This window comes from Saccostrea cucullata, unplaced genomic scaffold (genome assembly GCF_032062105.1).
Source record: "Saccostrea cucullata isolate Sc308-1 unplaced genomic scaffold, CSIRO_AGI_Scuc_v1 ctg39, whole genome shotgun sequence".
In the NCBI taxonomy this organism is placed as follows: Eukaryota; Metazoa; Mollusca; class Bivalvia; order Ostreida; family Ostreidae; genus Saccostrea; species Saccostrea cuccullata.
Genome location: NW_026937104.1, coordinates 687,758 through 759,846, shown reverse-complemented (window position 1 = coordinate 759,846; position 72,089 = coordinate 687,758). Strand labels below are relative to the sequence as shown.

Genomic DNA, 72,089 nt, shown 5'->3' with positions numbered 1-72,089 from the left:
ATCTGATTTTTAAATGTGTACAAGAATGTGTTTTTCCTTGTGATAAATATTGAAAGAGAACACATGTAACTATTTCATATGACTTACATATGCTGCCCTTTTCGTATATGTGGACAGACATGAACAAAGTATAAAAATGATAATAAGTACAACAGTAATATTATACACGTATAATTCACATATAAAGTATAACATATATAAAACACATGTTTAACACATGTTTCATATGTATAAATATACAAGGTGTTTATTTTTACACATGTTAAACACACGTGAAACATGTGTTTAACATGTGTAAAAATAAACATCCTATACATGTGTGCTCCTTTTATGTGTTTTACATATGTAAAAAATATATGTTAAACACATGTTTAACATATGTTCAACACATATGGACATTTTTCCTGTGCACAGGAAAAATGTCCATATGTGTTGAACATATGTTAAACATGTGTTTAACATATATTTTTTACACATGTAAAACACATAAAAGGAGCACACATGTATAGGATGTTTATTTTTACACATGTTAAACACATGTTTCACGTGTGTTTAACATGTGTAAAAATAAACACCTTGTATATTTATACATATGAAACATGTGTTAAACATGTGTTTTATATATGTTATACTTTATATGTGAATTATACATGTATAATATTACTGTTGTACTTATTATCATTAGGGTCTTCCGTCTTCAGCGGAAGACCCTTCTATTATTCTTCGGTTTCTTTTTTACCTTTATTATTATTAAGGTCTTCCGTCTTCAGCGGAAGACCTTCTTGTTATTCTTAGGTTTCTTTTCCACTTTTATTATTCTTTTTTTTCTTACCTATTTTGTGCACGCGATTTCTCGAAAACGGCTCGATGGATTTCCATGAAACTTTCAGGACTTATTTTACATTACTTGAACCTTATGCATTTTTTTCCGATTTGATGACGTCACTTCCGGTTTGGAGATATTGCCGATTTTATGATTTTTGAAATGTCAGTTTGTCCGCAGACTTTCTCAATAATGGCTCAAGATAGAAACATGAAACTTTCAGGTATGATAGACCAAAGTCTGTAGATATGTATAACGTATTTCATTTTAATCGGAAGTGCCGCACGTCGGCGCTCGCTATGGCCCGAAAATAGTCGTATCGCGAATTTCAAAATTTTTAACACTTTTTCTACGATATCTTTTTACCTGGAAATATTTTGTGAAAATATATAGAACAAAAGAAGTGTAGAATTCCAAGATCTTTCAAATAATATCTCGGAAAAAGGGCTAGCCCCTAAAATTAGGGGCTCAGAGGGGCCGAACGATTTTTCTTTATATCTCAAAAAGTATTGAGAATTTGTAATACATCAAAGAAGCAAAGTTGTTCAAAATGTCAAGCTTTATCCAATGGTGTCGTCAAAATACGTCCAGCGACGTCACTTCCGGTCAAACCGGAAGTGTTCCAAAATTGAATATTTTTGCCGTTTCTGACAGGTTTGGGGGTTACAAATGTCACTGGAAGTTTAAAACGTAATTTTCCGTCCGTCGACGTCACTTCCGGTCAAACCGGAAGTAGCCAGAAATAGCTTCTTTTGAAGGTTTTGATGCAAAATTGAAATTATAAAGTCACTGGAGACTACTGAGCTCATTGCTTTCTTTGTTGACGTCACTTCCGGTACTTCCGGTCAAAACCGGACGGAAGACCTTCTCGTTGCTTTGCAACGAGCTCGGCTCTAGTTATTATTATTATTTTTCTTACCGATTTTGTGCACGCGATTTCTCGTAAACTACTGGGCCGATTCTTATGAAACTTTCACATATGATAGGTACTGATCTGAACCTTATTGGAAATTTTTTTCGTTGACGTCGTCACTTCCGGTCGTGAGATATGGACAATTTCCTGATTTTAAAATGCAATTTTGTCTTGATTTAGTAGCGAAAACTGCTTAAGATATGAACTGAAGGTTAATTGGAGATGATAGTTCATGACTTATAGCGTTGCAGAATCGCCTTGCCGTGCGTCGTCAGTACTTCCGGTCGAAACTGGAAGCGAATTTAAAAATCGCAATTTTTCAACTTTTCTTTTTTAATATTTTTGTTTTAGAATTAAATAGAGACCCTTTTGCAGAAGCCAAATATGTAATTTGTTTGAAAATCGAAAAAGCCAATCTCGAGATATTTGCATTTGAAAACGCGAAGCGGCGATCTCAATGGCTAAATGGTTAGCGCGTTGGATTGTCACGCGGGCGACCCGGGTTCGATCCCCCGTGTGACCAAAAAATTTTATCATTTTTTCTGCTCGATTTTTCGATATTTTAAAATTTTAAACCAATTGGAACAATATATTATAAACTTTTAAGCATATCTTGCGTAATAAGGGGTCAAAAGGGGCCAGAATGTCACATCTTTGACGCTTTATATCTCAAAAAGGGGGAATATTTTGATAAACAATATTGAACAAAAGATGGTCAGAATAATGTTCTAAACAATATGCATACTTTGAATTTTTGTAAAACGGCCCCATTAAGGACTTGTAGGAGTGGCCCCTAAATATTTTCATTGAGCATATCTCCACAACGAAAAGAAATCTCTGAATAAGTGTTGAACAAAAAATCTTCAAAATCACAAGACCTTTCATTTGATATCAAGAAAATGGGGCTGACCCCTCAAATTAGGGGCTTATAGGGGCCAAAAGCCTTTTATCTATAACTCTCTAACGATCAATATTTTGTTATACATTACTGAAGCAAAAGTATTTATCTTACCGATTTGCAACAATATATGATGATGTTTTAATAATATATCACGTAATAAGGGGTCACAAGGGGCCAGAATGACACATCTTTGACGCTTTATATCTCAAAAAGGGGGAATATTTTGATAAGCAATATTGAACAAAAGATGGTCAGAATAATGTTCTAAACAATATGCATACTTTGAATTTTTGTAAAACGGCCCCATTAAGGACTTGCAGGAGTGGCCCCTAAATATTTTCATTGAGCATAACTCCACAACGAAAAGAAATCTCTGAATAAGTGTTGAACAAAAAATCTTCAAAATCACAAGACCTTTCATTTGATATCAAGAAAATGGGGCTGACCCCTCAAGTTAGGGGCTTATAGGGGCCAAAAGCCTTTTATCTATAACTCTCTAACGATCAATATTTTGTTATACATTACTGAAGCAAAAGTATTTATCTTACCGATTTGCAACAATATATGATGATGTTTAAATAATATATTACGTAATAAGGGGTCACAAGGGGCCAGAATGTCACATCTTTGACGCTTTATATCTCAAAAAGGGGGAATATTTTGATAAGCAATATTGAACAAAAGATGGTCAGAATAATGTTCTAAACAATATGCATACTTTGAATTTTTGTAAAACGGCCCCATTAAGGACTTGTAGGAGTGGCCCCTAAATATTTCCATTTAACATATCTCCACAACAAAAAGAAATCTCTGAATAATTGTTGAACAAAAAATCTTCAAAATCACAAGACCTTTCATTTAATGTCAAGAAAAAAGGGCTGACCCCTCAAATTAGGGGCTCAGAGGGGTCAATATTCTTTTATCTATAACTCTCTAATGATCAATATTTTGTTATACATTACTGAGGCAAAAGTATTCATCTTAACGATTTACAACAATATATGATAATATTTTTATCATATGTTACGTAATTAGGGGTCACCAGACCAAAATGCTGTATTTTTTATGCTTTATATCTCGAAAAGGGGGAGTATTTTCATAAGCCTTATCAAACAAAAGATGTTCAGAATATCGTGATAAAAATGAGAAACTTTAACTAGGGAAAACTCAATGTCATTCTCTTTAAACAATAATCTCAGTCAAAATCACATCTCATCTTATCTAGTTATTATTATTTTTTTTCCAACCGATTTTTGTGCACGCGATTTCTCAGAGATGGCTCGGCTGATATACACCAAATTTGCATATGTAATAGCTATTCAATCGATCTTGATAGGTTTTCTAGTTTTTTGATCTCATCACTTCCGGTCGTGAGATATGGGCAGTTTTATGATTTTTAGAGGGTCTCCTTGTCCGGGAAACTCCTCCGGAACGATCTAAGATATTGACTCAAGATTTTCAGTGAAAGTAAATGAAGGTTTGCTGAGTTGCAGGCAAGCATTCAAATCTTGGTAGCGCAAAAGGCGCCGAAGCTCGGTAGAGCCTGAAAAATATCTCAGAAAAATCTCACAAAATTTGACATCTTTTGTTTCATATCTTCTTATCTGTTCATAATTTGTTAAAACATATAGAAGAAAAGTTGTGCAAATTCACAAGACCTTTTATTTGATATCAAGAAAAAGGGGCCGACTTCTCAAATTAGGGGCTCAGAGGGGCCAAAAGTCTGTCATCTATAACTCTTTAATGATCAATATTTTGTTATACATTACAGAAGCAAAGATATTTATCTTAACAATTTGCAACAATACATGATAAAATCTGGGTCATATGGTACGTAATTAGGGGTCACAAGGGGCCAGAATGTCAAATCTTTGACACTTTATATCTCAAAAACGGGGAATATTTTGATAAGCAATATTGAACAAAAGATGGTCAGAATAATGTTCTAAACAAAATGCATACTTTGAATTTTTGTAAAACGGCCCCATTAAGGACTTGGAGGGATGGCCCCTAAATATTTCCATTCAGCATATCTCCACAACGAAAAGAAATCTCTGAATAAATATTGAACAAAAAATCTTCCAAATCACAAGACCTTTCATTTGATATCAAGAAAAAGGGGCCGACTTCTCAAATTAGGGGCTCAGAGGGGCCAAAAGTTTTTCCTCTATAACTCTTTAATGATCAATATTTTGTTATACATTACAGAAGCAAAGATGTTCATTTAAACGATTTGCAACAATAAATGATAAAATTTGGATCATATGTTACGGAATTAGGGGTCACAAGGGGCCGGAATGTCAAATCTTTGACACTTTATATCTCAAAAACGGGGAATTTTTTGATAAGCAATACTGAACAAAAGATGGTCAGAATAATGTTCTAAACAAAATACATACTTTGAATTTTTGTAAAACGGCCCCATTAAGGACTTGTAGGAGTGGCCCCTAAATATTTCCATTTAGCATATCTCCACAACGCATAGAAATCTTTTAATAAGTGTTGAACAAAAAAACTTCAAAATCACAAGACCTTTCATTTGATATCAAGAAAAAGGGGCTGACCCCTCAAATTAGGGGCTCTGAGGGGCCAAAAGTCTTTTATCTATAGCTCTCTAATGATCAATATTTTGTTATACATTACTGAAGCAAATGTATTTATCTTAACGATTTGCAACATTATATGATACAATTTTGATCATATGTTACATAATTAGGGGTCACAAGGGGCCAGAATGTCAAATCTTAGACGCTTTATATCTCGATAAGGGGGGATATTTTGATCAGCAATATTGAACAAAAGATGGTCAGAATAATGTTCTAAACAATATGCATACTTCGAATTTTTGTAAAACGGCCCCATTAAGGACTTGTAGGAGTGACCCCTAAACATTTCCATTTAGCATGTCTCCACAACGCATAGAAATCTCTGAATAAGTGTTGGACAAAAAATCTTCAAAATCACAAGACCTTTCATTTGATATCAATAAAATGGGGCTGACCCCTCAAAATAGGGGCTCAGAAGGGCCAAAAATCTTTTATCTATAAACCTCTTATGATCAATATTTTGTTATACATTACTGAAGCAAAAGTATTTATCTTAACGATTTGCATCAATATATGATACAATTTTGATCATATGTTACGTAATTAGGGGTCATAAGGGGTCAGAATGTCAAATCTTTGACACTGTATATCTCGAAAAGGGGAGATATTTTGATAAGCAATATTGAACAAAAGATTGTCAGAAAAATGTTTGAACAATATGCATACTTTGAATTTTTGTAAAACGGTCCAATTAAGGACTTGTAAGGGTGACCCCTAAATATGTATATGAAGCATATCTCCACAAGGAAAAGAAATCTCTGGATAGGTGTTGAACAAAAAGGTCTTTGAAATCACAAGACCTTTCATTTGATATCGAGAAAATATGGGGCTGACTCCTTAAATTAGGGGCTTAGAGGGGTCAAAAGTCTTTCATCTTCAACTCTTTCATGATAAATATTTTTTGATAAGTATCCATTATGAGAAGCAAAGATATTTATCTTAACGATTTGCAACAATATATTATAAAATTTTGATCATATCTTACGTAATAAGTGGTTGTAAAGGGCCAAAATGATATATTTTTTATTCTTTACGTTTTGAAAAGAGGGAGTATTTTTAAAAGCCATATTGAACAATAGATGTTCAAAATATCGTGATAAAAACAGAAACTTTAAAATTAATGAAGGAAAACTTAATGACATTCTCTTTTAACGAATATCTCAGTCAAAATCATATCTCATCTTATCGAGAAATTCAACGGAAGACCTACTCGTTGCTCGCAACGAGATCTCATCTAGTTTTTATTCTTTTTTCTTCTTACAAAATTTGTGCAGACGATTTCTCGGAGATGACTCGTTCGATTTGCTTCAAATTTTCACAGTCGATGCGTTGTCATCTGAAGTTAATTCCGGCAAATTATTTTTTGGAAATTCACTTCCGGTCGGGAGTTATCGCCCTTTGATCAAAATTTGGAGGACCTCCTTGTCTGTGATGGAACTCAAAAACGGCTCAAGCTAGAAAGCTGAAATTTTTAGTGATGATAGAGGACATGTTGCCATGTTGCACCTGGGTCAGGATATTTTCCGGAAGTGCCTAGTATGGAAGCTCGGTAGGGGTCAAAATTTAGGACACGTTTTATGAGTGATTTTTTGAGACATTTTGTATCATATCTTTTAAAATATAAATATTTTGTTAAAACATACTGAACAACATTTGTGCAAAATATCAAGATCTTTCATATGATATCAAGAATTATGTGCTGACTCATCAAATTAAGGGCTGAAAGGGGCCAACAGTTTTTATTCAATAACTTTTTAAAAGTCAATATTTTGTAATACATTACTGAAGCAAAGATGTTCATCTCAACCATCTACAACTATATATTATGATTTCCATGTCGTATGGGACATAATTAGGGGCCACAAGGGGCCAGAATGCTAAATCTTTGATGCTTTATATCTCGAAAGGGAGAAATATTTTGATAAGCAATATTGAACAAAAGTTGTTCAAAATAATGTTCTAAACAATATGCAACCTTTCATTTTTTGCTAAACGTTCCCATTAAGGAGTTGAAGGGTTGGCCCCTAAAAATTTCTTTTTCTAATATCTCAAAAACGAAAAAGAATTTCTGAACAATTGTTGAACACAAAATGTTCAAAATCTTAAGATCTTTAAGATGAGATCCTGAAAAAGGGGCTGGGACTCGAATTAGGGGCCAAGAGGGGCCAAAAGTCTTCAATCGATAACTCTTTATCGGTTAATATTTTGTAATACATTACTGAAGCAAAGATGTTCATCTTAACCATCTACAACTATATATTATGATTCCCATGTCGTATGGGACATAATTAGGGGCCAAAAGGGGCCAGAATGCTAAATCTTTGATGCTTTATATCTCGAAAGGGAGAAATATTTTGATAAGCAATATTGAACAAAAGTTGTTCAAAATAATGTTCTAAACAATATGCAACCTGTCATTTTTTGCTAAACGTCCCCATTAAGGAGTTGAAGGGTTGGCCCCTAAAAATTTCTTTTTCTAATATCTCAAAAACGAAAAAGAATTTCTGAACAATTGTTGAACACAAAATGTTCAAAATCTTAAGATCTTTAAAATGAGATCCCGAAAAAGGGGCTGGGCACTCGAATTAGGGGCCAAGAGGGGCCAAAAGTCTTCAATCGATAACTCTTTATCGGTTAATATTTTGTAATACATTACTGAAGCAAAGATGTTCATCTCAACCATCTACAACTATATATTATGATTTCCATGTCGAATGGTACATAATTAGGGGCCACAAGGGCCCAGAATGCTAAATCTTTGATGCTTTATATCTCGAAAGGGAGAAATATTTTGATAAGCAATATTGAACAAAAGTTGTTCAAAATAATGTTCTAAACAATATGCAACCTTTCATTTTTTGCTAAACGTCCCCATTAAGGAGTTGAAGGGTTGGCCCCTAAAAATCTCTTTTTCTTATATCTCAAAAATGAAAAAGAATTTCTGAACAATTGTTGAACACAAAATGTTCAAAATCTTAAGATCTTTAAGAAGAGATCCCGAAAAAGGGGCTGGGCACTCGAATTAGGGGCCAAGAGGGGCCAAAAGTCTTCAATCGATAACTCTTTATCGGTTAATATTTTGTAATACATTGCTGAAGCAAAGATGTTCATCTCAACCATCTACAACTATATATTATGATTTCCATGTTTTATGGTACATAATTAGGGGCCACAAGGGGCCAGAATGCAAAATCTTTGATGCTTTATATCTCGAAAGGGAGAAATATTTTGATAAGCAATATTGAACAAAAGTTGTTCAAAATAATGTTCTAAACAATATGCAACCTTTCATTTTTTGCTAAACGTCCCCATTAAGGAGTTGAAGGGTTGGCCCCTAAAAATTTCTTTTTCTAATATCTCAAAAACGAAAAAGAATTTCTGAACAATTGTTGAACACAAAATGTTCAAAATCTTAAGATCTTTAAAATGAGATCCCGAAAAAGGGGCTGGGCACTCGAATTAGGGGCCAAGAGGGGCCAAAAGTCTTCAATCGATAACTCTTTATCGGTTAATATTTTGTAATACATTACTGAAGCAAAGATGTTCATCTCAACCATCTACAACTATATATTATGATTTCCATGTCGAATGGTACATAATTAGGGGCCACAAGGGCCCAGAATGCTAAATCTTTGATGCTTTATATCTCGAATGGGAGAAATATTTTGATAAGCAATATTGAACAAAAGTTGTTCAAAATAATGTTCTAAACAATATGCAACCTTTCATTTTTTGCTAAACGTCCCCATTAAGGAGTTTAAGGGTTGGCCCCTAAAAATTTCTTTTTCTAATATCTCAAAAACGAAAAAGAATTTCTGAACAATTGTTGAACACAAAATGTTCAAAATCTTAAGATCTTTAAGATGGGATCCAGAAAAAGGGGCTGGGCACTCGAATTAGGGGCCAAGAGGGGCCAACAGTCTTCAATCGATAACTCTTTATCGGTTAATATTTTGTAATACATTGCTGAAGCAAAGATGTTCATCTCAACCATCTACAACTATATATTATGATTTCCATGTTTTATGGTACATAATTAGGGGCCACAAGGGGCCAGAATGCTAAATCTTTGATGCTTTATATCTCGAAAGGGAGAAATATTTTGATAAGCAATATTGAACAAAAGTTGTTCAAAATAATGTTCTAAACAATATGCAACCTTTCATTTTTTGCTAAACGTCCCCATTAAGGAGTTGAAGGGTTGGCCCCTAAAAAATTCTTTTTCTAATATCTCAAAAACGAAAAAGAATTTCTGAACAATTGTTGAACACAAAATGTTCAAAATCTTAAGATCTTTAAAATGAGATCCAGAAAAAGGGGCTGGGCACTCGAATTAGGGGCCAAGAGGGGCCAAAAGTCTTCAATCGATAACTCTTTATCGGTAAATATTTTGTAATACATTACTGAAGCAAAGATGTTCATCTCAACCATCTACAACTATATATTATGAATTTCATGTCGAATGGTACATAATTAGGGGCCACAAGGGGCCAGAATGCTAAATCTTTGATGCTTTATATCTCGAAAGGGAGAAATATTTTGATAAGCAATATTGAACAAAAGTTGTTCAAAATAATGTTCTAAACAATATGCAACCTTTCATTTTTTTGCTAAACGTCCCCATTAAGGAGTTGAAGGGTTGGCCCCTAAAAATTTCTTTTTCTAATATCTCAAAAACGAAAAAGAATTTCTGAACAATTGTTGAACACAAAATGTTCAAAATCTTAGGATCTTTAAGATGATATGAAAAAAGAGGGCCGAGTCCTAAAATTGGGGGCTGATAGGGGCAAAAGGCCGATTTTTTAATGTTCAATGTCTTTTTACAGATTGTTGTAAATCATTATTTTAGATTGAAAATCGCAATCAAAATCTTATCTCATCTCATCAAGAATTGGACGGAAGACCCACTCGTTGCTCGCAACGAGATCTCATCTAGTTCTTATACTTTTTTCATGTCTGTCCACATATGTGAATCATACGAAAAGGGCAGCATATGTAAGTCATATGAAATAGTTACATGTGTTCTCTTTCAATATTTATCACAAGGAAAAACACATTCTTGTACACATTTAAAAATCAGATATTTCTGCTTTAGATGAAAATCCATTAAATTCCAATGATCTATCTTCATGAGTTAAATATTTGAAAATTAATATCTTAAAATGCTTACACAGCTTTTTTGATAAATTATTTTCATCAAGAGAAATAATTATTTTTCAGTGTACTTTCTAAACAGGAAAGTATACAAACAAGTCAGTAGCATTTGTCGATACATATATTTTACATATTCTAAGTTGAGTACAATTATAAGATTTCCACAAAATGATTAAATAGTTAAACATGCATACATGTACAAATGAATAACATAATTAGTCCATGTACTTCTTTATAATTTTTATGATTTGACATGAAAGTGTCCAAAGCAAAATTGAAATATCACATATAACATTTGTCATGTATTCTCTATTGTAAATTTATGAAAAATCAAGTTATTTGATATTACAGCATACAGCATGGGAATTAAATCTTTACAGGTCAAATGCAGACAAGATTGTGTACATCCTCTCAATTTCACAATTATTTCATATATTTTCATGTTCTTTTTCCTTCTGTATCTTTCAGTTTTCTTCAGTTGTCCTCCCTCTGATCTTCCATGAGCTTGACCATTTTGAACTCTCTTTGAACTGTACCCAAAATGCAAATCCACCATTTCTCCCTTTCCTGAACAATTTCTTTGTGGCACAGAATGGTCTCTACAAAAATTTCAAAAGTAAAAATAAAACAATTCTTAAATTACAAAATCAATTCTACAAGTAATATTAAAGTTCAGCAAACAAATGTATGCCCAATTCACCAACAGAGATATGATAAGAGATAAAACTAATGTTATATATATGCTATACTAGGTGTTTTGTGGAATCCTATGATGTAATTTGCAAGACAATTACACTGTTGGAAGATATGCTTCATAATAAAGTCATAAAAAGCATTTTTTTTTTGATTTTGACAATTAAATTTGGAATGTTCAAACAGTATTACTAATTCATATTGCCAAAAATTAAGAAAATTCTGACACAAATATTTTATTTTTGGACAAAAAATACTACAGAGAAGTAGACAGGCACAAAAATAGACAGTGTGATTCCAGGATAGCCCAAACATTGTTGGGAAGAATATAACAAAATTGATTTAACAGTGTGTAGTTACCTTAATTAAGCTTTTAAGCAAGTCTTGGATCTTGGGATTTATTCTTATGAGACGCTGACTGTATATTGGTCTGTAAAACAAATATTCATGCAGTAGATATCTTCTAAGCATAACAAAAACTTAATCAAACTACAAAACTACAACTACAAAAAAAGAGAGAGTACATGTTTGTAGGTTCTTAATAGTCTTAATTAATATCTTACATTTTACCAGAAACTATGTTCTCTAGTGTTGGAAAAAAATAATAAATGTCAGGTAATGAATACCGGTACATATTTATACATGTAGATGTAAATATCCAATGGATTAGCTAGCTGATGTACTTTCAACAATCAACACATATGCACATGTACTTGTACCTTGAAAGCTGGATGTAACTGTTATTATTAATTTTTAACTGAAATTCAAAAATTCAATACCCCCCCCCCCTCCCCCTGAAGTCATTTACACTACATGTACCAGTTTCATAGCTTTTAAAGCCGTCAAATTCTATTCATACTTTCCATATTTTAAAAGTGCACTGGATTAAAACTGTTTTATAATATAGAATAAAATTATTGTAGCATTGAGTTGGACTTATTATTTATGAAGTCGTGCAAACAACAAATGTAGAATTTTAAAGGAACAAAAAGAAATTACAATGTATCAAGAAATATTTTGTCATGAAGGAGTCATTACAGATGTTTACTTTGATTTTTTATTGCAAGTAGTATTTATTTTTACCTTTAATATCGTGAAGATGCAATCCTCTGTCAAATCAGCTTTAGGATCAATCGCCAGTCTTATCAGCTTTGCAGTTTGGGCTTTTTAGACGCAGCAATGTGACACTGAACTCAAGTTACTGCATGCATCTATAGGCCATAAAAACAAACACTTGTTATTAAGTTGATGAAAGAATCGACTTGACAGTCATCTTAACATACATAAACACTAAAGAACTGACAGTCACAATGGTTTCAAGGTTTCTACTTTCACTTTCATATCAGTTCGTAAGGAAAACCAATAATGCCTTTAAAAAATAGCCTAACATGTAATGTTTACGTTCATTCAGAAACAAATTCATCCAAAATTACTTACCTGTATACAAATTATAAAAAATAGTAATGCCTTTAGCCTAACATGTAACTGTGTTAACCGCTTACATTCACGGGCACTGGAAGTTAATATAAATAATATAGTATGTGTATATATGTATAAAAAAGAAGGGTCTTTTTTATACATACACATACTATATGTTTACATTAACTTCCAGTGCCCATGCTTACATTCAGTCAGAAACATTTTTCACCAAAATTACTTACAGATCACTATCGTTAGGTTTACGAAATGCATGACAAGTCACAATGATAAGAGTATTACATGTTTATAGAAAGTTCATACGCACCTGTAACTATAATGAAATGATATTTAAACAATATGAATTAAAAGTCTTTTAAAAATTGTTTGGAGATCACTAAGTCTTACCTTTCCAATACACCCAGCACGTCTGCTGCAGCAGTGACGTCAAAAATGACGTACATTTTCATCCGATAAAAGACAAAACCGGCCCGGAGACAAATACGGAATTATTTTAATTTTACTCAAGAAGTAAGCCAAGCCCAAAAGATTTAAAATGAAAAGAAAATGAATTCATCCTTTATCAATGCTGTCTGATAAATGCATTATTACAGAAAAAAAAAATTGTGAAAGTTTTTTTTAGAAGGGAAGGGGGGGGGGGGATAAACAAAGTAAAACTTTACATGAGTAAAATTTTACTAACATTTACAAATTCTTTTGAATTAATGTACACACACATATGAGATAAAACTTAACATGTGTATAACATGTGTTTATGAATACACATATATTTTATATAAATTAAACATGTATAATTCATCTGTATTTTCGCACACATATATTACATATATATAATACGTGTTATACATGTGTGGTGAAAAACATGTGTTTGACATATATATTATCTCACAGGTGTATAACATGTGTATATTATATATGTTTTACATATAAATGAAACACATATTTTACATGTGTTTATTTACACACATGTATTACATGTATAAAACATGTGTTGAACACATGTGAAACCAAACATATGTTTAACACATGTGGACATTTTTCCTGTGTATATTACAGATTGTTACATGTATATATCAAAAACGATGTATTTAATTCAAGGACTGAAAAGTCTAAATATGCTGTTCTGGCTCAAACCTTTATTCTGTCTCGTTTTTTTACGATCAAAAACTTTTTTTATGTTATCAGGACTTGATATTGTAATTCCACTGACATTCAGCAGCAGCATTGTTTGTTGCCTTCTTGGAATTTGCGTATTTCGTTTTGTCAATCACAAAAGGAATTCCATAAAGGAGTATGTAGTTTATTTTTTTTATTAATATAAAATGTTTGAATTCTATGAATAATAATGTACGATTCCAGAAAAATGCACGTGCAAGTTTAAAATATTATTTTATCTTCTTTAGAACTACATAATTATTTATTTTTCCTTTGTTTTAAAACCCTATCACAAATGTCCTCACACAATCGTTTCAGAAATTTTTGAGCAAACAGCAACCATTATAATGAAAAATCATAAATACGAGGAATGTTCAATAAATAATGTCGTTTTAATGATTTAGCCTTAATGACTTCCTTTGCATATTTTCCTTTGATTAAAACACATGTCCGTAACAATTTTCTCTAATTCGTGATTGTTTTAGAACACATTTTTGAGTATGGTCTTTTGTGTACTAGAATATGGCAGATCCTATGATTTCTTTCACTTGTTTCTTTAAGTTTAGAAAATGAAGTCAAAGAGTAAAAGATCTAGCGAATATTGTTGGTGTGATCATATATTAACTTCCCGTGTATCACAAAAACTACCTAACTCTTCATCGTGTGTGGGTTTGGACGTTGTCGTGAAAAAATTTAATGCAGTGAATTCCTGATTCTGGTTCCATCCTCTTATAAACCTTTCGATTTTTTTGCAAAAAATGCTTTCTAGATTTCTCCTGAAATAAATTCCGAATAATAATAATTTAAACAACAAAACCACTAATATTTAGGAATTTGCATAGAAAACTGTTTCTGTGCTTTTGCAATTCTTTGCTATTCCAGTGGCGTAGCATCGTATTTGAAAGTGGGGGGGGGGGTGCCAGCCAGAGAAAGATTTTTTTTTACTTACCTGAAAAAGTTGACAAGCAAAAAAAAAAGAAATAAAAGGGGGGAAATTGCCCTAAGTCGAAAATCCTATTTCGTGGGGGGGGGGGGGGGGGGGGTAGGGAAACTTTTTCTCAGTGTCAACTACTTTTAGTACCAATTCTAATACATGTACTACATTTTCGGTACATCACTAAAAGTCTAACAGTTGGGGGGCCAGCCAGGCTTTCAATTAACATTTTCAATAGTATAAGTAAGGTTGGGGAAAAAAGTGGGGGGGGGGGGGGGGGGGGGGGCCCCCCCCCCCCCCCCCGGTTGTTACGCCCCTGTATTCACAGACCTTGGCTGTTTTTGTCAAGTGCATGTTATTGTAAATTCGTTTTAAGGGTTTTAAGCAATGGATTCAAGTTTCACTAATAGTGTATATTTGAATTTCAAGCACACTGCATAACTACGTACACTTCTTGATTTTTTTTTCAAAGAAACTGTTTTATATTCTTACACGCTATTATTTCCAGTATTGGGTGACCATTATGTACTAAACATTTTTTAACTGTCAAATGTTTCTTCAAAACAGTGTAAACTACTCCCAAAATGATGCATATCAATGTGGCTATGTGTCTGAAGGTCAATCAAATATAATCAGTGATAATTTGTAATACGTTCTTGTAAGTCTTTGGTATCCATTTTTTATCCCAATATATTATTTTGGTTCATTGAAATCCACCTGCTAATTTGTCTATAAAATAGATATTGATTGTTATAAACTTCACGTACGAGGCTTTTTTTCAAGGTTTTAGGGTATTGCAGTGGGTATTTCTTTAGGATTCTCAACGAGTCTAAGAGCAGCTTTCATGAAGCGATTAATTTCACTCTATTTAACTCATCCCTTACCATTCATTTTAATGCAGAGTCTCGAATAGCCCCTGTTCTTCAGCTTCTTACAATGAAACTATGTGACGAAAAGTGGTTACATAAACTACATAGTTAATTCATTAAATATTCAATCATGAGAGAACGTCAAGCTTAATGTCATATTGTTTTCAAGTTGTATGTCATAGAGATCAGGACATTATTTATTGAACAGTCCTTGTATAATGTTGATGCATATGATGATCGGTCTCGTCTTTTACGGTTGTGTCTTGATTAATGATTAATAAGACGTAATAAGCAGGTTTTGCTTGAAATGAATTCAATTATATTAATTACGTATTTAATCTTCATAGATTTGATACCCTGCTTTCACCATCAGCAGTGACTTATGTGCCAAGATCTGCAGAAGAACAGTATGTAAATGTAACTGAGGCAAGGAATAATGTAAACGTCATTGACCAAGCGTGCACTAAATCAAATCAGTTAACAAATAGCCATATTCGGATAAATTCCGAGAGATTTCAATTTTAAACATTTCTATACATAATCATTGTGTTATTTTCCCCAGCAGTGTCAATTAAAATTAGGGGATACCGTCTGACACTGCTGTGGCGAAATGAGCTTTCAATTAGATAAATTAATATTTAGCTGCATATAAACAAAGAAAACAAAAGATAGGAAAGCGAATAAAATACATATAATTTAAAAAAAAAAAACAATGTAATTTGAGTACGGTTTTCTCCTCACATTGAGTTTCATGGTTAACTACATGCAATCGTTGTTTAAAACTGGAATTAAACTCGGCCTCGTTAAGTATGACATCAATTGAAAAGCAAAGTAAGTTTGTAAGATTGATTTTCAAAAACAAATTACCGATACTAACAATTGATTCATTGCATGAAATAAATTTCCGTATTATTCTTATTACATTAGATGCTGGATAAAGCTGTTCAAAGTCCTTCTTACCAAGAAGACGGTATATCACGCTCCAGAGAAAACATTGCCCCGCATCATCAATTGAGTGGACTGGAAGGAAAGGAGGAAAGTGTTCTTTTCTCTAGCGATTTCCTACCTGATGATTAAAACACTTTAAGATCAGTCAATAGTCATTCAAAAAAGATGTCCAGCCTGAAAGTATTAAACTGGTGATCATAAGATAACACTTAGTGATGAAACATATTGAGATAACGAACAGTATGCAAGATCAAAATTCCATAAAACAATACAATAGAAGTGGAGCAAACAAGGACCTCAAAAACATCACTGAGAGGTGGGATCAGGTGCCATGGAGGATTTAGCATCCCCTGCCGACGGTCCCCCCCGCTGTGTGCTCTTTGTTGTGATCCGGAAATAATGGAAAAATCCGTTGTCAATTCAGTGTATAAATAATGGACTATCACTTGTGATAAATCCAATCATTTGGGATAAGAAGGATAAATTTATAACTTTAATAACGGAATAGAATCTCTTCTGCTGTTTGTATAAATATTTCAAACCGCAATTAATTTCAGTCTAGAAATATGTTATAAATAATACATGTAATTTTTACGCAGGATTGTCATGGTATAAAAATATAGAGAGAGAATGGACGAATTTCCTTTTTTATTTTGAAATAGCTCCAAAAAATAGGAGCATTTCTGAATTTGTGTGGCTTCTTTTATCCAAATATATTTTCATTTTTATTTGTTTTCTCTGTGATAACTAGTTCTTGATAATTTAACCAGAGTGTAAATTTTGCCAATCGACAGGTATATACCAAAAGATGCACAAATACAAATCTAATAAACATTGGATTTTTCATTTAATAATGTTTATTTGAATTTATTTTATAGATGTTTAAAATATAGAGCATAGGGGGTGTCGCCGCGTCACAACGGAATGTCACGTTTTAAAGTGTATTTTTTCTTAGCATGAAAAAAGACGAACACTTAAAATGATTCTTAAAAAAAGCACCTAATCTCCCTATTTTCTAAAAAACACAATTCTCGTCATTTTCTAGTCTTTAGTTGAAAATTAAATTAGGGCATTGGTATTTATGATCATATACATTGTTGTTTTACTCTGTTGAATTGAACAAAGGCATTGCCGAATTTGTAAAAAACGGCTCGACAAGTTGTAATGTACTTTACTTCAAAATATGGGAATCATCACAAGCGACAGTTTCGGTAATTTATCAGACTTACAGAATAAAGAATGTAAATAAGAAATATCTTAATAGATGGTTTCAGCCATTTGGGGCGGGTGATTGGTCACTGAATGATCAGCAGAAGACAAGAAGACCGAAAGATAGGAGATCGGACGGAAACGTTCAATGGTGTCTGAAGTTAGCAAAAACGACAGACGAATTGATTGACATGTGAATTTTTATGTTTGTCTTATGCTACTGTGCAAAAACTTTGACAGAGGGCTTAAATATGAAAAGAGTAAGTGTATAAATGGTACCTTGAATTCTCTTTAAAAAGTGGAACTGGTGAAAGTGTTTGCGAATCATAAATATTTTTTAATGAAACGAAGGTGAAACGCTTAAAAGTTATAATGACGGTGAGTATCCATCAAATGACGTTATATTTAGGTGCGGCGACTACCATAAACGCACATTGTTTAAAATCGGATATTTTGGAAAGTATACATCATATTCCTTTGAATGTTTCAGGTCTGATTTGAAATAAATAAAGATTCCATCATGTATAATTTTGTTGCTTTACGTCGATTTATAGCAGTTTTATCAAAGTTGTGACATTACTTTTAAATCAACCCTCGTATAAATAATTGATGAATCATAGCAAAATACCCAGTATTGAATACTAGTATTTTGATCAAAGAACACAGAGAAAAGGGGTAGGATTAACCTATTTAATTATCTTGAAAGTTGTGTTAGAATGGAAAATAATCCACAACAAGACATTGATAACAGTAAAAAAATTATTTAGATTTTTAATATTTTATAGAGATATCTATTCTTGTGATATTTTTTTTTTATAATTTACAAATTATAAATATATTAATTTTATGATTTGTGTACGTGGTTGCTCTGCTCCTTATATGTATTTTTAATGGACTTACTGAGATTTAACAACATTGTTCGTTATCTCCATAGTTCATCTTACTGATAAAGTTAAGGTAGGATTCTCTTCATTTAAAAACATGTATTTCTTGCATTAAAAAATTCACGAAATTTTCACAGAATCAAGAAGATAATATCACTACGTGATGGCATCAGTTAGATTAGTTTTGGCCGTGTTATATTAGAGGCAAGGTCATTAACTTTTCCCTGGACATTAAGAATCAAAAATAATCATTTTTCCCTGAGAAAGTAGGAAAAATTAAAAAAAAAAATGTTTATATAAATTTCATACAAAATAAAAATAAAGACTAAAATCCACTTAAAGTGCCCTCCATTATTTTCTCTATTTCTATTTGCTTTATTCGTGTTTTACTTTAGCACTAACATTCACTATTACACAGTTCAACTTTTTAAAATCAATCGTGTTGCGATATAACCTATGTCTCTCTGTAATTAAGTTTTTCAGATCGACTATCAAATTCTAATTATCTACTTCCTGTGAGATTAATGTGACAATACTTGTTGACCAAAATATCCAAAACTGAAAAATTAATGTTAATATGCCGAAATTTTTCAATTTTGTTATGTAAGTTTTGATGTAACAACTTTAAACTCCCTATTGAAACTGGGGGATGGAATGGTCTCCAAGAAAACAAAGGATGTTGTACTTTATGTGATCATTATAAGACTGGTGGAGAATTTCATTATGTTTTCGAATGCACACAAAAAGAAATAAAAGAGGTTAGGTTAAAATATATTCTCAAACTATCTCACATGCAGACCAAATATAAAGAAATTTAAACAACTGTTTTCAACAACAAACTGTTCAGTATTTAAAAAATACTGTATATATTCTAATATATTGTCGAACAAATCATAGATAGAAATAATTGACTTGAACCTTAACCTTGATATTTTGTACTGTTTATCATACATGCATTTATTCTTTCTCTATGTCTTTGTATCTATTCCTATCCCCTCTCTACAATGTACATGCATATGTTTGTACATTTAGGAGAATAAATCATTGTCATTGTCATTGCTATTTTTTCCTGTAATTGCTCTGCATTACTTTGCAGTAATAGAGAAGGATCGTAAAGTTTGGTTTTATTTTAAATTAGAACATAGAATTAAATATAATAAAAATGGGTAAGGATTTATCAACCATCTAATTACCATGCACTAATTTTCACTCAGTACAGATAAAGAATGTTTCCAATAAAGCAATACAAATGCAATGTAGCTACATCCTATGCATGGTGCTTTCTCGGAAGTGCCAGCAGAGGAGATAAATATAATTACATTTAATTTGTTCAAAGGAGGAATTTAAAATATTTTTTTTTAAATTTATATTGAAGTTAAAATATTGTGTTTGGTTAGAAGGACGTTTAACCTTGAAGGTCGACAACAAATTTAAAAAAAAAAACGGTGAGAAAGGCATGTATATATGGTGTGTAAAAACAACTGCGGTTATTCTGTAGAAAAAAGAATCGTATGAGAAATTAATTATCTATCTATCCTTACGTTTTCAAAGGATTTAAATGTAAAAGGAAGAAGATAACGAACAGTTGTCAACCTCAAAATGAACTATAAACAATGCATATCTGTGAAGAGCTAGGGCATGAAACACGGAGCCCTGAAAATTCCAGAGGCGGGGCCAGAAACAAGCAGCCCCTTTTGACTGGTCAACCCACCCTCAGCCCTATGTATAAAGATCAGTATAAATACTGTAATACTTGGGTAGGCCCTAGATATTTGTGAGAGAATTTAAGAACACATGTGTATGGCACGCCAAATTCACAAAAATGAGATAAACCTAGTTTCACAATTAATAAACTAGGTTTATCGAGAGTAAACTATAGTTTACAAATCGTTAAGTATAGTTAACGAATCGTTAAGTATAGTTAACGATTCGTTAAGTATAGTTTTCATCTGTAAAACTATATTTAACGGTTGTTAACTATAGTTTACGAATGATAATCTAAGTTTATTTGTCTGTAATAAGCGTTAACAATAGATTTTGTCGTTTGTTTACAATCGTAAACTATGGTTAAGAGTTGTTAATCATAGTTTCACAAATCGTGAAACTATATTATCAGATCGTTAACTATAGTTAATTTAATCAATATTTTATTATGTCAGATAACATAATTGGATTGGACATCAGGCATGGCCTATATAAGTCCTCTGTTAACGGTTTGTAAACTATAGTTTACAAATCGTAAAACTGTATTTATCAGATAATCTATGTTTTGCAATCGTAAATGATTGTTTTCAGTGTTAAGTATAGTTTACGGTTGTGAAACATAGATTATCGCGTTAACTATGGTTTACGGATGTAAAATATAGATTAACGTTGTTAACTATAGTTTACAGTCCGTAAACTATAGTTTACAACCGATAAACCTAGTTTATCGAATGTGAAACTATGATTATCTCATTTTTTGTGAATTTGGCGTGCCATACATGTGTACACTGGATGCTGACATTTTATTCCCCGAGCTGATATTAATTAATACGCATACCCGAAGCATGTGGAATAACGGCGGGAAATTAGAGAGTAATAAGCTGAACATTACACAATAAGAAATAGTTCCATTAAAATAGTAACAATAGTGTAAATGAATAATATGCAGTTATTACAAATACAAAGACCTAACACAGCTGTAACAGTTGGAGCAAAAAAGAAAACAACTTTGACTGAGTACACCTTTCGGTAGACAACGAAAAGAATATTGGATTAAGAAAATTAAGTGTAAGATAATGTTTTAATAAATAAAATAAACTTTATCAATAAAAAGTGTTGCCATTTTGGGGACCTTTGGATTGTTGGGCGAGTGCTGATCTACTTCCTCACAATGTCAAGTTTTGTGTTTTCGGAACTGTGGAGTTTCGAAATCATGCACAAAATCTTGTGAGGATGCCTTTCATAAATTCAATTCAAACTTGTTCAAGTCTGTTTTGAATATTTTTAATATTGCCAACAACCAAAATGAATCTGAACTACCATATCTATATTGCATTCCGAAACTTCATAAAAAAAATCCTTACTAACAAATTCGTAGCGGGTTCCAGTAAATGATCTACCAAGCCTCTTTCTTTACTCCTCACTAAAATATTAACAGTAAAGGAGAAGCATCAGGAGTGTTATGTAACAATATGTTCAAAAAGTGGTGTAAATCAGATGCGTATGGCAAGCCCTTTTACTATTTATTCGGAAAATAAAATTTATCTTCAACTTACAGAGATATCTCTCATTTTAGAGAGATATCTCTTAAAAAATAAAGATATCTCCCAACTTAAAGAGATATCTCTTATTTTTCAGAGATATCTCTATAAGAAAGAGATATCTCTTTACGTTAGAGAGATATCTCTTATACTTGAAGAGATATCTCTTTTACTTTAAGAGATATCTCTTTCTCCTTGAGAGATATCTCTTTCGTGAAAAGAGATATCTTTGAACGTTAAAGAGATATCTCTTTCATCAAAAGAGATATCTTTTGATGAGAGAGAGATATCTCTTTCACTTTGAGAGATATCTCTTTGAGTAAAAGAGATATCTCTCTAAGTTTATCATAAGAGATATCTCTCAAAGTGAAAGAGATATCTCTCAAAAGTGTCTTCAAGAGATATCTCTCAAGCAAAAAGAGATATCTCTTTATTGCAAAGAGATATCTCTCTTCATTATTTTTATTTAAATTCCATTTTAAATTACTTCTCCCTTTACCGGAAGTATTTCAAAAGCTGAGAAAACTCGGTCCAGAGTCTGAAAGTGCTTGTCACGTAACTCGCGGGGTTCCTCACTTCCAGGGGTACCTAACACATGCCTGACATGGATTTGTGTATTGAGTTTAGCATGTTTCTGGTTTACGCAAAGCTTTCGGGGAATGTTAAATAGTTTTACTTTAAAAGCGGAATGTGTAATGTCTCCGAATCAACTATGTACGAGTTAACTTTTTGTTTTGTTTATTTCAAGAGTTATTTCCCGTAGTTTGGCAAGCGCCATATTTTACACGTGCAATTGGATTGTGACTTTGTAGCCCTATAGTGTAAGTACACTTTCATTTGATATAATATTAAGATCTAAGAGATCATGTGTTAAAACGCAAACCTTGTAATGTCAAATGTTTCAGCAATTTTAAGTATTATTTTTGCATTGTCAACATGACCTGGTTTTTGTGTAAGGCTAAGCACGTGGTTTGTGTTCAGATCATTTTCGGAGATTTATACAATCTACTAATCTAGTCACTGTATGTTATACTCGAGTATGTATATTTATAAGGATAATTTGGTGATTTCTTGTTGATTTATTACTACTTTCTTGTGTTTATTATTTAGTAGTAGATCGCTGTTAAAAGTAAAAGTATGGAAACTCGGTTCGGTCAGAAATGATACATAATATAGTCAACATTTTATGTCAGTCATTTTTGTATGTAATTTCTAATCACTTTTTATGTAATTTGCAGTCTTTTACGGCACCAATACTGAATAAAGGAGATGAAGCCTTCTCAATAACTGTTCCAGTATAGAATGGTTTATCGACTTACGATGTCATAAAAATTTGGGTGCGAGTGTCCATCAGGAAAATTTTGATTGAAGTACGGGTAAACAAATCAGAGTGTCATCCGTTTCTTGTTTATTTTGAGGGAAAATTAGGTGTTTTATTTTCAGCCGAATGAAATAGTTTTGTAATCATCTTTTGCCTTAATTTGTTTACAGAATTTTCATGAATCCGAGTACGATAATGTTTTTATCAGCTGATTGTAGAGGAGGAGTTTTGTCAGTGTTAGATGGGTACTAACGTCATCTTGTGGCTGCATCCCTATTGTTTGGGTAAATATTTTTTTGATACTTATTTTTCAGTAAAGTTTTACCTTTCGTATGTCTGTGGATTATCTTTTTGTGCATTAAGATCTATTTAGATCTATTTGAGTATTTCATGAGAGTTTCTGTTCATATTTTTTGCCCAAAGGGACTTGTTTCAGTACTAAATTTTTAACCTACAATATACATGTTATAACACAAGGTAGCTCGCTGAGTTGAAAACTTACTCATGGAACGGTTTGTGCTGATCCCGCACAGAGATTTTGATTGGATAAAAATCTGTTTCTAAAATTACATCAGATAAACATTTTAATGTTTTCAGGTAAAGTTAGACATAATCAAGTTCTATTTACTCACTTCAATATTTAAACAATGGAAATTTTTTTAAACCACTGATTTTTTTAATTTTGCTCTTTGCCCGAGACTAGTACATACCATTCTATGGTTGAGTTTGACTTTCCACCTAACAAGCAGAGTTTGGACACTGATTATGGAGATACAAGAAAATAGAGACAAGCATGCCATATTATATGGGTGTGTAGATAAACTATCGTAGAAGAAATAGGTGTAAAAAGTTTACCCGTGCATTTCCTCTTAAAGTGTAAATGAGCATGATTTTAAGGGAGGGGGTACTCCCTGTAATTTTGGAGTTAGATACCTTGTGTTATTATTATACTTTAGGTCAAAAATTTATTACAGAAGCTGCATTTAACAAACTTCAGATCTCTTAACATGACCATATTTCTCACTTTAAAGACTGAGAGTATGTTCCCTATTTATAGAGCATGGTTTAGGGATTTTGAAATTTTCTGTCTTTTCCAATTCATCCGCATAGCACAGTGGTTAGAGCGTCTGCTCTAGAGTCGCAAAGTAAGGAGTTGATCCTTACGCCTTGGGTTTGAATCTCACCATGGGATGTGGAGACTTGTCCTTGGAATGATACAGTATAAACCGTGGCCCAATATCACAGTAGATATTGGCTCAAAACAGATACCTTCCTGCTTAATGGCCCTGAGTGCGGAACATAGGACAAAATTTGCAGCTCTCCACCGGTGTTTCCATATGAGTGAAAAATTCTTGAGAGGGATGTTAAACAAATCTGTCTGTTGAATTAAGTCATTGATATTAAACAATTGTATACATTAAAACTTATTTTATAGCAGAGGTACAAGAGAACCATGCAGTAACACAGATAAAAGATGCAGTTCCTAAGAGATCCAAAGTCGCAGCTTCTAAGGCTATACTGACTGAATTATCAACATCCAAAACAAATTGATACAAATCAAATACAGGTATGAAATTGATGCAACAAAATAAGTTCTAGGACAAATATTAAATTTATTTTTTGTAAGACATGGCATATCAAAAAATGACAAAAAATTCTGTGATGTCCAGGGATGCTTTACTCCCACCCCACCTCAAGGTTTTAGACATAGACCCTTTTATTCAACTTTACTGTCATCTTACCTCACTTTAAAAATAGGGTAAAATACCCTTTTTTACAGATTAAATGTATAATAATTATATATACATGTATGGATTTTTTTTACAAGATGACTATTATACTAGTCAACATTGGCCATCTTTAAAAATGTTTGTTTGATGTAGTTCTACCCACTTTTATCAAGATTGGTAGGTAGGTATCAATAGGTTTTTTTTTTCTTTTGCCTTACAGAATTGAAAAAATTGATAACTGTCATATTTGAAACCATGCTTATACTCAGAAATCTGTTGATATTTTCATTACTATCTAGAAAGACATAAATAGAAAAGCATCCTAAAAAAAATTGATACTTTATCTTTAAAACATTTATGGAATTTAACGGGGGAAAATTGAAAATTTTGAAGTGCCCAAAAAATGATTGCTAATGGGTAGGGGCCATTTTAACAGGTCGGTCAGAGTAAAAACAAACATATCTGTTTTTTATACCCCCTTGTCCATCTGTCTAGCTGTCCATCTGTCTGTGCAAATGTGTCCGGTCCATATCTTTCTTACTTAGGGACTTTAGAATCTACTACTCCATACAAAGATTGCCCATGACCCAAGGGTGTGTCATGACCTTGACCCAAGGTTTCATTTCGGGAAGTTCAAAGTCATTTGAAGAAAAAGTTCATAATTTGTGTCCGGTCCATTTCTATCTTATTGATAAACTTGGTAGGTTCTCATTTCACACAAAGATTGCCCATGACCCAAGGGTGTGTCATGACCTTGATCCAAGGTCATTTGGGGAACTTTAACTAAGGTCACTGGAAGAAAAAGTTCATAAATCATGTGTGATACATATCTTTATTATCGAAAAACTTAATTCTGAAAAACCCAGCAGGGGGTATTTTGTCTTTGACCTTGACCTCACTTTTCTTAAATTAGTGTTAAACTCAGTTTTTAAGGATACCATTTAAGATATTTTGATCAAACTTCATGTGTTGATACAGTGTATACGTGTACTGATGAGAGCCATTCAATTGCATCAATATTTTTTACCTTGACTTTTCCTTTGACCTCACTCTTTCTAAATGATGAGAGCTATTCATTTGCATCAACATTTTGACCTTTCATTTGACCTTGGACTCACTTTTAACAAATTGTGATTAAGTTAAATATAAAGAAACCATTCTTTATATTATTTTTCAATTTTCATATGCTGATACATAATGATGAGAGCTTTTCAACTGCATTAACTTCTTCGACATAGGTCCTTCCTTTGACCTAGAACTCGCTTTTCTCCAAAAAGACAATAAGCGTTAAAACTTCATATGCTGAATTGCTGATGCATACTGATGTAACCAATTCAACTGCATCACTTTTCAAGATATTCTGAAATTTCACACAGTTGCACAAATTCAAATTTTCAGGTTGCATTACTGATATACCCTTGGCGGGGCATTCATGTTCTATGGACATATTTCTACTGGTCTTTTTTGTGAATAATGATGCATTTATGAAGAAGAATTTCCATTCTTTTTCTGAGGTTGACTCATCTAGTAAAGTTTCCCACTTTTTAGCTCACCTGAGCCGAAAGCTCAAGTGAGCTTTTCTGATCACATTTTGTCCGTCGTCCGTCTGTCCGTCTGTCCGTCTGTCTGTCTGTCTGTCTGTCCGTCCGTCTGTAAACTTTTCACATTTTCGACTTCTTCTCAAGAACCGATGGGCCAATTTTAACCAAACTTGGTACAAAGCATCCTTGGGTGAAGGGGAGTTTAAATTATTAAAATGAAGGGCCAAGTCCCCTTACAAGGGGAGATAATCAAGAAAAGACAAAAATAGGGTGGGGTCACTAAAAAATCTTCTTCTCAAGAACCACTGGGCCAGGAAAGCTGAAATTTATGTGGAAGCATCCTTGGGTAGTGTAGATATTAAATTGTAAAAATCATGACCCCCGGGGGTTGGGCGGGGCCACAATAGGGTATCCCAAGTTTTACATAGAAATATATAGGAACAAATCTTTAAAAAACTTCTTCTCAAGAACCACTGGGCCAGGAAAGCTGAAACTTATGTGGAAGCATCCTTGGGTAGTGTAGATAGTAAATTGTAGAAATCATGACCCCCGGGCATAGGGCGGGGCCACAATAGGGAATCCAAGTTTTACGTAGAAATATATAGAACAAATCTTTAAAAATCTTCTTCTCAAGAACTACTGGGCCAGGAAAGCTGAAACTTTTATGGAAGCATCCTTGGGTAATGTAGATATTAAATTGTTAAAATCATAACCCCCAGGGTAGGGCGGGGCTACATTAGGGAATCCAAGTTTTACATAGAAATATATAGAACAAATCTTAAAAAACTTCTTCTCAAGAACCATTGGGCCAGGAAAGCTGAAACTTATGTGGAAGCATCCTTGGGTAGTGTAGATATTAAATTGTTAAAATCATGACCCCCGGGCATAGGGCGGGGCCACAATAGGGAATCCAAGTTTTACATAGAAATATATAGAACAAATCTTTAAAAATCTTCTTCTCAAGAATCACTGGGCCAGGAAAGCTGAAACTTATGTGGAAGCATCCTTGGGTAGTGTAGATATTAAATTGTTAAAATCATGACCCCCGGGGGTGGGGCGGGGCCACAATAGGGAATCCAAGTTTTACATAGAAATATATAGAACAAATCTTTAAAAATCTTCTTCTCAAGAACCACTGGGCCAGGAAAGCTGAAACTTATGTGGAAGCATCCTTGGGTAGTGTAGATATTAAATTGTAAAAATCATGACCCCCGGGGGTAGGGCGGGGCCACAATAGGGAATCCAAGTTTTACATAGAAATATATAGAACAAATCTTTAAAAATCTTCTTCTCAAGAACCACTGGGCCAGGAAAGCTGAAACCTATTTGGAAGCATCCTTGGGTAGTGTTGATATTAAATTGTTAAAATCATGACCCCCGGGAGTAGGGCGGGGCCACAATAGGGAATCCAAGTTTTACATAGAAATATATAGAACAAATCTTTAAAAATCTTCTTCTCAAGAACCACTGGGCCAGGAAAGATGAAACTTATGTGGAAGCATCCTTGGGTAGTGTAGAAGTTTTAAAATAAAAAAGGGAAGGGTGAAAAAGGGAAGGGGGCATGATAGGTATAGCAAGAGGGGGATCCTGGTAAAGATCTGCATCACCCAAGTTACTCAGGTGAGTGATATGGCCCATGGGCCTCTTGTCTTTTTATATACCCGGATCTGAGGTGTGTATTGCTTTTGTCCTGTCTGTTGGCAACTTTAACCTCTGCCTTAACTTTTGAACCATGAGAGAGACTTCATATTTAATATGCATACTCCACTTATTAACATCTTTCAAAAGACACCAAGGCCAATGATTTGTGACCTTGACTGTGACCTATGTGCTAAAATAGCTTATTTGAACATTATCTATAACTTTTGATTCATTAAAGATAGGGACATCATATTTTGAATGCTTTCTCCACTAATTAAGCTCTATCAAATGAAACCAAGGTCAATGATCTTGTGACCTTTACTGTGACTTTATCGATTTAAAAACCATTTTGAACTTTTGCCATACATTTTGAACCATTAAAGATAAAGACTTCATATATGATATGCATACTCCACTAATTAAGCTCTTTCAAATGACACCAATTTCAATGACCTTGTGACCTTGACCTATATGCTAAAAATAAATTTTTCGAATTTGTAAAAATGTCGTCGCCAGGTGCAAAGTGTTTCACAAACAAATCTTGTTTTGAAGGAGTTTTAATATTTTAATTTCTGTAGAATTTTATGTTACATATAAAAAACCGAAAAATATATTTAAAATCAAATCATTTTTATTTCAGTACTTTGTGACAGTGGGAAGATAGAATTTAAAAAATGGACATGGCACAATTTTCCTGCATCAGAGATCAATCCAGGTTTACTTATAATTTGAAGAAAAACAGTCAAGCATCATTTGGAGCTACATATGTCACTGCCTTAACAATATGCCAGCTTATATAACCAAGCAAGCACAGTGACCAGTTGTACCTATGATGTTGGAAGAGATCCTAAAAACCTTCCATTACACTCATCACTACCTGCAAAGAAATAAAAATTCAAATGACTTGTATCAACATTTGTGTACATTTGTACTTCATCTGGCTTGTAATTTCAGTAATCATTAGCCTTTACACTGTTGCTTCCTTCAAACAAAATTGCATAAGTACTAACTTGCAGGTGTAAAATGTTTGAAACAGTTTGCTTCTCCCAAAGGAAATTCTCTGCCAATTAGCAGTGCATGAGCAGTTGATTGATGTCACAGTTCCAATGACAAAATATTTGTAGCTGAATGGTGCCATATAAAACACTTTTAACAAGAACTTGGAAACATCCTAGAAGTGAGCATCTTCTACAAGAAATTAAGTGAATGCTTTCTTGAATGTTAATAATGATATTAAATGCTTGTGTACATCCTATATATATATATATATATATATATATATATATACAACTAATTACTCATGTAACTACCAAATATACAAAAATTAAACTTCCTTAAATTTGTTCTTGATGTTTATTTATAGTGTATTTAAATACGTATCCAATATTTGTCTTGTTATACTGAAGGATTGTTAAGAAAATGTAGTTCGTTGAAACAAATGTGCAAACAAGTTACATTCTGCTTAGATAGCAATTTTTGTGGAGAACCTATCAACATATATTTTCAATCGTTGGGATGTAATGTTAGGCAAACAGTAGGAGAATTATACTTGTTAACAAATGTATTTTATCGATCAAATTTCAAATAGATGATTTAATAAGAAAGCAATGACAAATTTAACTAGAATTATGGTCCATTGATTTATCATCATGGTATGTGAGCTTTTGTGAACTTGATACTGAACTAGTAAGTTTGAAATATTGAAGTAAAGAAAAGTGCAGCCCAAAAATTTATCCTTTAACTGATTTAAAATGAGCCCCAGCATCAATACTTGGAAGTTCCCACACTTTTCATGAGTATAAGAATTATTGAATATGCCTCAGTAACAGATCTATACTGGTACATGTAAATGAATGGCACATTCAGTCGAAGCATTGTCCCTTTTTCGGTACCCCCTGGATCCCTGTAAAATATACTAGTATATGATGATAAAAGTAGATAAATGTTCCATCATAGAATGATGAATGTCCTATGGACCCAGTGAGGGCCTGTTGGAAGACACTGTTTGATTGTTCTAGCTGTGTCTGTCTCTTAATTGTAAGAGTACTAGTATTTTGGAAGGGGGTCATAAGGCTTTACAGTTAATATAAATTGATTGTACATGTGTGTTGTTTAACGTCCTACAGTTAATATTGAAAATGAGTATATACATCCCTGTGTAAATTAAAAAAGGAATGTTGGACATTTTTATTTCTGAACTATTAACAAATTAAAGAAAAACATTCTATCAGGATTATGTTTAATCGACCCTGTATTCCCGTGATTGACGAATTTGGTCACATGCATTTCCTATTTGTTTTAATTAAATTTGCATTCTATATCCCGACTTCAGCTGCCCCTTGATCTAAATCCAGGCACGTAGCAACAAGAGGGGGGGGGGGGCGCAACAATACCTCTTCTATAGAGAACGTGCATTGAATGGTTTGTTGCTCCCCCCCCACTTCTTACCACAGTATAGAATAACAGTATAGTGATATCATGGAAATGTAGTATTTTATGCTATAAAAATTGGAAGTGAAAGGAATTTGGTCTTGAACAAAATTGGCCACTAACACCCCCCCCCCCCTCCTGAAATAGGTTTATCGAGTTTGGCCATCTTTTACTGGTAAGTATAAAAAACAAATCTCTCTAGTTGCGCCCCCCCACCCCGACCCCTTTCAAAAACGATGCTATGTGCCTGAAATCAATATATGGAACCAATCTTTGGAGAACAATTTAGTTTGAAAACAATTTCAACTTACTTTTATGCTATAAAATGCTCGTTACCCATTTGGAATAGCTTGTATGTAATGTATGTACGTAATTTACTAAAACAATAAAGCGATTAAACGTTGTTTACCTGTATCAATCAATCCATTTTCTCCTTTTTCTTTTTCAATAATCAAAAAAACGAACGACTTAACAAACATTACTTCCTGTTTCGCTTTCGTTTTCAACGGGAGAATTAATTATGTTATTTTAAGGGTGATTTGAAAAGAGATATCTCTTTCATTAAAAGAGATATCTCTTTAGCGTAGAAAGATATCTCTTTTTGAAAATCTATAGAGATATCTATCTAACTAAGAGAGATATCTCTTTTAAACTTGTTAAAGAGATATCTCTCTAACTTTAAGAGATATCTCTCTCACTGAAAGAGATATCTCTCTAGCTGAAAGAGATATCTCTCTAGCTTATAAAGATATCTCTCTTACAAAAAGAGATATCTCTCCATCAAAAAGAGATATCTCTTTTGTTTAAAGAGATATCTTTATTAGTCAAAGAGATATCTCTATAGGCTAAAGAGATATCTCTCAAATTGAAAGAAAAAATTATTTTACGAATAAATAGTAAAAGGGCTTGCCATAGATGCGGGTACTAAAATATTCTAAGGAACAAGTGATCTTTCCTCGTAAAATATCACTCTGATTATTCACAAAATTATGTAAAGATGCTGTCCAGTTTCCCATTGATAAAATTTCTGTAGTTTTCGAAGAGGACGTTTTCTGGCAATTGAAATTCGATAGGTTTTTATTGTGCTTCTTTATTAGATGACCCGTTTTTAATATTCCTGAGATGAAGGATATGGAGATAACGAACAGTATTCAATATCAACGTCCATAAAACAATATAAAATAGGAGCAGACGTTTTATTGACTATATATTATACCGGCCAACTAACATCTAAGCTGTATGACAATGAAACATATGGAGATAACGAACAGTATTCCAGATCAAAGTCCACAAAACAATACAAAATAGGAGGAGAGCAAACAAGTACCTCCAAAACATCAGAGGTGGGATCAGGTGCCATGGAGGAGTGAGCATCCCCTGCCGACCGGTCACACCCGCCGTGTGCTCTTTGTCATGATTGTGAAATAAAGGAAAAATCCGTCGTCAATTCAGTGTATAAATAATGGACCAACAATGAGTATGAAAAATGTCAGTCAGCATTTGACTCAATGATAAATTGTATTTGCTGACAAGGTCATTGTATCGACCATAGAACCTATGAAATGATGACTTTAAACGAGACTGCTGATATTCTTGTTTATTCATCTTGTTTGTCAATAATTTACCTCATTGTTGAAAATATTCATACGTAGAGCATGCTCTTGGGTATCGAATCAGCTGAGATATGTAAACTCTGTATGCAGATGATGAAGGTATATTGCTGCATAATTTAGGGGAAGTTGAAAATAGAAAAGTTAAAGTCATCGCGTTTATCATACAGCTTGGTTTTTAGATTACCATTAACATCTTTTTCAAGTAAAATATCCAAGTATGAAACAGATGTGTCAGACTCTGTCGTATCTTTAACTCAAGCTCACCAGGATAAATCGTATCGACAAAAATTCTGCTTCATGTGAATACAAAAATAGGTCTGCTAATAATGGGGCGCAATTGGTACCCATTGGAATTCCAATAGCTGACAAACGAGATGTCTTCATTTTTTGAATTGTCATTTTTCCTTATTTTCGTAGAAATATCTTGCTATCACTTGAAAATGGTTTTTATTCTCCAGTCTTCTTAGATATAATCTAGACTGAGCATACTCCGAATAAATTTTACTTTAAAAACCGAAGTAGTTAAAAGACGAGTTGATATTGCAGGGATTTATAAAACCTCGTTTAAGGTCAGCATTTTGTAAATTTTTGGGTCATTAAAATAACTGTTAGCAAATATAACTTATCACTGGGTAGTATTTTAGCTGACTTGTTTCATTCCAAGTGTTATGCCTTTGTTTTTGTACTGAATTTGACTACGAAATAATTCGTCTATCTATATCAATACACGAGGTTCAGGTAAAATATAATAATTTTTGTTCACTGCAACAACTGATAAAGAAAAACAAACACAATGGCATTCTTAATCTGCATCATTTATTGTTACATGTACTATATTTTCATGCTTACCAAAACAATGACATTCAATGAATATAGCCTAGTACTCATTTAGCATTTTGAAAATACATCAAATTAAATAAGTAATAATTTTTTATGTACTAGTATTTAGCACTTTGAAAATACATCAAATTAAATAAGTAATAATTTTTTGTGTACTAGTATTACAATCAACAGTACATGTTTTTTTTCTTTTAAATAATGTACTATTTAGTTCATAATTGTTGGAAATATGACCACATGCACTTAGCACAATAATCAATCAGTTGTTCTTGAACAGCATTGTATGTGTAAGGAAAAATTTAAAATAAAAAACTTTTAAGTTAAACAAATAAGGAAAACATATTTGAATCCAAATAAATAAACAGTCATGTTGATAAAATATTTGTGCTTCTGGTATTGTTTAAATGTCATAGAATTTACATTCATACACCTCACTCCCCTATGATACAGACCAATACACATTGCCTCCACTTAATTAACAGACAGACATCTACAATACATTTCTACAAGTGAATCACAGCACAACTTACAGTGTGGACTGCTCTCTTTGTAAGTAACACACAGACAGACAGACAGACATCTACTATACAGTTCTATATGTGAATCGCAGCACAAGTTACAGTAATTGATAACTACATTTCCATACCTTACTCAAGACATACAATTTTAGTCTAGTCTATATGCAGTGAATCAAAGAATATTTACAGCACTATTATAGGGAGAGAGAAAATAGTGTATATAATAGCACTACTACATTAAGGAATGAAATCTAAAACACTGTAGTCTAATTCTATATGTACAAAGTTGAGGTGTTAGAAAATTAACTAACTGAAAGACAAATCAACAAAATTGGTTATTTGATGTGGTGAAATATGTCATCAATGCACAATACTGAAAAACCATACATATAAATCAAAATTACATGAAAAAATAAACAATTACATGTATATCACATGAAAGTTTACAGAGGATAAAAGCCTTATGTGTTTTTCCCCCACAATTCAAGATCATGAAATCAATGATAGGATTACCCCTATTTTAAATTTAATTGCTTTAAAAATATGTGTGTCAAAATATAACCCTATGTCTTTGACATATTCTTTCATCATAGTTTTGGTTTTGAACCTGTCTCTCAAGCATTAAAATAAAGATAATATTAAAATTATGTTTTTATGACTAGTGTTAATCTTGTGAATGATGGTGGAATAAAAAGCCAAACCCATGTTACAGAACTACATAATACAAGTAGATGTATTCAAAATTAAATTATTATGCATGTTTTTCTCTTGACAAATACCAAATTACTAATAAATGAAAAGGAAAACTTTTATATTAATTGCACACCAAAATATTTCGGTTTTACTTTAAATGTGATAATATGTTGATTTAAAAATTTAAATATACCTTTCTTTTATAAATATTCATGTACTATATTAAATCATTTTTTTTTCTACAAATGTGATAATTAAGATTAACGTACATGTAACAAACATCTCTATTAATTCATTGAGCAAAATTAAATTCTTTACACAAAATCAGCTCAGTTTCATGTACTGAGTACTTTTAATCTAATTATAAATGACCTAAGAAAAAAAAACAGTTGTAGCACTCATTTAACACACATTTTTGATTTACGAATTGAATTAAATTTTATTACACACCTAGATGTAATATACCCATAAAATAACATCAAAGTTTTACGGAGTGTCCTGTAGAAAAAAGAAATGTACATGTATGGGTATGTATATGAGAAGTCTGTTTTGTTTCAATGTAAATTGATTGAAATGTTTATAAATGTCCATGTGTTGTTCCTGTGTAGCGGGGTAACGATTTATATAAACCCTTCCTTTGGTTTGCACTGTCCAATTATCCTCACCACAGATGAATCTCTCGTATCTCGCCAATTATTTGACTCGCTCGTTGAAGTGCCTGAAAATTTAGAAATGAAGGAAATGAATTATTCATCTGTAGAAAACAATCTTTGTTGTATAAGCAAAAATGAAATATATATTAGCTTAAAAATGCACAATACAAGGGTTGATCAAAAAAGAAAATCTACAGATACATGTAGTATCAATCTTTGCAATGCAACAGATATTTTTTGCAGTGGTCCAATTTTTGAATCAAAATCCACTAAAAAAGTCTTAAAGTATTAATTAAAATATTGGGTAAATTCATCATCTCTTATATTCAAACGTGATATGTGGCATGCAATGTGATTACAGATTGACTACTTTAGGTTTTGCAAAGAAAGACAACTCTGTGCTGTCCCACCTGTAACATTTCGCTGGCCTCCTTGCGCCTCTGTGCTATATGTTCTGATTCCTCCAGAAGGAACTCCAGCTCTTCCTTCTTGTACAATGAGCTAACGAGTTCGCTCTGTAGATTGTCCTTTACGTAGTTCACCAGAAAGTGCATAATGGCCTTAGGAATCGTATCCTGGACGTTCTTCTTCACAATCAGAAAATAGGATCGGATCAATCGTTCTGGAGTAAAAAAAAAGAGAAAACATGAAATCAAACTATTAAACAAGATGACAAATTGATCCTTGTAACAGTTTGGTAATATAAGGCTCAATAAGATAAAATCCACTATAAGATGTTTACCTATGACATCACAGTCCCGCTGTTCTCGGGGGGAGAGTTTCCTTGATGTAGGCTGGGGCTGTAAGAGATCTCGATTCATGTATTTAAAAAAGAAACATCTTCAAAACTTAAACACTTGTCATTACTTAGAAATATTGCAACACTTATATAACTAAAAATTTCTGAAAAAACTTGGGCTCTACTTGTGTGTACTTCCATGTATAATAAAGAAAAATCTATCATTATAGTACACTCTACTTGTGTAAACATCTACTCAGACCAAAACTATAGAAGGAGTAGAGTTTTAAATAATGAATTCAAAGACATTTCTATTTCTAGTTAAGTTTGCAAGACTGTTCGAAAACAAAAACCAATATACACAGAATTATGAATCTTGGTACAGTACACTTGTGCTCTAAGTGACAAGCCTAATTAAAATTGTACAGTATAAAGTCTCATTTAATGCAAAAGTACCAGCAAATAAAATTTAGCAGTGCATATGTATTCTCAAACTGTGAGTTTCCTGTGCATATATTTCAGGGTTTAATCATATAAAACTAACTTACCACATCTGACAGAAGGTTAACTCCCTTTACAGCGTGAATGGGTGAATCTGGTCGACTGCTAGCCGGGCTACTGGTCTGTGACAAATCATTATGTAGGTCACCCTGACCCCGCAAGTAATTAGAAATTTTACCCGGATTCCCATTCTGTCAATGAAAGCAATTTTGTAAACAAACCATAGTGTTTATCATAAGCTCAAAATTTCTGGCTAAATTGAAATTTTAAGAATTTTTCAATTAAAGTACGTATAAAACGTATGCCAATTTAATGGCTGGACTTCATACCTTATGGTCTTTTGTAGATTCATTATTAACACGGAATTCATTTAAATTTTTACTAATTTCCAGTTCTTGTGATCTTTGGAATAAGTTGGCTTCATGAAAATCTGGATGCTTATTGTTGATATATGCTAACTCTATTGCAACTAAATTTTGTACCTGAAAAGAAATAAACACATGCACAGATGCATCCAGTCTTCAAAATGTGACTTTCTTGAAGATATATCTATTTAAGAATTTCATTTTTTTTATTAATTGTACTCCTTCTCTCTCTCTCTCTCTCTCTCTCTCTCTCTCTCTCTCTCTCTCTCTCTCTCTCTCTCTCAGAAATCAAGCATTGCAAGAATATCAAAATAAAGAAAACAGTGAATAATTATTCATATAAAAAGCCTAAACAATTACAATGATTTCATCTGATAATATATATGACTCACCATATTGTTTGTGGGTTGTAATCGCCTACGTAACAAGCTGGTTACAACATCTACAATCTTTTCATGAAGCTTGGGAAATCCCAACATCTCTTGCTGCATAAACAACAGTTTTATGAATAAAAGGAAAGGTTATAGATCTATAATTATTCCAGCAGAAAAATGATTAGTCTTATAATGCTGTGAAATGAGAGCTTAGTTTAGTACCAGAAATAGGTACATGTATTTTTAGTCGAAAGATTCAGTATATATATATATATATATATATATATATATATATATATATATATATATATATATATATATTCCTATTTTACCGATTTTACCATTGAATATAGTTCAATTTGCGTTGTAGAATTCAGTTTTATTGTTAGAACTTAAAAATGATGCTTTTTTTTTTAAATAAAGGACCTGACCGAAATACTCTCAAAATATCAGGATATCAGGATCGAACGTCCTTAACAAGAACGGTCACGTCAAGTAATTACAGTTTCAATTGCATTTTTTGGTCGTTGGTCGTAACAGGTTTAAGCATTGCAAATTAAATGCAAATTTAAATATGTAACCAACTAGCAAATTGATATTAAGGTTTGAAATTTTTTGAAATAATAAAAGTTGGGACTTAGAAATTTTGACAAGTATATGTTGTATGTCACAGAACTCAGGACATTATTTTTTGAACAGCCCTAATATAAAACATAAGAACTTTACATACACATGTTCGTATAATTGAAGTATGTACATCTTCTGTTTAAATTGATAAAAATCACATTTAACTCAGATTTAGTATTAGTCAAAAACATCCACTTTTCATTTGCTGTACCTTTCATTCTCTACCTTTTAACTTTCAATGAAAAAGAGTATCATTATAGTAAAAGTTCATCAATATAGATTAAATTTTGAGCTTGGTCATAACAAAATATGGTCTTTTTCCATTAAGTAAATAACTTAACATTAAGTAAAACAACGTTGAACCATCAATGGTTTCCTTTTACCACTCATAATGATAACTGTCTACTGTTTTAGCTCACCTGAGACGAAGGCTTAAGTGAGGTTTTCTTATCAAAATTTGTCCCTTGTCTATCGTTGTTGTAGTCGAGAATACTTCACTATTTCATCTTTTTCTCAAAAACCAATAAGTCAATTCCAACCAAACTTGCCAGAGAGTATCCTTTTGTAACGGGGATTCGAGTTTGTTTTTGAACAAAGGGGCATGCCCTATTACAAGTGAAGATGATTATTAATTAGGGGAAAATCAATTGCATCTTTTAAAGAACTACTGGACCAGGAACCATGAAACTCATGTGGAAGCATCCTCAGATAGTGTAGATTCAAGTTTGTTCAAATTATAATCCCAGGGGTAGTGCGAAGCCTCATTGGGGTATCAAATTTTAAAATAAGAATACATAGGGAAAAAAAATTTTCAAGAAAGGGAAAGCCAAATTGGTCATTGATGCATCCTCTGATAGTGTAGATTCATGTTTGCTCATATCATGACCCCCGGAGTTGGGTGGGGTCATGCAGAATAGGGGTTTCAAAGTTGAACATAGAGATAAATAGGAAAAATCTTTTAAAATCTTTTTTGAGTTTTCTTAAGAACAGCAACGCCATGATTGGTCATAACTATTGATGCATTCTCTGGTAGTATAGATGCAAGTTTTCAAATCATGACACCTGGGGTAAGGGTAAGACCATAATGCTTGATCAAAGTTTTAAGAATGATTACATATAAAAACTCTTTAAGATTCATCTTCTCCAGAACAGCAAGGCTGTAATTGTTCATTGTTCAAGGGTAGTGTAGATTCAGGTTTGTTCAAATCATGACCCCAGGGGTAGAGTGGGGCCTCAATGGGTGATTGAGGTCTTACGTAGGAATACAAAGAAAAAATCATTAAAATTCTTCACAGGAACGACAGAACATGATTGATCATCAATATAAAAGCATCAAAAAAGGTAATGTAGATTTGAATTTGTTCAAATTATGACCAACCAGGTGAAAAGAGAATTCGAAGTTCATTAAAGTGAATCATAGTTACTCAATGGAATATCATGGCTATATCAATAAAAATTTCATCTTATAAAGTGCAATTAATGCCATAATGAATTATTGATTTGAAAGCATCTACAGGAAGTATAGATTTAGGTTTGTCATATACCCCTCTCCCCTGAATCCACCTTCGTATTTAATTTTTTTAATATTGATTTTACCTAGCCAGTTGCTCAGGTGAGCTATGTGGCCTCTGTACCTCTTGTTAAAGTTATTTAAAAGCTTCAAGTAATTTTTTAAGTAATATGTTACAGAGAAGTTTCCATTTAAACTTTTTTTAAATCAATTATAAATGAAAATCTCATTGTGCGTTTTCATTTTTAATATCATAAATTTCAATAATTAATGAATTAATATAATTAATATCATAATCATGTGTTGTTGTGAGTTCTTTAAGAATTGAAAATTTATTTTTTTTTCCTAAGTGTATCTAAAAATGTATTTGAATTCAAAGATTCTAGCTATCTTTATAAATATTTCAATTCTTCATAAACTATCACAGTTTCATACTTAATTATTTTCCTTTGAAATTTAATGAATCTTTCCTGTGTTTAAATACAGAAAATATGTGATATTTCAGGAAAAAGTATTGGGTTCAACATTTATTTTCAAAATTCATTTTTCCTTCCATAATTCTTTTACAAATTATAACAAAAACACATCTATACTTCCTGCTTTGTAGGATAAATTATATCCAGTTTAGATTCACCATTGTAAAAATACCAGTATGAATTTTAAATTTTATTTCTCTGAGACTGGTTTTTATTTTAAAGTTCAGACAAATCCGACTTGAATATATTAATGATATCATTGACAGCTACTTTTTCAATGAAAATAGAACTTGTTAATTTACTTCCTTGTCATTGGTCATTTGCAAAATTATTTTGTTTAAAAAAACATTCTGATAGTACACAAAAGTACTCTAAAGTTGATATCAAAGAGATGCTTGAGTTTCTGATAGACAATAGCTATGTTGTTTTTGGAGACCATGTCTTCCAATAATCTTTCAGAATTCCCATGGGTACTTATTACGCCCGTTATAAGCTGACCTTTTTTGTATTCATATGAAGTGAAATTTTTGCAAAATCGTATGAGTGAAAAGAAAAAAACACTTTCTATGACCTTTAACTCGACATTAATATATATATCGACGACGCACTGTCTATCAACAATGGTAATTCCCATTCTTAAGTCGATACGATATATCCCGGTGAGTTTGAGCTAAAATATACCATAGAGCCAGATAAATATGTTTCGTATTTAAATATTTTAGTCGAAAAAGACATTAATAGTAATCTTACAACCAAGCTCTATGAAAAACGTGATAACTTTATTTTACTATCGTCAACTTCCCCTTCTTATGCAGCAATTTCAGTTTTTCACCTGCAAAATCAGCTCTCAGTTGATTCAATATGTAAGAAAATGTTCTATGTATGGACAGTGTCGTTAACAAGGTAAGTTATTAACAAACAAGTTGATGAAACAAACATATCAGCAGTCTTGTTTAAAGTTTTCATTTCTTGAGTTCTATCGTCGATGCAATGACCTTGTCAGCAAATAGAATTTATCATTAAGTCAAATGCTGACTGACTTTTTTCATACTTATTGTAGGTGGCCGAAAGTTCGAAATAAATACACAGCAGGCGCGGATCCAGGAATTTTTCAAAGGGAGGGGTGAAGGGTTTTTCAAAGAGGGGTTGAAAGGAAAAAAGACCTATTATTACGTACGTTTTACACATGCAAACTGTTAAATAACTTCATAGGATACCAGGTGGAGTATCTTTAAAAAAGTGGGAGCAAAATATATCTCCTAACCCGGAAATCCTACATAGTATAGGGGTTTGGGGGGTTTTTTTTGTACGCACAACTGAATTTCTTTATATATATTACGACATTAGCCTTTCACTGAACATTTTCTATAGTAAAAACACAACAAAAATTTGGGACTTTCTTCTTTCTCTCTTTTTTTTTAAAATCCAAAGGGGGGGGGTGCAATCCCCGTAACCCCTCTCTGGATCCGCCACTGCACCATTGTGAGAAACTAATGAATTTTGATATGGTAATAGTACCTTTGAATCGCTAATTTATCTAGGAGATGGATGCTTTTATAATAATGCAATTTCATAAGCAGCATTATTCATTTAGGCTTTTTTTTTAAATCTTAAACTCCAAACTTAACCTTTAAAATGTAACTCCAAAACTCCACTCTAAGCCTCCAGTCCAGTTACACGGTGCCCAACAATGTTCATTGACCCATTTAACAACAGACCTTATCGGACTTTTGCGAAGACACTGACTTTTACAGTTGACGGCTTACTTTTAAACTTGGAAAATATACGGTAGCTCTTTTGTGAAAAAAAATCTTGATCTTAACATTCAACAAAACGATAATAACGGGCTATTTCAAAGATCATATTACGTTGTCTAGGAAGGAAAAAGCAACATTCATACCCTCAACACCCTCCATTCCAGTCTTGACTAACTCCTGCCGAGTTTTCCTACCGAAATATGTCTTCTTTATTTCATTTCTTAAGTTATTGAAAATAAAAGGATATATTAAAGCCGCTTAACCCGAAACAGGCACATATTATCTTACTCAATAAAAGTACGTCATTACATAGATAATATATAAAAATGAATTATAAGATTGATTTAATAGTTTATTACAACAATCCTTACATGGAAAACGCAGCTCAAAAACCTTATTGACAAACAGTAGTTCCTGACGGAAGTTAAGATTTGTTGTGAAGTCAATTTTGAAAAAAATAAGTTTATCGGATATATCTAATAATGAAGATAATTCAAACCCGAGTTTTTTTTTCTCTATTATTAGAAGCCTTAGTCATAATACATCTTTTCAAAATTAAGAAATTAATTGAATATAATCCATAGTAATTTTTATATTAATATGCATATTTAAAGAATAAAGGAAAATCAGATATTTTGAATAATTTTTTTAAAGGAGCTAAAATATTGTCCGTGTACAGGTAATATATTTACTTTGTTGCATGTGAAAAAAATGCTCGGGTGTGTTCTTCATGAGATAAACATGTAAGCGATAAATTTAATTTTTCGAAGGTGATTTCACGCGATATCAACAATGATCAACATAGGATTATTTTTTGTGTGACCTAAATTTTTTTTTAACTTTTGAATTCTGATATCTTTTAAAAGAAAAGGACTTTGGGGATATAATTTGATAAAAGTTGAAACAATTTATGGACAATTATTTTTCAAGAAGAAAATCGAATATATATGTTTAGCGATTAGAATCGGACCAAGCGGCTTTAATTCTTGTGAATAATGTATCGAAATAAATTTTATTCTACCATCAAATATATTTTTGGTTTGATAAATTATTTCAAAGCCTCGAATACAATAAGTTTCACCTCAATTGATGTTTTCTTATTTATTTTCAATTCCGTACCTCTGTACATGACGCAGGTTTAAATGTCCAAGTATGTCTTCAACTGTAAAAGTCAGTGTTTTCGCAAAAGTCCATTAGGAAGTGATTGGACTTTAAATTCAAAGAATTAAATCGTTTACTATGTCCTATAAATACATACGATGAAATATAAGTTTCGTTTTAAGTCAGAAAGATTTGAAACCTTAGAAGCAATTAATTTGTCTAAAGTAAAAGAAACCATATTTTATGCCCAAACTTTGAAAATGTAATTATCCAAGAAAACGTACTTTCATTTTAATTGTGCCAAAGCTATATACAGCAGATTAAAAGCGACATAATATTATATTTAAAAATGTATCTGATTTTTATTATTATTACTATTATCATCATTATTTAGAAAATATAGAGAAAGGACAAATTTTCTTATTTCAAAAAAGAACATAAAAGATAAAAAAAAAAAAAACTATCCAACATTTTCTGATAAAAAAAATTAGTAGAAATTATTTTTTTTAAATTCTTTATTAAATTGTTTAGATTCCCAACAAGTCCACCATCTATTTCAATTAAGACTTAAGAAAATGGCTACCTCGCTAAATCCTCAAGATTTTCTCGTTGTTTCTGCAATAGACTTTGGAACGACATATAGTGGGTATGCTTTTTCTTTGCGCGATTCTCCAAATGACCTCTATTCCCCACAGACATGGTATGCAGGTGGTTCTACTCTTGCGTCATTGAAAACTCCTACGTGTATTCTTTTGAAAGAGAACCAATCCTTTGACAGTTTTGGTTACGAAGCTCAGAACAGATATGCTACTCTCGCTGAAGATGGAAATCATCAGGACTATTATTTTTTTCAACAGTTCAAAATGACTCTACATAAAAACAGGGTATTTTTCATTTAACATTCTCTCAAAGACTATTATATAAATGTTGTTTTATGCTATTGATTATATATTCATCTACTCAGAGTAAAATTATATAATTTATATTTAAAGAATCATATATAAAGAATATATACATGCTATAATTAAAAACCGATTTTTGATAAACTGCCTACGACATTTGAGTAGAGCTAGTTACTAATTACTAGTAAATGGCCTCTTGAAACTGACTTTTTAAAAAATATGAGTAAAGCTAGCTTCTAGTAGTTGGTTACGTCCGACATGCGAGTCAAGCTACTTACCAGTAATTGGTACCTGGCTACTAGAAACTGTTTCAAAATTTAAGTAAAGGGCATTAACATCTACCGAGAGGTACCCTACCAAGAAACTATAGTTTTCTATAGTTTACTATAGTAAATCAAAGTTCCAAAGTTTTCACCATAGTTAATCAAAGTTCCAAAGTTTTCACTATATTAAATCAAAGTTCCAAAGTTTTCACCATATATAATAAATCGAAGTTCTAAAGTTTTGAATTTGGTATTATTATAAAATTATGGAATGGGTACGAGGGAAATAGCAAATTTATGGTTCCCCAAGGGAAGAAAAAAATTTCCCGAGGCGGCGAATTTTTTTTAAAAACCAGATACTCCGACATTTAACCTTGATAAATGACCTTGACCTTTGACCCATTGACCCAAAGGTCACAATCAAACTTAAGTATGTGGAGGTATTTACAACTCTCACTTTAACAAATGCTTATATTATACCCCCCCCCCCCGCCTTGATTCCGCCAAACCACGCTACAAGCCCCGCCTCTGTCTCTACTTGTCCTACCCCGCACGTAATTTTTTAACCGCGTCTATCGATGAACCAATAGATTTAATAGAATTAGAATTAATACTATGTGTAACTTTATCTCGGACACAGATTTTGGGAATGTAAATATTACATTTTAAATGGATTTCAACGTTGCTTATGCCTTTCAAAAATTCACAACTTGAAAAGGACCGATAGTGTCCAATTTCTTTTAAAGGGACAATTTTACAATTTTGATCAAAATTCAATTTTTACAATACTGTAGCCTGAGAGTAAGTCTTAAAGAGATACATAACTCATAATTTTTTATCATGTTGATGTAAAAAAGCTCCTGTTTATATTGTATCTAAATATCCATGCATTTATGCTATATTATAACTGTTTTGTTCGAAGTAATGTGTAAAAAAAATTAATACTTTCATATATCTTCATGATGTATAAGACAGAACAATGTGAATTTTAAAAAAGTTGTAAGGCTCCAAATTAAAGTCCGATAGTTGTTTTTATCAAAGAAATATGTCAAACATAACAATTTTCTTCGAAAGCGTATTTTAGACCACTTTGACACTTTTTTATTTTCATTTTTACAATTTAAAGAGGCATGGACACAGTTTCAGCTAAAATTTCAAAATTTTTCTTTTCTTTCAAATATTTAACTAAGGTCTTTCTGATGGTCATCAAAAATTTGAATGCCAGTTTCCAGATACAAGACAGATTTAGAGCTCCAAACCTTTGTTATGTAAACAAGACTAGTGTCATGTTTTTGTTCAAACAGGTTAATGTACTGATCAATACATGTATATGTTCGTTCAAAGAAGATAATTTCAAATAAAAGTTGATTTAAATACGATTCGACAGATACTACTGATTTGCTGAACTTCATTTTGTTATAAAATGATATTTTCTATATGTAAATAAAAACAAGGCACGAGCCTTGTTTACATTCATTTGTGATGAACTTTAAGTTCTGTATTTTGTTTGTTTATAAACAAATGGTGTTTAAATTTTTGCTAATCAATAGATGAAGCTTTAGGTAGGAATTGTAAACATTAAAATTGGTTTTATAAAATCAGTTGAAATTGTGCCCAGGCCCCTTTAATCTGAAAATTTTACACTTTAATCTATGAATTGAACACATTAATTTGAATTACATGTATATACACTTTTACTCCGTAAAATTTACACAATTTTACGAAAGGAATAGAAGTATAAAAATTTTTTTTAAAGATATTATTCTCAAGAACAGCCATAAAGCATCATTAGTCATATTAGTATAAAAATATGCCCAGGTATTGTAGATTCGAGTTTGTTCAAATCATGATCCCCTGTTACCAAGTTATTTTCGTAGAAATATAAAGGAACTACTAGTATCTAAGAATTATTCTTCTTATGAACAGCTAAGCGATTATAAGTCATATCAATACAGAAGTATCTTCCGGTAGTGTAAATCTAAGTGTGTTCAAATTCTGACAAATGGTAGGCCGGGACACCAGCAATATGTCAAATTCATGGGAAATTACAGCTCCGAGCACTTTTTAAGCTGAAATGATTTTTCACATAAATTAACGTCGCATTGTTACAATTCAATATGATGTATCGAAGCAACAAAATATATTTTTAAAAAACTAGTATTGTGATTTATGAGATATCCATCTCACTACAAAACTTCAAAGTTTCAAACTGTAAATGTAGAAGATTTTTTTCTTTCAACAGCATCCACTTGGAAACTTACAATAATAATTTCAAAGTACAATAACCCTTGACAGGGTATAAGTAATACAACTTAGGGCTGTGTCTTCGTACTGAATTTCGATAACGTTAATTTTTTTTTATTACAAAAAGAATGTGACATAAATTTGTGCGAAAAAAACACACGTGGGCTTAAAAGTGCTAGGAGCTATATATAGGTGGTATGGTTAATGGGCATTTACCTAAAACGCACTGAAGACTTCATATAACAAAATGACCAGACAATCATATTAGGCAGGGATGTGGGAAAATCAGAAGCTAGCTGAATTTGATTCAACAATCAAGAAGTAAAGGATAAGAGCAAAGTATAAAAGTAATAAGCACAAATAGCAAGTACTAGTATCCTAGGGAATTGGTGTTAAATTCTCTATGTTGTAGTTTAGTAGAAGATTGGAATACCTGTTTCTTATCTATCAGTGTGAACCGAGGAGAAAACACGGTACAAGAAGTATTTTAAGTCGGTTCTAAATTAAGCCAGTTGATAGAAGTAGACTTTACTCACATGCCGTAGCTAAGTACTAATAGCTAACCTTACATATCTTACGAATTTTTCATTTGAAAGATTGAAATTGAACTAATAATAGATATTTTAGTTCCTTATGTTCCTTTATTTTTCATGTGTATTACGGAAATAAATTTTTACTTACAGCGTCTCCAAAAACAACACTATCACTTCTTATATTCTTTTTCCTTAGTCTCTATCAAGAGGAACTATATTAGAAGATATAACAGGCAAGGCCCTTCCGGCAATGTTGATATTTTCCCTTTCTATAAATTACTTCAAAGACCATATTTTGCAATCACTAAGGGATAGGATACCAACGATCTGCCTTGAAGATATTCGGTTTGTTCTCACTGTTCCGGCTATTTGGGATGACAATGCGAAACAGTTTATGAGAGAAGCAGCTATTAATGTAAGAAATTTTTACCAAGATTTTTAAAAATACTGTTTTCCATCGAAATTCCAGTTTTGATTTTTGTATACAAATGATACTTGTTACATAAAATAGTAAAATACAACTTGTTTTTATCAATGTAACACACTTTGAAATCATAATAAAACAAATGGAGATAAAGAAAAGTTTTCAGAGTAAAAAGTCCATAAAACAATACAACAAAATAGGAGCAGAGCAAACACGGACCTCCAAAACATCTGAGGTGGGATTAGGTGCCATGGAGGAGTGAGCGTCCCCTGCCGAATTGTCACACCCGGCGTTTTCTCCTTGTCATGATCAGAAAAAAAGGGAAAAAATCCGTCGTCAATTCAGTGTATAAATAATGGACTAACAATCAATATGAAAAACGTCACTCAGCATTTGACTCAATGATAAATCATATTTGCTAGTAAGGTCATTGTACCTACTATAGAACTTCTTGTTTCATAAACTTGTTTGTCAATAATTTACCTCGTTGTAGAAATTGTTTATTTGTTCATATGCTCTTGCGTATCAAATTAACTCGAATATATATCAAAGTATGCAGGTATATTGCTGCAAAAGTAAGGGAACTTGACGATAGAAATAAAAGGAGTTAAAGTCAAAATGTTTATTATAGAGCTTGGTTGTTAGATTCCATCAACGTCTTTTTGAAGTAAAATATATAAATATGAAAGAGATTTGTCCGACTCTGTGGGTTTTTTTTATCTCAAGCTAACCAGGATATATCGAATCAACATAAGAATGGAAAATACCATCGTTGATTGACAATACGTCGTCGATAAATTAAATGTCGAGTTGAAATCCCAGCAAGTGGTTTTTTTTCACGCGTAAGCTTTTGCAGAAATTCCGCTTCATCTAAACGCAAAAATAGGTCTGCTAAAAACGGGGCGCAATTGGTATCCATGGGAATCTCAATATGTTGTTGGAAGACGTGGTCTCCAAAAACCAAATACGATATAGATATCTAGAATCGTAAATATTGTCAATCAGAAACTCAAGCATCTTTCTTATGTCAACCTCAGAGTACTTGTGCATACAATCAGAACGTTTTTAACAAAATAGTTTTGCAAATGACCAAACTAATGATTATGTTTTCAATGTGTTTGAAAAACTCAAACTTCAATCTTTAGCGGTTTTGCCCCAAGCGGACTCATCAGTATTTTTATATACAGTAATATTAATCAAAGCGCATCATGTCATTATCATTTAAGGCTGGAATAGATGGTCGACGATTGATTCTTGCCTTGGAACCCGAAGCAGCTTCTTTCTATTGTAAACAGCTGCCAGTGGAAAAGCTACCCGGAGGAGAAGGCTTTACAGAAGCACCGGATGGAACAAAATATCTTATTGCAGATATAGGAGGTGAGAGGGAGATTTGTTGGTTCAAACCAAGAGTTAAAGCTAAGAGTACTAAAAGTTCACTTTTTTGAAGATGGTAATTTTTGTGGTTTGAAAGATAAATTATGGCTTAAGGATATCTTATTTCGTGCTAAGAGTAGAGTATGAATTAAGCGTTTGTGAAGGACACGTTTTTTTTTAACTTCTCTTCTTACCATGATAATATACTGACACGCAAAAAAAAACGCAACACCCTATTTTAGGGGGAAATAATTATGTAAAGTAAAGAATTTTATATCTTAAAATTATGAATATCTTCAATTTGGTAGACATTAGTAAATTAACGGTTGAACGATTTCCGTACCATAACCGGAAGTCAAGTTTTAGTCTGCTTAACAGAAATAAAAAATTGCATGTTTAACAAAACATTTGGCAATATTATGGAGTTTTAAGGGTTTTTACTGTTCAGCATAAGTAATGCAGCAATATTTCAAAAAATAAACTCTACTTTCGTTTCCCGAAACAATGCTAAGGTTACTTGAAAATGGCTTATGTACGTATTTCCATTGCTCTAGCTGGAAAATTTCAATGCAAAGGTGATGGAGAGTTGCTGATGCGAAATTTCACTCAACAGGGCCTTACGTATCATATGCATTAAGGACAGTCCTTGTACGGGAAGTCCAAGGGTGACTGCACTGCTCTAAGTTAGAGAATATTCGACCTAATTATCTGAAAAACGGGCATTTAAAAATATCAAATAATAATTCCTTCGATGAGATCTCGATATTAATGAACCTACTGTATCGTAGAAATTAAGCTGCAATTGTTGTTTAGGGCAGCCTTGCACGTTTTACTTGAATGCCCGGGAGGGGTGTGTTTTTGTCCCCCGCTTTCGTGAAAGCGAGGGGACATTAAATCTCATTCGTCTGTCTGTCTGTCCGTCTGTCCGTCAGTCTGTCCGTCACAAAAACTTTAACCTTGCCCATAACTTTTGATTTAGTGGAGCTATGACTTTCATATTTCACATGTGTATTCTTTGTGACAAGACCTTTCTTTGGGTACCACCAAATTTGACCTTTTGACCTTGACCTTGGAGTTTGACCCACTTTTACACAAAAATTCCAAACTTTTACTTTGGCCATAACTTTTCAATAGTAGCTACTAGGACTTTCATATTTCACATATGTATTGTTTGTGGCAAAACCTTTCATTGGATAACAACAACCTTGACCTTTTGACCTTGATTTTGGAGATTAAACTTTAACTTTAACCTTGACCATAACTTTTGAACGGTGAGGACGAAGGCTTTCGTACTTCACATATGTAATCCTTGTGAGAAGACATTTCATTGGATACCAATAACTTTTGCCCTTTGACCTTGACCTTGGAGTTTTAATTTCATTTTAAAAACTTTATCCTTGGTTACAACTTTTAAACAGTAGATACTAGGACTTTTATATTTCACATATGTATTACTTGTGGCAAGACATTTCATTGGATACCAACAACCTTGACCTTTGACCTTGACCTTGGAGATTTCTTTACTTATGAAAAAACTTTAACCTTGACCATAACTTTTGAACGGTGAGGACTAGGGCTTTTGTACTTCACATATGTGATCCTTTTGAGAAGACCTTTCATTGGATACCAATAACTTTTACCCTTTGACCTTGACATTGGAGTTTTAACTACTTTTTAAAAATAATTTAACTTTGGTCACAACTTTTGAACGGTAGATACTAGGACTTTTATATTTTACATATGTGTTCTTTGTGGCAAGTCCTTTCCTTGGATATCAACAACTTTGACCTTTTCACCTTGACCTTAAAGATTTATGTACTTATGAAAAAAACTTTAACCTTGACCATAAATTTTGAACAGTAAGGGCTAGGGCTTTCATACTTCACATATGTAATCCTTGTGAGAAAACTTTTCATTGGATATCAACAACTTTGACCCTTTGATCTTGACCTACATTTCAAAAACTTTTTACTTTGGCCATAACTTTTTAACGGTCAGGATTAGGGTTTTCATCCTTCAAAAAAAAATCAACTTCAGTGTTACTTTCTAAATAAATGACATATGATAGGATGTTCGTATTACACACAATATGTCATAAAAATAACATCTCACCCACAAAGACACCGAAAGCGGGGGACCACAATTCTTTGAATTTGCTTGTAACAATCATATTTAACTTAGTAAAGTAAACAGATAAACATTTAACATTATTATCAAATCTCTGATGTTCTGAAAAGTGAATTTTGCCTTATCTTATTCGCTTTTGAAAATCATAAGATAAAAAATCAAGCATTTGTAAATTACTGCTTGTTGCGTTTCTTTTGCGTGTCAGTATATTAAAAAGTTTAACCTCTTATGATTTTACATTATGTAATTCAGGGGGTTGACTGTGGTTTTCATTGCGCAATATTTCGCGCATCATAGTAAAAATGAAGCGTATTTACTGCTTTAAAGCAATTTTTTCACTTAATAAATAAAACTAAACAAAAATTAAGAAATTACGGGTCAAAAATGTAAAATAAATGAGTTTTAAAATGATTTTTTAACTGCAACTAGAATGGCGTCGTAATAGTGTGTTTTTGACGTTAGATAACGCGACGCTCTTAAAGATGGGATAATAAAAAATGTTATAAAAGAAAAAATAATAAACAAATTATCTTGAAATTTGAAACATATAAATTTGATAATCTCTCCGTCATATTTTTTCAATTTTTTTATAAATCATTTGTATGCGTCATATTTTGTAGTACTCTATGAAAACAAGGAAATTCGTTATTTTTTTTATTTTTTATTTTTTATTTTTTTTTGGCATTTTGAGATGCCGCTCCGGAAACAAGGCGGTAGAATTTTGAGGTTCTTACATATAATGTACAAATATGATATAACTCATCATATTATAGTTTGAGCAAAACGTCTATTGTAGTATTTGTATAATTTGCTTTAAAGAGCGAAAAATTGGCACTTTCCCATATATTCCTATAGTAAATGTACCTGTATTTTGAGACGGTCCCTTAAAAATACCTGGAAGGTAGATTGTCCCCAAACTTTGCATGTTTACTGCAGATAATGTGAGTTATAAATGGTATAAAATGAATAGTTTCGCTTGTAGTTTTCACACAACAAAACACCAGTCGACCCCCTTAAAATATATTTTTCTCTAATTTATTTTTAAATTACTTTAGGTGGAACTGCTGATTTTTGTGTGCACCAAAAAGTCTACAAGGAAAAAATTAAGGAGATACACAGAGCTAGCGGGGGAGCGTTTGGAGGGATATATGTTGATACAGAATATGAAAAGTTCATTTTGAAGGCATTTGGTTCACAAAGTCTACAGCAATTAAAAATCAAAGACATGTTCGATTTTCTTGAAATTATGCGTTCTTTTGAGGTTAAAAAGCGTGATGCTAATCTTCAACAGGTGGGGAACATCGTTATTAGAATACCAGTTAATCTTGTTGAAGTATCCAAATCCCAGATCACTGATCTTGGAAAACACATCGAAAAACAGTTTGGACACGATGAAGTTTCTGTTAGTGGAGATAAACTAAAAATGAAAAGGGATTTATTTAATGCGTTTTTCAGCAAGTCGATAAATGGCATAATTAATCATATTAGTGACATCCTTCGGAAATTCCCTGACATAAGAATGATTCTTCTTGTTGGTGGTTATGCTGAGAGCCCTATCCTTCAAACAAGAATGAAAAATAGTTTTAAGGAGCAAATATTGATAATTCCCCAGCAATGTGGCATGGCAGTTGTAAAGGGTGCAGTTCTGTATGGCCATAAACCAGAATTGATTTCTTCTAGAATTTTGAAATACACATATGGCGTTAATCACAATCTAACTTTTGATCCAAAACAGCACCCTGAGGAAAGGAAGTACATAAACGAAGATGGGAAAGAGAAATGTCATGGAACTGTTAAAAAGCTTATTTCTAGAGGAACCTCAGTTAAAACAACTGGTGAAGTCAAAACAGTTACAGCAGCACCTTATGAAAGATCTTCAAAATCATTGACTACGAAGGTTTACTTCTCTAAAGAGGAAGATCCTACATTTACCGACCAGTGTACTTTACTCGGAAAAGTTGAACTGAAGTTGCCACCGTATGCAGGCAAAAGAAGGGTCGTACAGGAATCATTCACATTTGGCCAGACAGAGATTTCTGTAACAACTACGTTTTTAGAGACCGGTGACAAAGTGGAGGCTTCTTTCGACCTTTTAGAGTAAAAGATTAAAACTTGCAGGCTAAACATGTTGATGATACAGGGATTTTAAAAGTGTCTGATTTCAGATTTTTACACAACGTTAATGAATTTCATACTGATTTTACTACAAATTTCTCATGAACCCACAAAGAGAACACGATAAAAGTGACCGTCAACTTGTGATTCTACATTTCTTCATACACCCGATTTTACTTATGATATCATCATAGTCCGTTACTTTTTTCTTGTAACAAAGTTGTAACATTGTTACGTTAGACAATTGAGCATGATATTTCATATCTCATAGCATAGCCCTGCAAACATATATATTGAATATGTTAATACTATTTATATCTCCTATAATGTCCTGAAGAATTATATTTTTCCTTGAGCCTAGACATCACTGAATACCAAAATATACTACAAACTTTGAAAACATACTCGCTGAAAACGTTTTTCTCCTGCTCCTGGTCATTAAACCGATGTACATATAGTACTTAGTTATGACAAAGATGGGTGCCTATTCCAGAGTTGTGAATTTCATGAACCCTGGGTCAAGGGTTCTGGTGTAAGGACCAGGCTCTTATGATCAAATGGCGAAAATGGATTAAGTCTTTAAGAATCTTCTTCTCTTTCCCTGTATATGACGAATCTGAAGATAAACTAGGTGAATAATTATTATGATCGATGGTGCCTCTTCCACACTTTGAGGGTGATGGATTCTGCGAGAAGGGGGCTCAGTCTATTGATTATTCCTTGCAAGTGCATGATTTCTTTAAAAAATCTTTTCTGGAATTTAAAAGACTGAGAAAATCCAGATTTGTGTCCAATTTAGTTTCCCTTAAGGGGGAACAGAGTATGTCCGAAAAGTTTTTGTGTGAAATTTTCAAACCTTTGACATTTTTTTCCCTTGCCACTTGCTTTAAATTTTTAGACATTAGAAATGATACTTTTATATGCTAATTTTCACACAGGAGCACTTGTTAAAAGATGCAGAGTAAAATGCTTAAAATAGATTACTTGTATTTTTAGACATTTTTTCTGCATAAAAATGCGCTAATAGGAACCAAAAATATCGATTCTTATTCAAAATCAACATGTATTTAAACAATTTGACTTGTACCTTTGCACTGAAGACAAATTCATTGCAATTCATCTTGCCATTTTTACAATTCCGTCATGCATAATAGGTAATATTTTCAACTCGTTAAACTTTCCTTGTCATTGGTCATTTGCAAATTTATTTTGTTAAAAAACATTTTGATTTTACTCACAAGTACCCTGAAGCTATCATCAAGAAGAAGCTTGGATTTCTGATTGACGAATATAGTTTTCTTCACTATAATTGCATAACAGATGTAAATTTGAGGATGCGATTCCATGAAATTTGAAAACTTCTACCTTTTCTAATATAGTAACTGGTGCTGTTGTCTAATAGTAGTCGTAACATAAGTTTATCCAAATAAAAACACTCAGAAACCCATCAAAGCGGGCGATGATAAAAAATAACCAATAATATTTACAAATACACAACGAACCGTCGATTCATTTTCATCAAATATCTAAAAATTTTGACGCAATTTTAATATATTTCTTGCATGCAGGTAAACGTGTCCAAAGCTTTCGACAGTTTGCGTCTGATTTATCAGCAAGCCTTTAATTCAATAAAAATTTAAATACTAATATACATGTTAGTTTTAAAAGGAATGCTGCATTCCGTAAGGGTGAAATACCAAGTAGCTAAACTTTAATAATTGAATTATTGACCATTTTGTTGAGCCAACGAAGAAAAATACTTACAATTTCGTCCATTTTTTCCCAATAGGAACTGTACAATTTTCGGATAGCAGTACTGAACGCGCAATTTTTTTTCTGATAACAATCGTTCAGGTACTACATGTATATCGTGAACAGGGGATGCTTATACTTGATTCCACATCTGGAATTTCCAGGGGTCTGTGTTTTATATCTTCTTCACTGATTTGCAAAACACAAATACAATTCTTTAAACATGAATTGCAATTACAGATTGAACAAATTAAATATTATACATTTACTGCATAAAAATGAGTTTTATTCAGATTTATTCAGTCAAGAAAAATCATATTCTCCGAGGGCTTCGCCTTGTCAAATAAATCTTCATGTTTCCGGAAAATTAATGCAATGAATTGTTCATTATACCGAACAATCAAAAACTTTTAAATAAACATAGACTTCCTGTATTTTAAATATAACTAGAGGAACTGTGGGCAATGCGTTCACTAAATGATACTCCACGCCTCGCATATAAATATAGGGGCAGTGTCCATGTTTCGCTATGGGCAACCCAAAATATGTTTCGGATGAAAAAAAGTAACACAGGAGGTGCATAATGACAATATGTAAATAAATAAAGATTCTGTGAAAGTCTCATCAAATTTCATTCAGTGGTATGTGATGAGTTGCAGATAAGAGATGGATACCTCAATAGAGCGTAACAGACGGACGAACAGACGTACATTATTATATACCCTCCCGCTTTTCACGCGGGGGTATAACTAGAGGTACTGTAAGCAACGAGCTCACTAAATGATACCCCCACGTGCCATAGGATTATAATGACAAAGTCCCTGTATTGCACTTGGAGAAATTAGTGTCGGATCAAAAAGTAAAATAGGAGGCCACAATGGCATTATGTAATAAAGAATTATATAAAGAATCTGTGAAAGTGGCATTTATATACGAGGAACGTTCAATAAATAATGTCAGTAGCTCGATGACATACAACATAGAAGTCATAGGATATTAAGCTTGACTTTCTCTCATTATTGAATTTTTAATGAATTGATAACAGTTTATGTGACCACTTTTTTATCGCATTATTTCATTGTTGGAAAACAAGGGCCATTCGACAAACACTGCATTAAAAATGAATGGTCAAGAATCGGTAAACTTGAGAGTAAAATTACACGCTTCATTAAAGCAGCTGTTAAACTTAAAACTTAAAAAAATATATTACATATTAACTGAAATATGTGAAATTTACAGCAACCAATGTCTGTTTTATAGACACGTGAACAGTTGGATTTCAATACACAAAAATTAAATAATGGGTCTCAAAAATGGGTACCGTCCTTGGCAATAATAACTTACCACAACCAATGTAAAATTGCAAAAATTCAACAAATTATCACTGATTATGTTTTATGACTTTAAAAATACTGTAGACGTACTTTTTTCCGCGGGGTCATAATTCCGCGTAATCTCCATTTCTGTTTAATCCGCGGGTAGAAAATTACGCAGATTTCTTAGACTGTCACTTAATATATGCCTTACATTTATATTAAGTACGCTTAGACAAATTTCCGCGGAAAATTTGTGAACGCGTTCATAGCGTAAATTAATACCACGTGGAAAAATGTACTTTTACAGTATAGCAAAATTAATAAAAATCATTTTGGGGGTAGTTCACACTGTCTCAAAGAAAATTTGATAGTAAAGAAGTTTAATACTCAAAGGTCACTCTATATTTTGAAAAAATGAGTGAAAACGACAACGTATAGGAATATCTAAACAATATTTTTTTAAAAATAAAAAATTGTACTGATCCACGTTTGTTTGAAATTCAAACAGATAATGAAACTTGAATCCATTTTGCTTTACACCCTCAAAACAAATTGCAATAAGTTGCACTTGACGAAACTGCAAAGGCCTAAGAATAGCAAAGAATTGCACGCTAGAGCACAAAAACAGATTTATATGCTATGTTTTAAAATATTATGTTGTTCAAATTCATATTCGGGGAGAATTTCAATTTCTGGAGGTGTCTAGAAAACATTTTTTTGCAAAAAAAGGTTTATGAGAGGAAGAAAAAAGAGAATGAGGAATTCACTACATTAAATTTCTTCATGACAGCGTCCAAACCCACAGGTCGTTAAGTGTAAAGGAGTTTTGGGGATAAATAGAAAATTAATGTTTTATCACACCAACAACATTTGCCAGATCTTTTAACCCTTGACTTGTTTCATTTCCCAAACTAAGAAAAACATCTATCAGAAAGAAAAAAACAAGTACAGCAGATCATAGGATCTGCCATATTCCAGTATACGAAGGGTCATACATGTAGGAAAAATATTAGAAAATCTTCTTCTCAATAACCACTGGGCCAGAAAAGCTGAAACTTATGTGGAAGCATCCTGGGGTAGTGTGGATTCTAAATTGTTCAAATCATGACCCCCGGGAGTAGGGCGGGGCCACAATGGGGAATCAAAGTTGTACATAGAAATGTATAGGAAAATCTTTGAAAATCTTCCTCTCAATAACCACTGGGCCAGAAAAGCTGAAACTTATGTGGAAGCATCCTGGGGTAGTGTAGATTCTAAATTGTTCAAATTATGACCCCCGGGAGTAGGGCGGGGCCACAATGGGGAATCAAAGTTGTACATAGAAATGTATAGGAAAATCTTTGAAAATCTTCCTCTCAATAACCACTGGGCCAGAAAAGCTGAAACTTATGTGGAAGCATCCTTAGGTAGTGTAGATTCTAAATTGTTCAAATCATGACCCCAGGGGGTAGGGTGGGGCCACAATGGAGAATCGAAGTTTTCTTTTTTTTTTAATTTTAAATACTTTATTCATGAAAACATGATAACAAAGATTTGGGGCAATGACATCCGCAGATGTCCCCCTATAATAACTCTCACTAGGGGTGCCAGGGGCTCCCTAGATTAGATTGCAAAATAATATATGTTTGAAAGATGTAACAGGTTTTTAAATCAATAGAGTATAATATAATCAAATTGTATGTTGACAAAGTGCGATATCAAAATAATATATGTTTGAAAGATGTAACATATGGGTAGCGCGGAAAGGGCAAAAATTACCATAATGTGAAAATAAACAATTATTTTAATTTCAATGACCATAAAAACTTAACAATTGATATACAATGCATAATCAACAGACGTTTTCGCACAACAAATATACATTAAAACAAAACCAACGACCACGTACGTAGCAAACATGTATGAATACAAAACCAACAATCATCTTTGCAGTACAAACGTACATAAAGACACGGTAAGCGAAATAAATTTAACAAACGTGCAAGCGATAAATCTAGCCCTCCTTGCTCCCGACGGTCGATCTTCACACTTCTCAGCACAGGCACTTGTTTCATACAGTGAGCTTAGTTTTCTACTATGTTATTATATAGTAGAAAACTAAGCTCACTGTATGAAACAAGTGCCTGTGCTTCTCAGGCACATTTCTAAGTTTAAAAACAATATTAAATTTGATACATGTATGTATAAAAACTTTACGTTTGTGTCCGCAGTATCACCTTCAAAAAGCGGTAAATCTAGTAATCAGTTATAAATGCGAAAACCACTAAAACAAGCAAATTCAAAGAATTGTGGTCCCCCGCTTTCGGTATCTTTGTGGGCAAGATATCATTTTTAGGGTCAAGGTCAATAGGTCAAAGTTTTTGGTATCCCATGAAAGGTCTTGCCATAAAGAATACATATATTTAAAATATGAAAGTCCTAGTTTATACCGTTCAAAAGTTGTGACCAAGGTTAACGTTTTTAAAAAGTAGTTAAAACTCCAAGGTCAAGGTCAAAGGGTCAAAGTTCTTGGCATGCAATGAAAGATCTTCTCACAAGGATTACATACGTGAAGTACGAAAGCCCTTACCGTTTAAAAGTTATGGTCAAGGTTAAAGTTTTTTCAGAAGTACGTAAATATCCAAGGTCAAGGTCCAAAGGTCAAAGTTGTTGGTATCCAATGAAAGGTGTTGCCTCAAAGAATACATGTGTGAAATATAAAAGTCCTTGTATTTAGCGTTTAAAAGTTGTGACCAAGGTTATAATTTTTAAAAAGTAGTTAAAACTCCAAGGTCAAGGTCAAAAGGTCAAAGTTCTTGGTATCCAATGAAAGGTCTTCTTACAAGAATAACATATGGGAAGTATAAAAGCCGTAGCCCTTACCGTTCAAAAATTATGGTCAAGAATATAGTTTTTTCATAAGTACGTGAATTTCCAAGGTCAAGGTCAAAAGGTCAAAGTTGTTGGTATTCATTGAAAGGTCTTGTCACAAAGAATAAATATGTGAAATCTGAAAGTCCTAGTATCTACCATTCAAAAGTTATGGCCAAAGTAGAATGGAATTTTTTAGTAAAAGTAGTTGAAACTCAGAGGTCAAGGTCAAAAGGTCAAATTTGGTGGTACCCAACATTATTTAAATACATTTCAAAAAAGGTCATGTAATTTCAATTACTTTTCAATTACATTTCAATTACTTTATTACTTTTTTATCAAAATGAAAGTTTATTTAAAAAGGTGTCTTATACTGATACATAGTTTTATACCTGTGGGTTTACATTATTTATTCCCATGTTTTTTTAATTCTCAGTTCTCCTTATTCCCACTTGCAAATATAACAATGATTGTTTAGATAGTTAATTTATTTTATGGCAATTAAACTAACTACGTTCCCTTTTAGATTTTACCTGTATTCTATTCATTTTAAGATAGAAAATAATGAATGGAATAGTGATAGATATTATTTATTTCCCTCAAAAATATGGATTTGAGAAAGTAACAAAAAAGATCTTGCCATACACCATACTGGTGTAGCATGGGGCTTGTGTTTGTACAATAATTATTTGTCTCATAATGTTTAATTTGTTTATACAGTACTAGTGTGTCACACACATTATAAGGTAAAGGTCTAATTTTGACCAGGTGTGAACCCCTATCATACCACAGAACAAAAACACTGAATGAAAGTTCGAATTTGATCGCTATGGAAAAAATCTTATTTAAAAAAATCTTCTTTATTTTTTTAAATGAAACTCGAAGTAATTGAAATGTATTTAATTACATTTTTCAAAGTAATTGAAAGTAATTAATTACATTTGAAAAAATCAATGTAATTGTAATAATTATTGCAAGTAATTGACAAAATTCTCAATGTATTTGAAAGTAATTAATTACATTTCAAAGTAATTGACCCCAAACCTGACCTTAGCGTTTGACCTACCTTTTACAAACTTTAACCTTGGTCATAACTTTTGAACGGTAAGGGCCAGCGCTTTCATACTTCCCATACGTAATCAAAGACAAAGCCTTTCTTTAGAACCCAACAACCTTGACCCTTTCACCTTGAAATTTAGTTTGTCCTGTATTATAAAATGTTAACCTTGGACATAACCCTGGAACAGGTGTAGCTAGCGTTTTATATTTCGCATTTCTTGTAAAAAGGCCTTAATTGGTACCAACATATTTGATCTGCATTTGAGAAAGCTTAACCTTCGCTATGATGCCATACGGGGGCTTCAGTGTTTCGCAAACACATCTTGTTTTTTCGTATAGAACTCTTTGCCACATCATGTTTATGTTCCCAGGCTCTACAACATGGACGTGGTTCTACCTCGGGTCCCTCTTTATTTTTCCTTTGATTAGAGTTGGGTTTTATACTTTAAATTTCAAATAAAAGAAAAGAATTTACATAAAATGAAAAAAATATCTCATTCTCCTGAATGCCGTTTCTTCATTTTTTATTTTGTTTTTGTTTTTTCCAATTCTTTAAATATTACAAGAATTTACATAACAGTGACATATCATATTACAGGCACGTAGCAACATTTCCCAATTTTAAGAAAAAGGTAAAATAAAAGAGGGGTACGTAGTATATACATGTATATAAGGGGAAAATGGTACTGAAGGAAGTTGAACCGACCCCCCCCCCCTCCACACACACACACACACACACACCCTGTGTGCGTGAAGGGTATCAAACGGGGACATTTGTTTGTTTACACACCTTCCAACCGGGGACGACCTTCCAACCGGGGACGTCCCCGGTTGTCTTCGATTAAAAATAGCGCCAAATTCGAAATCAGGGAAGTCTATTTACCCCAAAAAGCCGAAAAAATCCATTTTTTAACATGTTGAAAAAATGTCCCCGGTTAGTTAGGATTAAAAGATGTGTGTTAGTGTGAACTTTTCATAATGAGCGAAGGTTCGTACTTGGGGGTTACACACGTGTCCCCGGTAGTATAGTGAAAAACGTGTCACGTGACCTTTCCTGAAACAAACATTATTTATAAGTCCGTATTTTTTTTAAATGTTAAACTTACATATATTATTTTACGTTACTAGGGCATGATCATCAGCCAGTCTGACAAACATTCATGTCATTGGAACATCTGGATTATAAATGTACGATTGACTTAGTATTTACGCATGTAAATTAAGTGTCTTAATCGAGCCTATAATTTTTTTAAGGAATGAAGGTTACTTAAACTTATGTTATTCGAATAATTCGATAATTCTAACATAGCTTGGGGCAGTTTGCACGTTATAAACCACGCAATATTGCAGTTTGATGATTGACGATAAGCAGTCACGATACATTCAGCAAAATTCATAGGCGTCGAAAGCAAATTAAACTGGGGGGGGGGGGCTAATATAAAAATGGGGCTAATCCCCAATAAAACCGTAAACCCTATTTTCAATGTCCACATAATGTATTTCTTTGCAAAAAAGTGGAAGACTTAAGCCGATAAATTGAAATAATATTGTTTATATTATGTTTGAATTCTGCAGTAGGGTTGATTTTCTTAAAGCTTATACATAATTCTTGATTTAGTAACAAAATAATACTCATTTAGATAAAAATGCTTTAGCATAATTCGCATAATTAATTAAAGAATTTCCTGTGAATATACAATTCACCAGAATTGAACGTTGTCATGAATTTCTTTTTTAGGGGGGGGGGATAAGAGCGGGGTTGGGGTTGGAAAGTTATAGCTAACAGTGTTTTTACCATTTTATTTCTAAGCTGTAATTTGCATAGCTAAGGATAGTAGACATATCCATGTACATGCATGAGATTCCTACAATGTGCCTTGTAATGAACATTTTCGGAATCACGTACACCTGACAACTTACTACGGACTGCGGACTTTACAGGTGAGGGAACATGTCAAAAGCGTAATTTAACGAATATGCCTCTACGTATTGCATTTCTGTTTAAAATTGATAATTGCAATTCAACTGTTCGATTAGAATACTATTATTAATTGTTTTTATTAAGATACAATTAACCTCTTGCAAACCTACAAAATGTTAGAGTATTTAAGCCTTCTTAACAATATTTCTTAGATAAACAGTATACTGATAACTGTTTATCTAATCCAAAATATTTTGTTTATTTTCCAAACGTCTCAATAACTTAAAATAAGTGAATTTACTCATGAAGTGTATCAAGATATACAGTGAATATCTATCACCTGAATATGGTGTGTGTATGTGAGGGGGGGGGGTTAGACTAAGATCAATTTATAGATATTTATTTACAGAAAAAAACACGTATTAAAAAAATGCACCCTCTTTTATCTAACCAGTTGACTAAAATAACTAAAAAGAAGCATTTTAGAAAACGATTCGTATTAATCGAAAACTTACCAAGGAATCTTGTTATTATAAAAATGTTCAATTAGGGTGCGTGTGCTAGTGTATTATAAATATCTCCAATTCATTTTCATTCAATTTAATGCTTTAAATTTTAAGAAAAGTTTTAAAATTTTGTGGACAGAAGTTGATATAAAGTGATTTACCCCCCCCCCCCCCCCCTATAAGTTTAATGTTTGAAATACTTACATAAGACCTTAGAGTTACGGGCCTTTTTATTCACGAAATCAGATATTGAATTCGGCATCATTTGAAAAAATACTAAAATTATTCACTAGTTTACAGGGTTTATGAAATACGTGACACCGATTCTAGACTTTCATTATTCCTTTTCCATAGAAAAGGTATTCAACTTTGTCTGTCCCTTGTTCTTGTCGTCCATATATATATTTTTCCTGGGGGAAATCCTACTCTAGAGCCAGTTTTCCGGGAGGGAAATTCTACTCTAGAGCCAGTTTTCCGGGGGTAAGATTTTAGGGGGGAAAACATACTCTACAAGACCGGTATTTAGGTACAATGGTACATATTATAAAGTCCATAAATTATTCATTTATTTATTCAATCTTTCTAGTAACAACAACTGAAAGTCTAAAACATGTTGTAAAGGGTGAAAACATCGGCATCATACCATCCAAACATGACCAATTTTAGGTTTTTAAAATTTCCAAAAAGTGAAATTTTGTTTTTCTAATATATTTATTCGAAAAATGATGATTATTCATTTGAAATCATTGAAAAATTTGCTTGTAAAAATATCATGATATTATCGTGATATTTTGGAGGAAAGTCATGATATATCGCAATACGAATTTTTGCTGCGATACCCTAGAGCCTACGCCCCTGAAGATTCCAACACAATCTTTGATTTATTCACATTACTAAAAAGTATTACCTACACGTTTGTGCATATAATTAAGATACATATAGATACATTTTAATTACTCAATAAACACAAATTACGCTTGTAATTATGTTGATTCTTTTATCTGTGTCCATGTTTAAATTGTGTCACATGCATGGAAAAAATCCCAGAATAATGAAAATAGGTACAGTAAATTTAGGAAAGACAGAAAACGTATTTCTATACGTTCCCTGAAAGCGGTCTTTTGTTCGAAAGTCCGCAGTCCGTAGTACGGTGTCAGGTGTATGAGATTCCGAAAATGTTCATTAGTAGTGTGGCAAAAGCTAGCTGCAGAACGGTAGTTATCCGAAAAAATATTTTGACAGACTGGAGACCTACAGTCCAATTCATTGTGAAAACTGGATATTTATTGCCTGGACCAAAAGCAGCGCTTAGTTCTGAATTTATTCTTCCAATTTTTTTTACCTCAACTGCAAAAAAAGATATATCTTTAAAAACTCTCGTTCAAATGTAGGACTGGTGACATCTGCACAAAGTATGTTGGACCAAATTATCTTGCAAACCAAATTGAACGTATAAATAGTCGAAATTTTTGATGATCACAGGAGGGCTATTAACAACAATAAAATTTAAAATTTAAGCTTCGACATCTGAGATTTCTGAAGGGGAGAGACACTGGAAGGAATCTAAAAAAATATCAATAAATGCCTCGTTTCATGAAAACGAAATGTTTACTGTGATGTTGAAGAGAAGGAATTAAGGGGTTATGCTGCAATATTTCCATTTCTAATTTTTCTCATTGTGATAACTCTTTGAAACTTAGCGGAGTTAATTCCTTGGTAATTATACTGTTATCTAAGTTAGGCAGGTCAATAGGTCAGGAGCTAAGGAGGCGTAATATGCATTCAAATCTCGTGCGCATCTGTCTGCGAGTCTAACGCTTAAGAGACCAAATTTGCAAGAAAATTGGGATGGGAATCCTCGTGTAATTTTAAATCTATGTCTGCATATAAATGTACAATTTTATTTTCACAATGAAATGGAAATATAAGGAATCACTGTCTAGGAAACAAGGGGTAATTCATGCATAATGGGCTTCGCCCGTTATGCAAATTATCCCATGTTTCCCACTATTGTTGATGCCCTGGCATACTATACTAACTAGACAGAGATTCCTTAATTTATGCTGTCTATATGCCACAGCGATCTGATCATATCCCTTAGAATTCGAAGCACGTGAAGACGAGATATTGAAAAAACCTTAATGAAACCTGTGCGATTCATAAAGTTAGCTTATTTAGAGTATTTACAATAAATCTGATTAATTAAAAGGATCCTTTATCTCTAATTAACCAGTAACCATTGTAAATATTCGTACAACCATTATATCTGCTACTAGTATTTTCAAATTAAAAATATAAAAAAAACATATTTTATAATACACAGAATAAGTAGCAGTCCACTCCCCGGTACGTCGGTACGTGGAAGTTGTTATGCATGGACATATACATGTAGTACAATGCTTACGTTTGATCACAGTCGAAAGAGAGAAAGGAAGAAGGCGTTAAGAATAATGAAGAAAAATTTTTTAATCATTTGACTGATTTTATGAAAAAAGGTCCTTAAGGACATACGCAAGGTACCTTACCTGCTGATAATTTTTCAAGATATTTTAAATTTAAGATTATAGTGTCATCAGATGTTTACAGAAAAAAAATCAGCATGCATTACCAGGGTTTGTGAAAGATAACAAATTATGAAAAATTTTACATTATTCAAAAGATTTATACAAAAGTATATACAAAAATTTCAAAAAACAATTTACAGATTCTTTTTCAAAATTTGTTTTAGAAGAGATTTGCAAATCCATAATTATATAAACATTGAAAGTATTGCACACAGGTCCATCATCAATATATAGTTTTTCTATCAAAAATGTCGGATGGTCATTTAAAGGAAGTAAATGATTTCTTGACAGCTTAATATATTGTTTCTTTTCAAATTGTTTCATGCATATATTTTCAAGAATAAGTACACTACTGTCGATGTAATTATTACTTCGCTTTAAAATTGATTTATGCTTTTGGAGGTTTGGTGGGGTGTAGATGGGAGTTCCAAATTAACTGTATTTAATTCCTAAACAAAATGTAAACTCAATTTCAAGCTTTCATCCGAACAAAACAAAAGAATCAAAAGTAATTGTTATCAGAGAATATCTTTTCGGTATCTTAAATTTTATAAATGCTACCTTTTAAAATATACTCCGTATTTTACTCAATTCTCCTCCATTGAGGTTTTAGAACAATTCATAAACATGTTCCCTCTTGTATTTTGATAAGCCTAAGGTACATGTATATACATAAGTCATTCACATTTTTTTTAGTATTTGCATGCAAATACTAAAAAGAATGTGAATGACTTATGTATATACAGGAATGTCCACTTTTGTATTGTGATCATTTATACCCACAATGTCCCCTATTGTATTGTGTATTTTTATACACAAATGTCCCCTATTGTATTGTGTATTTTTATACACAAATGTCCCCTATTGTGTTGTAGTTTTTTATACACATTTGTCCCCTATTGTATTGTGGATTTTTACACACAAAATATGTCCCCTATTGTACATGTGTTGTAGTTTTTGATACACAAATGTCCCCTATTGTATTGTGATAATTTATACACACAGTTCCCCTATTTGATTTAGATGGGTTTTTTTAATTTATTTCCAAGATTTACTAGTATTAACAAATTCTTTCTGTTGTTGTGCTGTATTTTTAACGATCTTTTCTGTACTGATTCGCGAAAGTCCATGTAGCTTACTAATATTCTTTAACAACCATTCATGCGTCCTCTAGTTTTCGGTTATAATCAAGTGTAATACATGAAAATATCGGTCTTTCCGTCTTAAAATCTCGACCATCAGAAAACTGGCTCTATAGTAGAATTTCGCCCTAGGAGAACTGGCTTAATAAAATGAGCTAGTCCCCGCCCCCAAAAGCGTATTCTCAGTTATCCATAACACCACAAACCTCATTAATATATAATTTTTTTTGTGTTGGTATACATGTTAGGAATCTTGCTAACCCCCTTAATGACATACTTTAACTGTATAATAATTAACTCTTTTACACGAGTTAATTATCTCGAAATAATTTTTCCTTAGAGTTGATATCTCTTATAGTAAAGAATAACAGAACTAGAAATAAACGCATTCGAGTTATTAAAATGTGTGTGTAATATGTATAATGAAGAGATAATGGAATTGAAGAATAGTTTTGCAACTGATTAAAAAGTGTTATTTTTATATGTCAAAAAAGTATCTCCTTATTCATGATTTTTTTATTCAGTAGTGATAAAGTAATCCTTAAGATTATTGGCAGCAGAACAGCTTGAGAATTTTTCATAACTTAGCCCCTACGCTTAATAAAATTTTAGCCATTTCTCAAAAATTAGAAAGATATAATTATTAATGGAATTTAAGGTGACAAAAAAGTTTGTAGAAAATTAAGGATAGTTACAGAAAGATGGAAATTTGAACATCTAAGTAAATTAAAATTTCTTAGTACATGTATTTTTTTAAATCTATTTTTTTTAATCATTTACAACCAAAAAAGATCCAAGAAAAGATTCCCATCTATTCGATCAGTTTTTGTTTGTATCATTTGTCCTTAACATGATAACAAATGTGTTATTATATACTGCATGAAATGCATGAATTAAATTGATTGATCGATTCCTCTGGAGAACTTTTCAATCATATGTAGACGTACGCCACCGCTTTCGGGTGGAGAGCTTCAAACTTTGCCCTACACTCGGCAACCAGGGCCATTGAGCAAAGAGGGATCTTTTTTTGTGCCAGCACTTACTGCGACACGGGACTTCGGTTTATACGGTCTCAAACCCGCAGCTAAAAGATCATTTTCACTCAAAGATGATTGATTGATACTGTTTAACGTCCCTCTTCAGAATATTTCACTGATATGGAGACGTCACCATTGCCGGTGAAGGGCTGCAAATTTAGGCCTATGCTCGGCACTTACGGCCTTTGAGCAGGGAGGGATCTTTATCGTGCCACACCTGCTGTGACACGGGGCCTTGGTTTGTACGGTCTCATCCGAAGGACCGCCCCGTTTATCGCTTTTAACGACAAGCAAGGGGGTACTGAGAACCTATTCTAACCCGGATCCCGACGGGGCTTCACTCAAAGAAAACCATTGTCAACTAAGGCGTAGCCAAGGTTGCCGAAGATTTCGAAGGGTAAAAATTCCAAAGTAGCATTTAATTTCATACTTTATGCATTATAATATTCTTAATTTTCTATGAGAATATATTACAACTAGGGGTACTGTGAGCAATGAGCTCACTAAATAATCCCCCGCCTCCCATATGAATATAATGGCAGTATCCATGTTTTGCTCTGGAAAATCCAAAATATATGTCAGATGGAAAAGTAAAATAGGAGGTGCACAATGGCAATATATGTTTAAGTAATAAAGATTCTGTGAAAGTTTCATTAAATTTCCTTCAGTGGTATGACAGGAGTTCCAGATAAGAGATGGGTACCACAAAGCGTAACAGACGGACGGACGGGCAAGCCATTTTAGACGGGGTCACGTGACCCCGTCTTTTAGTTTACTCCCAGAGACCTAAAAATAGAAAACGGAAGCCGTGGTGATAACACATGAATTAAATCTACGCGTACGAAAGAGTGCAGAAATTGTTTCGATCAAAACATAAATATTTTGTATCAAACTGAAGAAATTGATATGAACCTTTGTCTTACTCAACTAATACAGTATTTTGATAATTTAAAACTGAAAATATTAACTGTAAATAACACTAGTAGACAAAGTACTAACCTGCGTATTATTATGACTGTGTACGCATCATCCATTGTTTACTTCCGGAAAAATTATTAGTTCGTACCTGATGAAATTCGGAGCAGTTCAGAAAGGTTTCCAGACTGAGCAATTCTACTTCAAATCAAATTAAATGAAAAATGTGAATGTATATTATTCATAGTTTTGTTTTTAGTATGCTAATGAAAAAATAAAGTTGTTATTAAAACTCGTAAAAAAAAATTACATTTGTGAAATCTCTGTAGCATGAAGATTATTTTGACCCCGTCTTTCAGTACTGTCTCAGTACTTTGATTTTATATATACCCTCCAACTTATCAAGCGGAGGTATAATGAACCTTGCGCGCATGAATTCTGCAATCAATATTTTTTTCATGATTTCACCGTCATCAAGCAGTGTTGATTGTTGCGACGCTTGAGGGCGTGGTTTCATTAGCCAGCGGATAATAGTGGCTGTGTCTCGGGAAATAGTCCTAGTCAAGGGGAACTAGAATCTTGCTAACTCACCAATTATATTTATTTTTGACTATGTTATTATACCGATATAAAAGTAATTAAAAAAATAAAGGATTACGAATGACCGGGGAGTACCTTCCGGACTAACGCACGAGGATTAGCCCCTTAACATATTAGAACCGAAACAAAAGAAAAATCTAGAGATAACAGATAACCGGGGAATTAACTTCCGAAGCAGGGATAAGATCATTTGACTATCTCACGGAGATTAGTCCATTCGCAGAGATTTCTAGGGAATTATTCACATTTTACTGCGTAACTTTTATGGAAGAATAAATAAGTAGACGTATAAAATTAAAGGAGATAACTAACTTTTCATGAAATAATTATTCGATTTCACATGATACGAACTCAAACAATTTTTCCGTTCATTGGAGTCAAGCAAAATATATTAAGTAATAAAAAGTATGCATAAATAAAGGACTTTCTATGAAAAAATCTTTAAACAGACTTGTCAAAAAGAACATTAAAAATACATCTATCGCTAAAGCCATTAGAGGTGTTATTACATCTAATCTGGGGAGATTTGCGTTGTTTTTGAAAGCTAAATATTTTGGTTGATGATTTGAAATATATACTTCCTAAATGTACATAACCTGAAAAACAATCATTTACCATTCAAAAATCTGTTTGTCGTTTATTTCATTATAATGCGGCTGTGGTTTATATTTACTCTCTATATGGCAAGGGATGGGGGATTCTGCTCTGAGAAAGAGAGAACTTCAAGGAGTAATTTGGTTCTGGTGTGTGAATTCCCCTTGGAGGGGAATTCTGCTCTAGAGTACGATTCCCTGTGGAGCAGTTGGGGGTTGGCTATTGGGGGATATGCAACTCTACAACACAAGTTTCTACTTTCTAAAATAATTTTTTTAACAATGATCGAGGACGAGGGTGCTCGAACCCGCCCTTACAGTACAGTACACATATCTCAAGCAATCAGATGATTTTGCAGAAAAGTTAATTGGTTTAAAGTACCCTATTTTCAGCAGTCGCAACTGGAATGTCCTGTAAATTTTTTTTTATAATTTAAGCAACGGTTGTGGAAAACATATTTAACTTCTGTTTTTTTTTTATTTTTGTTAATTTAGTTCATTTGTATATTTCTTATAAAAAATAAAGTTATTTGACTTTCGTGAAATGTATTCATAAACATTTTGTGCCATTAAAAATACTGCACGTGTATTCCAGATCATCGGTTTTCTGCGTAAAACAAAAAATGAATAATTGTCTTTGCTTTGAAAGATTTTTTAGTTAATGTTTTTAATAAAAGTACCTGATCAAAGATGCAATGTAATGTAAATATTTTTAAGAAGTCGTCGTTCTCCGATGGGACCCTGCCAAAAAATCTTAAAATGGGGACTAAGCGATTTCGTGGCAGAATTGGTATTGTTTAACTTATTTTACCCCGTCAGTATCCTGGAATAAGTAAATAGACTGAGTCTTTGAGCTAGAATGATATATTCATAAATTTAGAAAATGGGGACCCGGAAGTGCCAATATGGGGACCTCTGTGTAAATGTAGGGGACCCAACTTCTCATAAGCTTACAGAATTGGGGACCTTTACTCAGTCCCTCATACACAAAGAACAGAAATGGGGACATATTTGTAAATTTAAGTTTTGAAGATGGTTGGACATGTTTATTTATTTATTTATTCCGGCGCGGATTCAGGGATTTCTCAATGTGGGAAAGGGTTATCCTTAGTCCAAAAATTTTCAATCCAGAAATTCCTTAATGAGCAATAACAAATGAAAATAAAAAAGAAAAAAACATGTTATATCATTTCCCAAACGTGTAAAAATAATCTATTTCTATGCGCTGTTGGTAGGGTATACGTTTTTTTTAAGGAATGAGGTGGATGTGTTCAAAAGACATTTTTTTGCTTCACAATATATACATAAGGAAAATGGCATCTTAAATTTACCCTTTACGATTTATTACGGCCCCACAGCGCCACTACTTTGTTATACCCAGTGGCGGATTTAAAAAGACATTTCTTTGCTTCACTATATATACATAAGGAAACGGCATCTTAAATTAACCCTTTACGATTTATTTCGGCCCCACAGCGCCACTACTTTGTTATACCTGCCAACATCCCTTCTTCCCCGTTTACGCAAAATAACGGATTTAGTCCAGGAATCAGTTTTATAACTTATAGCCAAAATTTCCCTGACTATACATGTATGACCATGGAATTATTTTATTATATGTATATAAAAAAAATCTCAGTGACTCGATAAACCATTTATAGCGAAGCCCTGTAAGCCCATGGATTTCCAGGTTTTTACGTCAGAAAATTAACTCGAAATATTTTTTTTATCTTTATACAATCGTAGTTCTACTAAATATTAACAAAAAAAAAATGCTGAGTTTTGACAAAACTTACAACTACACTAAATCCTCTTTTAACAAAGCATTTCTTGTTTTCATGAATTAAGACAATACATACATCATTTTCAACAGTGAAATTCTTGCAATATATTTCGTCCATTGAATATAAGTGATATTTTTTTCACATGCAGTGTGAAAATAATAATAAGAAATGCAAAGTACTAGTACTACATGAAAGAACGTGTTTGCTTTAATGTGATCAATTTTAAATGATATTCCTCATATCAAACATTCAAAATCACATATGTGTAAAGTTGGCTTATTTTTCAAATATGTTTTACTTATTGTAGCAGCTTTATATAAGTATACATGTATTCTTCACACATTATTTGACAGACTTTGCCTCAAAATAGACAAATAATACAACACTTAAGCTGTAAGCTTAAAGATATGTGTGCCTTGTTAAGCAGTATTTTTGCACAGCTGAAACCGAACAAAAATTTCTGAATTATGATAAGCTATCAAAAATGAAGCATTCTTGAAAATTCGACGAAATATTATTCGGTATTAACAAAGTACTGGTCCGGAAAAGAACACGATATCCTCGTGCATATTTATAAAGGACTGACCGTTTATCCTGGATCTGCGCATGTGCGCGGGAAAAGCATCGCGAGAATAATCAGGTCGAGGAAAATATTTTTGTGACGTCTGATCAGTGAGGAACCAATATGACTGACAAATATACCAATCAGCTCAATGAGTTGCATTTAATGCATTTATGGGTTACTACATAAAATACTACATGTGCTTTTCGAAAAGGCTAGTTTTTTTTAAATCGCTCTCGGAAAGACTTGATGCATTTTCCCAAGCATTTACATGCTTAATACATGCATTATGTACATTTATTATCTACTAATCCCATGCTCATATTTGCCTACAAATGATTAACAATGATAAAGATTGAAGTTTACCCCACTTCATTGTACAGGTCCGTTTGTTTCGAGTTTCACCGTGCTGTACTGCTAGTGAAAAGACAATTGCACGTGATTATTCCTCGGTACAAAAAGCAACCAACTCTGAGGTGTGCTCACGTATTAACAATCCCTAACTCACGTGTTTGTAGTAAAAACGTAGTAGACCATTATGCTTTTCGGTTCATTCACGAGATTGGACCATTGTTTGCTGTGAGCATGCGAAACCACGTGATCATGAATATTTCAATAAGAGGCGGTTTATTATCCGTCTCGGAGAGAAAATAATTTTTACATAATAATATTTCATAACTTTTAAAAGTGATGGAGTGGAATAGTCTTATTTGCAGAAAGTATATAACTTATACCGTTACGACTTGATGAGCCACCACCTAAACATTTATTTCTTTTAAAATAAAACACTAATACGGCATATATCTCTTTAACTAACAATCCATAACAAACAGTCATACACAAATGTGTATGTGATCAATGAAGAACTGCAATGGTTACATTATGTAACTATACGTTACATGCTATGCATTGTACCCCTATTAAAGACATTAAAAACCACCCAGAAAAAAAACATAGACGAGTAACTATGGAAAACGTGTGCACGTCGCTATGTATAAATAATGCCTCAAGGGAGAATGCCGCACATGCATTCGGAGCAGTACATGGTATGCAGAAACACCATATATGTACATGTATAATAAAGCAAAATCAAACAATATGACAATATTGTTGTTAATATTATTTATAGATACGTATTCATTTGAATATAAATATAAAAAAACACGTGTGTGTGTTCTGCGGAGCACTGGCTTGGAATGATCCAACACCTCACAAAATAACGCCTTCTCATTGGTCTTCCTTTGGCCACGCCTACCATAAACAGGCATTTCCAATAAAATACGTTTCTATCATACAATGCTTTCC

The 72,089-nt window shown here is 32.7% G+C and overlaps 2 protein-coding genes and 1 long non-coding RNA gene across 5 annotated transcripts; 2 read left to right on the top strand and 1 right to left on the bottom strand.

The window, feature by feature from the left end:
* The first annotated feature begins 22,313 nt into the window (after window positions 1-22,313).
* On the top strand, window positions 22,314-28,755 carry LOC134247339 (uncharacterized). Of its 3 annotated transcripts, none has more exons than XR_009987810.1 (5): window positions 22,314-22,592; window positions 23,010-23,141; window positions 23,263-23,376; window positions 24,528-24,659; window positions 28,645-28,755. It is a non-coding gene; the product is annotated as an uncharacterized LOC134247339 (long non-coding RNA). The 3 variants fall into 3 exon arrangements; XR_009987809.1 differs by having other exon boundaries at window positions 23,010-23,147; window positions 24,531-24,659; XR_009987808.1 differs by having other exon boundaries at window positions 23,010-23,147.
* Window positions 28,756-34,399: 5,644 nt separating this feature from the next.
* On the bottom strand, window positions 34,400-36,847 carry LOC134247353 (dynamin-1-like protein). The gene is made up of 6 exons (XM_062729728.1): window positions 36,749-36,847; window positions 36,321-36,473; window positions 36,039-36,182; window positions 35,494-35,551; window positions 35,162-35,373; window positions 34,400-34,816 (listed from the first exon to the last, which is right to left on the bottom strand). The coding sequence occupies exons 1-6, from the start codon at window positions 36,845-36,847 to the stop codon at window positions 34,760-34,762; spliced, it is 723 nt and encodes a 240-aa protein (XP_062585712.1). The 3' UTR covers window positions 34,400-34,759.
* A 5,929-nt stretch (window positions 36,848-42,776) lies between these two features.
* Window positions 42,777-52,205, top strand: LOC134247352 (heat shock 70 kDa protein 12A-like). Its single transcript, XM_062729727.1, has 4 exons — window positions 42,777-43,085; window positions 46,340-46,558; window positions 47,794-47,944; window positions 51,124-52,205. The coding sequence occupies exons 1-4, from the start codon at window positions 42,777-42,779 to the stop codon at window positions 52,167-52,169; spliced, it is 1,725 nt and encodes a 574-aa protein (XP_062585711.1). The 3' UTR covers window positions 52,170-52,205.
* The last annotated feature ends 19,884 nt before the right edge of the window (window positions 52,206-72,089 follow it).

Excerpts from the sequence above, each read along its gene's own strand:
- LOC134247352 (XM_062729727.1), top strand. The coding sequence starts at position 42,777 with ATGGCTACCTCGCTAAATCCTCAAGATTTTCTCGTTGTTTCTGCAATA. Across the intron at positions 43,086-46,339 it reads TGACTCTACATAAAAACAGG|TCTCTATCAAGAGGAACTAT; the intron begins GTATTTTTCATT and ends CTTTTTCCTTAG. Across the intron at positions 46,559-47,793 it reads TGAGAGAAGCAGCTATTAAT|GCTGGAATAGATGGTCGACG; the intron begins GTAAGAAATTTT and ends TTATCATTTAAG.
- LOC134247353 (XM_062729728.1), bottom strand. The coding sequence starts at position 36,847 with ATGCAGCAAGAGATGTTGGGATTTCCCAAGCTTCATGAAAAGATTGTA. Across the intron at positions 35,552-36,038 it reads TTAACCTTCTGTCAGATGTG|CCCCAGCCTACATCAAGGAA; the intron begins GTAAGTTAGTTT and ends GATCTCTTACAG. Across the intron at positions 35,374-35,493 it reads GCGGGACTGTGATGTCATAG|AACGATTGATCCGATCCTAT; the intron begins GTAAACATCTTA and ends TTTTTACTCCAG.